The sequence below is a fragment of the Hyla sarda genome, chromosome 2 (assembly GCF_029499605.1).
Source record: "Hyla sarda isolate aHylSar1 chromosome 2, aHylSar1.hap1, whole genome shotgun sequence".
Taxonomy (NCBI): Eukaryota; Metazoa; Chordata; class Amphibia; order Anura; family Hylidae; genus Hyla; species Hyla sarda.
Genome location: NC_079190.1, coordinates 77948259 through 78020347, shown reverse-complemented (window position 1 = coordinate 78020347; position 72089 = coordinate 77948259). Strand labels below are relative to the sequence as shown.

The 72089-nt window shown below is 43.6% G+C and overlaps 2 protein-coding genes across 4 annotated transcripts in view; one reads left to right on the top strand and one right to left on the bottom strand.

Annotated features, from left to right (window-relative positions):
• The window catches only part of RDH5 (retinol dehydrogenase 5), a 75626-nt gene extending 45729 nt beyond the window's left edge, over positions 1-29897 (top strand). The window contains exons 2-6 of one of the 3 annotated variants that reach the window (XM_056562179.1): positions 11738-12055; positions 12687-12945; positions 14731-14894; positions 24492-24757; positions 29723-29897. In XM_056562179.1, the coding sequence (XP_056418154.1) occupies positions 11743-12055; positions 12687-12945; positions 14731-14894; positions 24492-24715 (960 nt within the window). In that variant the 5' untranslated portion in view covers positions 11738-11742 and the 3' untranslated portion in view covers positions 24716-24757; positions 29723-29897. Of the gene's footprint in view, positions 1-9571; positions 9641-11737; positions 12056-12686; positions 12946-14730; positions 14895-24491; positions 25350-29722 lie in introns of those variants that run through there. The other 2 variants (XM_056562178.1, XM_056562176.1) reach the window with 2 other exon arrangements.
• A 10545-nt stretch (positions 29898-40442) lies between these two features.
• On the bottom strand, positions 40443-71601 carry CD63 (CD63 molecule). Its single transcript, XM_056562175.1, has 8 exons — positions 71445-71601; positions 71130-71212; positions 44088-44273; positions 43906-43980; positions 43322-43417; positions 42833-42970; positions 41817-41900; positions 40443-41125 (listed from the first exon to the last, which is right to left on the bottom strand). Exons 2-8 carry the CDS (start codon positions 71193-71195, stop codon positions 41060-41062), a joined length of 711 nt encoding a protein of 236 aa, XP_056418150.1. The 5' UTR covers positions 71196-71212; positions 71445-71601; the 3' UTR covers positions 40443-41059.
• Between the last annotated feature and the right edge of the window lie 488 nt (positions 71602-72089).

Below are 72089 nucleotides of genomic sequence, written 5' to 3'. Positions count from 1 at the left end.
CCCTGGTGGTGGGCTGATGCTGGCACATTAGTCTTTTTGTTTTGAGCAGTTGGTTTATGGTAATATAGGGCTTGCAGGCGCTGAACTTCAGCTTTAGGGGTTTGTTGTTTGGCTTATAGTGTTATATGTATTTGTTATTGTATTTATTGTTGTAGTCTATTTGTATACTTATGTATTGTATATATTGTTAGTCTGTGTATATTTAATGTAATGTATATATTGTATATATTGTGTGATGCCACCTGGGGTTTGGGTTTAGTTTAGGTTGGGTGGTGGGTTAAAAAGGGGGGAGGGGGTTTGTATGGGACTTTTATATATACAGAAAATCCTGGACTGGTTCATGGACGTCTGGTAACATGTACTGGGGGCATGGGATGCGGGACCAGCTCAGGGCCAAAAAAAAAAAAAAAAAAAGTGGTGTTATTTTGTTTGTGTTGGTTTTTATTATTTTGTATATATTATTGTTGTTGTTGTTATTCTTTTTGGTATATTACTGGTATTGGGTTTTTGGTATTGCAACTGGGCCAGGAAATTCACATTTAGTATTAGTGTATATTAGTGTATATAGTTTATTAGTATGGTATGGGTATAATGGGTATTATAGGAATACGTCTTTTGTAAATATTGTATATATTTGTTTGTGTGCAGGAATGAGTGTGGGGTGGACCGGTGTTGTATTTTATGCTATGGTGTTGGTTTTATGATTCGTTATATTGATATGTTCTGTCGGATATGGTATGTTTATGTTTTGTAATTTTTTATTGTTATGTTTGAAATTTTAATAAAAGATCTACAGGATATAACTCAGGATCAGTACAGGATAAGTAATGTAATGTATGTACACAGTGACCTCACCAGCAGAATAGTGAGTACAGCTCCAGAGTATAATACAGGATATAACTCAGGATCAGTACAGGATAAGTAATGTATGTACACAGTGACCTCACCAGCAGAATAGTGAGTACAGCTCCAGAGTATAATACAGGATATAACTCAGGATCAGTACAGGAAAATTAATATAATGTATGTACACAGTGACCCCACCAGCAGAATAGTGAGTACAGCTCTGGAGTATAATACAGGATATAACTCAGGATCAGTACAGGATAAGTAATGTAATGTAATGTATGTACACAGTGACCTCACCAGCAGAATAGTGAGTGCAGCTCTGGAGTATAATACAGGATATAACTCAGGATCAGTACAGGATAAGTAATGTAATGTATGTACACAGTGACCTCACCAGCAGAATAGTGAGTGCAGCTCTGGAGTATAATACAGGATATAACTCAGGATCAGTACAGGATAAGTAATGTAATGTATGTACACAGTGACTTCACCAGCAGAATACTGAGTACAGCTCTGGAGTGGGAGCCAATCAGTTGTGGGTGTGGTTCTGCTTCAGCTGTGTGGTGGTGTCTGCTGTGCCTCCTGAGCTCCAGGGAATTACCACCTGTTCCACCTGGGACCTGCTTTCTCCTCCCCAGGGAGGGAGTGGGTTTCCAGGGATGAGTGAGGGAGGCGAGGCCCAGGCTTCTGCCTCCCGGAGTAGGCCGCAGGGAGGCAGGAGAGGCCAGCAAGCGGCCTGTACATCAGAAGATCTGGGGGTTAGGCGATCCACCCGGAGTCGCAGCAATGTCACTCCAACACCCCCCACAGAGGCAAGAGGCCGAAAGGTTTCTGGAAACGAGGATCCCAATTTGGGAAAGCTGGGTGCTGCCAGCAGAAAGCCAAGGTCATCTGGAGGAAGGCAGAGTACTCACGGAGGTGAAGCCGACCTCAGTGAGGAAGGCTGGGGAATGCTGAGGACCCGGGAGTCTATTTCCACCTATACTACCCGGGTCGTAAGTCACCTCCGTGAGTATGAAGACGCCAGCAAAGCTGTGAGGAGGCTTCAGGAGGAACTTCGCCATGTCCGTTCTAGGCTGGAGGTTACCCCAAAGAAGAAGAAGCCTGAAGTCCAGGCACAGATAAAAGGTCTGATGGCTGAAATAAATGCTTTGGAGGAAAGAAAGGAGGAATTGCTGGAGATGAGTGGACCATTTAAAGAAAAGCTGAAAAATCAAGAGCGTTTCAGAGATATGGATGAAAAGAAACAGAGAAGGTTGATGGGGCTGCAACCTGAGAGCCAGGTGGATGATGAGGAGGAGATAGAGGGAGAACAACAGCCAGATCCACCTGGTGGCCTGTCGCAACAGCAGCAGGCCCCGTACAGTGGGCCCCCTGCACAGCAGCCAGCAGTATCACCTGCCGACTCAGGGGAAGACAGTGACAACAGCTACCAGGGAGGGGCGCTAATGGCCCAGATACGTATGCTGGAATCCCCAGTGTGTCCTCAGAATCTGGTGTTCGGAGATGAGCTGCCAGATGAGGCACCTGGGGGTAAGAAAAAGAAGACCAAGCCAAAGCAGCAAGAAGTGGTGAGTTACATCTACACCCCCCTCCCTGTAAATCCTGAGTCGGCCGCAGGGTCAGCTCATTGTGCAAGCCCCGTTACCCAGCCCAGCCCGTGTTCTGTGGTGGACTCGGCGCAAAGGAGCGGGGAGAGTACAGGTACTAAAAGGGCGCAAAACTCCATGCCTGTTTGCAGTAGCAGGGATGGAGTAGAGAAGGCACTGGCCGCAAGGCCGGACAGTGAGGGCAGCCCAGCAGTGGGCATAGAGGCAGACTCCGGGGCTGTAGTTCGCTCCCCTGTGGGAGGGGGGGGTGATTCAGTGCCTGAGGTAGTCGCGGTGACTACAGATGTAGCAGACGCTCCCAAAAGAAAAGAACAAATCTTATTTTGTATTGGCGCCGCTGATCCCATTGATCAGCGGCGCCCTGATAAGACTGGAGAAATTGCTGATGAGGCGGAGGGCACTAATAAGAACAGGGCTGAGGCCTCCTCTAGACTGGGTAAGCATGCTGCCCGGTCCCTTAAAGGGCCAGCGGAGGTTGTCCCAGCTCTAGTGCCCCGTGATGCCGAGGCAAAACGGAATGAAAATATATCAACATCACCATCATCATTTGCCGGTTTACCTGTTGCTGGTCCAGCCAGTGTGAGTGATGGGGTAAATGGGGTTGGGGGATGTATGACTGGGGAGAGGATGGAGATTGATGTTACTGGGGAAGGTGTTTTTGGGGGAGGTGGTGACCATGTTATTGGAGTTGGTGCTAATGTTGTCATTGGGGGTGGTGGGGATGTTGTCATCGGCAGTGGTGTAGGTGCAGGGTCTGGTCCGGTTGCCCCCCCAGTGGTGACAGACCATAGGAGTTATGCCAATATCACTGCTGGGGGAAGTAGAATACTTTCCTCGTCTCCTGACTCTAGGGACGGTTTATTGCAGCGACGTCTCCTGGAGGCTCTGAAAAAGGGGGAAAGGTCGATTAATATAGAGGGTAGAGCAGTTGATCTGTCCTTCTGGATAGAGAGACACGGTCTCTCTGCCTTCCGAGAGGAAAGAGGGGGCGATACTGTGTGGTCCCTCCCAACAGCCGGGGCAGGTAGTAACCGTCTTCGGTGGCAGGGCGAAGATATGTGTCCTTCAAGGACGAAAGTGGTTGAGCTCTTGCTAAAGATGGGCTTCAAGGCAGTTGATATCTTCGCCTTGATACATCCCTACGGTACTCCTGAATTCGATATCACTTTTGTTCGGTCGGAGGGGCTTGAGCTTTTCTGGTCGAATTATGAATTGGTAAAGAATGAGCCTGGCTGGCGAGACTTTGCCATACAGGCATTGTCTCGCCAAAACGAAATCAAGAGAGTGACCGTTTTGACCCGTAACGAATCACTCTCTTGTGTTGACATCATCACCTGGTTAGGACGGTATGGCGAGGTAATGGGGGTCCCACAGAAGAACAGGGACGAGTTTGGCATCTGGTCAGGAGCCTGGACGTTTTTGGTAAAACTTAAACGTTCAGGAAATACAGTTACCCATATTCCATCCTCTGCCTTTCTCGGTAGGGATCGTATCCAGATTTTCTACCGGGTCAGCCGAAGCTCTGTCACAGATGTGGTGACCCCACACACTTCAGTGCAAACTGTACGGTGCAGAAATGTGCCTTGTTCGGGGGTGTAGGCCATCTTGCCGCATCTTGTGCAGAGATTAGGTGTCACCTGTGTGGTGACTTAGGTCACCCATTCAGTCGTTGTCCTCGTTCTTTCGCTAATGCAGTCTTGTCCCCAGCGGGTGAAGATCGCGAGCCGGAATCTGCTGGGGAGGGGACTAGCAGGGGTGGAGGACTGAGGGGTCAGTGAGGAACAGCAAGAAAAAGACACCAGCCCAACTAAGACGTCTTGATAAACGCCAAAGGGATAGGGTGATGGGGAAAGCCCGGGTTACCGGGACAACCTCTCATTCTGACCCAGAGGCCAACCTTGCTGCTGAGACCCTGAGGGATGGCGAGCTGAATGAGGAGGTCAGGAGGATCCAGAATGAGGAAGGTGCCATCTCCTCAGATAGCGTGGAGGAGGATGATGGGGGATGGCAGAAGGAGACACGAAAGCGGGGTACAAGTAGGAAAAAAAAGGGAGATTTAAGATCTTCTCCCACCCTGGTCCAGGTGCCACAGGAAGGCAAAACTGACTCCCCTCTGGTTGGCCTTTCCAATCGATTCCGACCCCTCAGGGACATCTCCTCCTCTTCTTCGGAAGGGGAGGATGAGGGGGAGGTGGCAGAGGAGCTTCCAGGGGGCGCCGAGTCCTCTTCCCCTGGGGAGGTTATGTCCTCGGGGGAAGGGACTGGCCTGGAATCCGGAAACGAGGAAAGTAAAACGACGTCTGGTGAGATGGACACTTCTATTTCTCTAAAGAGGGTGAAGAGTTCTTCTGATGTGGAGGGTGAGAAGGGGAGTGGGAAAAAGAAAGCTGTTTAACTCAATCACCCTTGATGGCGGCACCCTCTCCATTGACGCTGGCGTCCATTAATGTCGCCAGCATTAAGTCAGATACGGCTCGATTTGCTGCCTATGATTTTTTTGCCCATATTAATGCTGATATTTTATTTTTGCAGGAGACCAGGCTAACAGACATGTCATCTATCCACAAGGCTAAAAGAGAGTGGAGGAATGGGCCCTCCTACTGGTCTCTTGGGGCCTAGCCGTATAGCGGAGTGGCGGTCCTTTTTACCGCAGCGGTAGAATGCCGACGGGTTATCGAGTTAGAAATGGGGAGGTGCCTGATCTTAGATGTCCTCATGAGGGGACAAGAACTTCGCCTTATTAACATCTACGGCCCACAGTCTAAGTGGGACCGGAAGTGCCTCTTTATGAGGATCAAGCCCTATCTTTTTACAAGTCGGCAGGTGGTCTTTGGAGGGGACTTTAATGCTGTCACGAGGCCCCAAGACAGGGGAGGTGCCAGAGACAAGCTGACTTATGATAGCGTCGCCCTTAATAGCATAGCGAGTGAGGCTCGCCTGGTGGATGTCCACATCCGGCACACCCCAGGCCACGCGGGATTCACCTATCATAGGGGTAGTTGTAGGTCTAGAATAGACAGGTTTTATTTAAAGGAGGAAGCCGTCTCTTCAGCAGTGTCTGTTGTTGAGGTGGAGTTCTCCGATCACTGTTTAATTTTGTTTTCTCTGAATGTCACAGAGACCCCCCGGATGGGCAGAGGCTATTGGAAGCTGAATTCGTCTCTCTTGGAAGAAGCGGAGATAAGACAGTCCTTTGAGGATTTTCTTCAGAGCCAGGTACCATTGCTGGGCCTTTGTAGCAGTAAGTCAGAGTGGTGGGAGATCTTCAAGGAAAGGGTTGCGAGATTCTTCCGCCAGCTCTCGGGCCTCAGAAGCCTAAACAGGTACCGTTTGTACCAGGGCCTGAGGAAGAAACTTGAGAACCTTGTCTCGACTGGAGGTAGTCGTGATGATATCTCCAGAGTGAAGTCCTTGCTGATGAAGTGCCAGTACGATAGGCACGCATCTTTGGTTTTTGAGAGGGATTATGGGAAGTACCGCTCGCCTGACCCTTACAGAAACTGCAAGATGTCAGTGAATAGTAAAATAGTCTCAGGACTGATTGATAGTACGGGATTCTTGAAAAGGTCCAGATCAGGGATCCTGGAGGTCGTCAGATCCTTCTACTCGCACCTCTTGGGAAGGAAGGATCTAGATCGAGATAAGGTATCAGCTTTCTTGGCTGAAACCGTCCCTGAACCAGGAGTAGACCCCTCTCTTGACGTTTTGACAGAGATGATCCGGGAAGAGGAAGTCAGGATGGCTATTGATGGGCTTGCCCTCAAGAAGTCACCCGGTCCGGATGGCTTAACATCTGAGTTCTATAAGACCTTTAAGGACACTTTGGTTCCCCTCTTGACCGCGGTTTTTAATGAGTGTCTATCCTCGGGCACTCTGCCAAAGTCAATGAGGAGGTCAGCGCTGATCATCCTGTCAAAGGGTAAAGACCCGTCCCACATTGAGAATTGGCGTCCCATAGCGCTTCTCAATGCGGACAGAAAGATTCTGGCAAAAGTGCTGTTTAATCGGCTGGTGGAGTTTGCACCCCGGCTCCTTTCGGGGGCTCAGCATTGCTCTGTTCCGGGCCGCAGTACATTCAGTGCTGTGCTCAGTGTCCGAGAGGCTGTGGAGCAGGGTAGGGCTGGCCACTGGAAGGGGTACTTGCTTTCCTTGGATCAGGCAAAAGCGTTTGATCGGGTTAACCATGAGTACCTCTGGTCTGTCCTTCTGAGATATGGCCTGCCAGGGGGGTTTGTTGATTGGCTTAAGACCTTGTATGTAGGGGCAGAGAGTTTCCCGCTTGTGAATGGTTGGATTGGCCGCTCTTTTGAGGTTGGGTCTGGTGTCCGTCAGGGTTGTCCTTTGAGCCCTTTGCTGTACGTGTTTGCAATCGATCCTTTCCTTAGAGGGATTGATTGTGGACCGTTGGCGGGGGTGAGAATGGACCTGGAGGTGCCGGATTCGGCTCTGAGGGCGGTAGCGTACGCTGATGATGTCACCGTGTTTGTCTCCTCACAAGAGGAGGGCAGATGGGTGATGTCAGAGGTGGACCGCTACTCGGAGGCATCCGGGTCAAAGATCAATCAGGATAAGTGTGAGAGTCTCTGGCTGGGAGGGGGAGATCCTGATTTTGATCTCCCGGACGCCCTTCCAGAGCCCCAGGAATCCGCAAAAGTCCTCGGCATCGAATTTGGTCAAGGGGATTACTCCAAACAAAACTGGGACAGCAGGCTTAAGATCGCCGCTCAGAAGGTAGATCAGTGGAAGGGTTGGTCTTTGACCCTCCGGGAAAGGGTTAACCTGATGAAAACTTTCCTGCTCCCTTTGCTGATATATCTGGGCAGTGTATGCATGTTGCCAGAACCTCTCTGGACCCGGGTCTACAGTGTGTTCTTCCAAATGTTATGGGGGAATAGACTGAACCTAGTGAAGAGGGAGGTTACTTACCGTACGAGGAGACTAGGGGGGTTGTGTATGGTCAACCCTGTGGTGTTCCTAGTGAATACCTTTCTTAAGACCAATATAGCAAACCTCTGGTCAGAGAGGGCTCCTCCGTGGGTATCCTCCTGTAGGGGATGGTTTCGGCCTTTCTTCCAGGAATGGGAGACAGGAGGGCAAGTGAAGGATCTTCGCACACCACACGGGCATCTCCCGGCTTATGCTACCCCGGTTCTGAAGGTTATTCGTCGGTGGGGTCTGGGGATGTGGGAGATTAGGACTCTGTTGAGGAAATTCCTTGACAAGAGGGTCCTGTCTTCTCATTTCCAGAGGCCATTGGCACTCAAGGACTGCCCAAGTCGGGATCTGGAGGTGGGTTTAGAGCTTTTGAATTCTATCAGGATCCCCTTGAAGTTTTGGGACTTGACTTGGCGCTGCTTCCATGGGAAACTGTGTGTGAGGGACAATCTGAAGTGCAGGAGCTCTGATGACCGGGGATGTCCCCGCGAAGAGTGTGGAGGCATGCTGGAAAGCATGGAGCATTTTCTGCTTCATTGTCCCTTTAACACAGAGGTTTACAACAGGGTGGGCGCTTCCATTGGTTGGCCTCGGCTGGCCAGTCTCTCCTATGCGGAATGGGCCTATGGGGCATTCAGAAACCTTGGAGGCTGGGACCGGTGCACTTTATTCCTAGTCAGCTCAGTGGTCAGGTATTACACGTGGAACGCACAGTGTTTAGTGTCGACGCAGCGTAAAATCCTCCCTGTGGGTGAGGTGGTTAGGAACATTCTTGGTGACCTGGTGAAGGTGCGTTCTCTGGAGTACGAGAGGCTGGGTGCTGGCAGGGCCTCTCGTCTGTGGAGGGGCTCTGCCTTTAAAGTGCCTTAGCCTGTTGTCTCCCCCTGGTGGTGGGCTGATGCTGGCACATTAGTCTTTTTGTTTTGTGCTGTAGATATATGGTGATATAGGGCTTGCAGGCACTGAACTTGAGCTTTAGGGGTTTGTGTGATTGAAAAGCCTTATTGATGTTTGTTGTTTGGTTTGTATTATTTTGTATATATTTGTTTTGTTTGTACATTTATGTATATGTGTATATATGTATATATATATTGTATTTTTTTTCTAGGGGTTGTGTCGTGTTGGGGTTTAGTGTTAGGTTGGGTGGTGGGTAGATGGGGGGAGGGGGGATTCTGTGTGGGACTTTTTGTTTAAAAAAAAAAAAATAAATCCTGGACTGGTTCATGGACGTCTGTTATCATGTACTGGGGGCATGGGATGCGGGACCAGCTCAGGGCCAAAAAAAAAAAAAAAAATTATATATAAAAAACATTGTATATTCGGTTTTTCTTATTGTGGTGTTTGTTGGTGGTTTGACACATATTTATTATATTTATTATTTTGGGTGGGGAAATGCAACCGGACCAGTTTTTAGTTATTATTGTTATTATTATTACTGTAAGTATTATTATTATTGTAGAGTGTTTAGTAGTTGTTGTTATTATAGCGGTGTGTTTGGTGAGAATGAGGCTGGACCAGAAGATACTTGGTTGGACATTTTTGGACTAATATGGACTAATTTTTGTATATATTATACAGGTGTATGTTGTTTGTATTATTGTTATGGTGATGTTTATTCTTTTTGTAATGTTTTATATTTTTTAATAAAAGATCTACAGAATATAACTCAGGATCAGTACAGGATAAGTAATGTAATGTATGTACACAGTGACCGCACCAGCAGAATAGTGAGTACAGCTCTGGAGTATAATACAGGATATAACTCAGGATCAGTACAGGATAAGTAATGTAATGTATGTACACAGTGACCTCACCAGCCTCCAGATGTTGCAAAAGTACAACTACCAGCATGCCTAAACAGCCTTTGGGTGTCCAGGCATGCTAGGAGTTGTGGTTGTGCAACACTTGTAGGGACCCTGGTTAGGAAACACTGATGCACACAGTGACCCCACCAGTAGCATAGTGAGTGGAGCTTTGGAGCTCACATGTATATATTGTATATTAGTGTCTTCCAACCAGGGTGCCCCTAGCATGCTGGCAGTTGTAGTTCTGCAACAGATGAAGGCACCCTGGTTAGGAGACACTGCTGTATACAGTGACTTCACAACAACAGGTTGCAAGAATAACTCACCACATACACTCTGCTCTCCTGGCTACTCTGGGATCTTTAGTTCCACCCCCCAAGTCACATGATCGGGACATCACCGCAGGTCCTCAGAAAAATCATCCCCTCCAGCATTCAGAAGGTACAAAGCCGGTCCTGATCGGGCAGTCACTGCCATTATGTTCTGTGTGGAGATGCCTGTTTTTAAGTGACTGCTGACCAGGACCATGTCCTGGCCATGCGGGGCCCGGAGCATGAGCTCCAAAAGCTCAAATGATAATCGGGCCCTGCCTGCAGGACTTCTGCTAATGGGAACAGTGTTCCTGCTGTGGAAAAAGTGCAGGAACACGGGGGAGATTTATCAAAACCTGTCCAGAGGAAAAGTTGCCCAGTTTCCCATAGCAACCAATCAGATCGCTTCTTTAATTTTGCAGAGGCCTTGTTAAAAATTAAAGATGCGAGCTGATTGGTTGCTATGGGCAACTGGGCAACTTTTCCTCTGTACAAATTTTGATAAATCTCCCCCTTAGTTCTCACGCATTCCTGCAGGACTTGAACCCTGATTAAAGGGGTTATCCAAGGATTTAAAGTTATCCCCTAGTCACAGAGGAAGTGAAGAAAAATCTTAACCCCACTAACCTGAACATATATACAGGTGGTTAATGTGGTTGATCCGGAGTAAACTGATGTATTTCTTACCCCTAATCCGTTCAGCTATTTCCAATATATATAGAACATTCTTGCAATATGCTAATTAACTTCTCACTGCACTGGAGGCGGGTCTGAAGACTATCTGCGCCCCTGAGGTCATCCCCTGGGTCCCATTCGAGTCAACCCATTCATCATAGAGATGTGGGAGAGAGAAAGATATGAATATTAATAATCGACAAGACAACATCATAGGGATGACATCAGAGGTGCAGATAGTCTTCAGATCCGCCTCCAGTGCAGTTAAGAGTTCATTAGCATATTGCAATATTGTGCTATATCTTGGGAATGGCTGAACGGATCACCCACATTAACCGACTGTATATTTAGTTAATGGTGTTAATCCATCTGTCAGTTTCCCTTTAGCTAGCTCATCACTAGAGGTTGCCCCCATTGATTACAAGAAGAAAGGTACATTGTTTCCCAAGTGAAGGGAGCAGCGTACATGCTCAACTACTGCTTCATTTATTCTCTATACTTAACATGGGATAAACCATAGAATTTTATGACTCCAAGTACCACCTCTATGCAGATGACACTCAGATTTAACTCTGCGGATGTCACTTCCTTTCCATCCTGGTTCCCAGAGTATCTTCTGCTGTCTCAAACTCAACATGGAGAAAACAGAATTCACTATCTTACCCCCCATCTCGCCATACCCCACACCCACCCACCCGATCTATCAATTACAGTCTATGGCTTGACACTCTCTCTCCAGTCCCACAAGTCTGTTGCCTTGGCGTCACTTTTAATTGTTCTCTATCATTCAGCCCACACATCCAGACCCTCACCACCTCCTGCTGCGTCCACCGCAAAAACTCTTCTCCAATCTGCTGATTTCTCAACTCTGACTGTACAAAACTAATGGTACATCCCCTCATCATCTCCTGCTTGGACTACTGCAACATCCACCTTTGTGGCCTTCCATCAAACAATATTGTTCCCTTCCAATCCATCCTCAACTCTGGGCTTGACTCATCTACCTCTCTCTTAGCTTCTCCTCTGCCTCTTCCCTTTGCCAATCCCTTCACTGACTACCCATCGCCGAAAAAATACAGTACTATAAACGGCTAACCATGACATTCAAGACTATCCACAACCTGTCCCCTCCATGCATCTCTGGCCTGATCTTCTGATACTGCCCCCCCCCCCCATGCTCTTCCCTTGTCCGAACCACCACCTTTTTCACAATGAAAACGCATACATGCTCAGCCAAAGCCAATGTGCATGTTCAATGGGGGGGGGGAGGGGGGAAGGAGGACGAGGGATCATGATAGACAGTTGCCTTCCAAATGAGCACTTGGTTGACAGCAATGTGTATGGCCAGATTTAGTTGTATGGTTTTTATCTAAGGGTGCAGTAACACTTTACCCATTCCCCTCTATTCATACAGTACTGATATGGATAACAGTCTCACAATCGTATGTTGCTTTGGGACCATAAGGTGGATGGGTTTGAAAAAAACATTTTTTTATTATTATTATAGTGATACCCACTGCAGATATCTTTTTTGCCTTCTTTCCTCACACAGGCTCCATGTGGTGCTACGTGATCCTGTTTGCCATTGTATGGTCTATTGGATGGTTTCTGAGGGACAGACAGACTATCTCACGTCTGTCCAACAAACATGTTTTCATCACAGGATGCGATACAGGCTTCGGCAATCTACTAGCCAAAAGATTGAACAGAAAAGGTTTCCAAGTCCTGGCGGGATGTCTCACAGAAAAAGGAGCAAATGACCTGCAAAAAGCCTGTCCTACGGGACTGAAAACCACTTTAGTGAATGTCACCTGTCCAGACAGCATCAAGAAGGCGGTGGAATGGGTGAAGGCAGAGGTTGGGGACAGAGGTAAGAGATCAGGAGAAAGGTATATAATGCGCTAACAGTACGTGCACACACATCTCACGGGCCACGATCTCTCTCCTTTTGTCTCATTGTTTGCTCATCTGTTTTACTTGTGATATTGCTGCAGAATATGTTTGCACTATATTAATGAAGATTGTTATTCTTGATTTCAATAAAACATCATATATAGACATTAAATGGCCTTGATTCACACACAAAGTCAAATATTTATAGTTATTAAAATTATTAATAATTTACCTATTTATAATTTATCGGTGTTCTACAATAGCTACAGCTATTTTTCTGGACGAGCTCTATTGAGGAGAATTATGTATACCCACATGAGGAAGGCGTAGGTGTAGTTTTCTTTTTATCATTTATTTATTTTAAACTATTTCTACCATATGAAAAAGGGGACTCATAAACCTTATTTCTACTTGCAAAAACAGTTTTCTGTAATATAACAATATTAAGCCTTTTGCATTTACCCCCCAGATACCTCCTACTGTGTGTTCTGATGCCTGGGTCTTTGTATTTAAAAATAAATTATTTTTTTACCTTTATTTTTTTACCTTTATTTTTTAACATTGCTCAAATGGTTCTTTTGACATCAACTTTTTTTCAACTCCTGTAGGTCTCTATGGCCTAGTTAACAATGCTGGCGTTGCCAACCCAATTGGTCCAACTGAGTGGATGACGCTAGGGGATTACAGGAAGGTTATGGAAGTAAATGCGTTTGGCACTATTGGAGTGACCCTAGGTTTTCTGCCACTGGTGAAACAGGCACAAGGAAGGATTGTTAACATGGCCAGTGTGCTTGGGAGAATATCAGCCAATGGAGGAGGTTATTGCGTGTCTAAGTATGCTGTGGAGGCCTTCTCTGATAGTCTCAGGTAAGGGGCATGATTCTTAAAGACAGAAGAAATCCACATTGCAATCTGTAGCCTTTTAGAATTACAACTAGCAGGTAGAGAGGCGAAAGTATGAGGAATGTCATTACTTTCCTAAATTCATAAACCTTCTTAAGGTCAGTATTTCTCTTTTTTACACTACAATGCCACTTGCCTAGAATTCCAATGACATTAGATGGCAGAGGAAGATGAAATGCAGGTTGTTGCAGAGTAAACAATCAGAGATATTATAGTGCTATGCATTGTGATGCTCTACTTTATTATAATTCTATTTTTTGAAGATGTTCTGTATAGAATTGCAAATGCTGACAACTATTTTACATTAAAGGGGTTTTCCTCATGATATGCCATTAACTGCTGATCGTTGGGTTGCTGACATCCAACCCCCCTGCCAATCAGCTATTCAGTGCCCACACTACACAGTGAATTGGTCCGGAAGCAGTTGTCTTTGTTCCCCACATAGTGTCCGGGGCTGGTTACTTCACTTGAGCGGAAGCTAAGGTCCAGTTACAAGGCATCACCACTACACAGTGAATAGAGACAACTACTTCCAGCCCATTCACTGTGTACTGTCGGCTCCAAGCAGCTGATCGGCAGTGCCAGGTTTGGGCACCCTGCTGATCATCGATTGATGGTCCTGAGGATAGGACATTAATCATATTAGCCCACAAAACCTCTTTAATATTTGTAAGCCACAATCAGGAGTAGAACATAAACTATAATGAAAAGATACTCAACTTGGACCCACTTCTGATACAAACTGATACAAAATAATGATCAAAATATGCCCACGTGAAAGTAGCCTAAACCCTATGGACCAACCAATGATTTTTTTGTCAGTCATTATCTGTGCTGCCAGGTAACATACTTTTGTGTAACAAAGTAAAAAGTGTACTATGATTTAAATCTTATGAGCTAGCCAAAAATATCTCTCTGTTCTCCTAAAGCTTGCAAATATTTCTGTTGCCAATAAAGGCATCACTCACTCACAAACTGTTGCGAACGCTGGAGCCAGTGCCGGGAGCTAGTGATGTCAACGTCCCGCCCCCTCCCATAGACTTGCATTGAGGGGGTGGGACGTGACATCCCTTGTTCCAAACGCTGAGCAGCAGAGTACCCCTTTAAGCATGGAACTTACTGCACATCATACAGTTGCCTTGACTACCTGACCGCCCAATGTGAACCTACGTCTCTCCATGCCCCATCTGGAGAACAGACAGGAGATTAGCGTTACATGTCCACTTTAAATATCACATTGCCTCTTTTTTTTTTTTTTTAAACATCCCAAGTAACTTAATGAGCATTGTTATCGGAACATGACCAATCAGTAATCAGTAGAAGGAGCTAGGAGAAGGGGGCACTTCTCTGCCGCTTCTGTATCACATGACTGAGGTCTCATTTTGTAAGTCTTTCTCACATAGACACAGAGCAGGGGGAGAATGGTAAAAGCTTTTGCACTGTCCCATGAAATCCTAAGAACACTTGGAGAACCCATTTAATACTAAAAAGCCATAAATAATATTATAATTAATTATTGTTATTATTGTATATGTGAAAGCAAAGAAAACACACAAACTACTGGAACATTTCTGTGCTGCAAAGTATCAGTCATGAGCAAAAATTCTAAAAATGATACAATTACAAAGACATTTATTGTTCATCTGTAGCATCTTTCTGAAATGACATTCTCTGTGTATAAGAAAAGGTTGGTACCATGTGTGGTTCTACGCCCACATCTATAAATGTGATTTTGTTTTCTTCCTACAGGAGAGACGTGCAGCACTTTGGTGTCAAGGTTTGTATTATAGAGCCTGGCTTCTTTAAGACGGCTGTAACCGATCTGGATTCTATTGAACATTCATTAAAGCAGCTTTGGGACCAGATGCCTCCTGAGACAAGGAAGAGTTATGGGGATGCATATTACCAAAAATGTGAGTACGCGGTTGTAAATTATGCAGAATAATATTCAGCCTCTCACTATGCATTTATCTAGACTGTCACTTCTTTACTTCTTTCCTGCAGCCATTGCATGCGTTGTAATTTAGCAGAAGAGATTGTAGAGATTACTCACTTACACCATGTATAATGAGGAACTGCTCTAGACCAGTCCTGCACAACCTCCCTGGGCCACAGTTTTAACATGTACTTTAAGGCACTGCAAAAAATTATTTCAACCCGAACTTGATCAGTTTAATATAGGGCTATTACAGAATGGGACTACAGGTCACATATATGCTATACATTGATCTATTACTCTGTACAGTTTTATTTCACATATACATCAATTAGACATAACAATAAAACCATTTGTGGTGTCCCAGTACCGTATTGCATACCGTACCTTGTATGGTGGTCCCCAAAAGTCCGAGTAACTACGTTCAGGTAGTGTCACCCAGGTGGGACAGCCCCTAGTCGCCTCTCTTCTACTCTAATGCTATAGTGTTTCAATATGTATATATTGAATAATAATGAATATTTAATATAATGTATAGTATACTTACCTTGTTAGCGTTGCAGGACCTTCGGTCATGTGATTGTGTTAATTCCTCTATGGTATGTTTGAGGACCTTTGGAGGTCTTTGGGTCACATGCTACCCATAATTCTGTGTGAAGGTGATTGACAGAAGTATTGGACCAATTAGCTCTAGTCCAGCCCCTGCCCATATAAGGGAGCTGTAGCCAATTATCGCTCTCTTGGGTTGCTACTCTCATGGATGCCGGACAAGCAGGACAGATCTGCACAACTTTTAAAGACAAGCTAGGCCAGAAAACCTACCGGCCTCAGCTTAAACTAAACCGTGAGTTCTAAACTAATCCACGCTAAAACTAGCGTGACTACCTGACCGCAACTAAATCCCCTAAATCCAGTGGAACAGCGCATATCAGTCTACGGACTCTAAAACGCTTAAGGTCCCAACCTTTGCCAATCTCTGAGGGACTTTGCATGTATAGAGACTGTTCCAGTTATGAAGCTTGCATAAAATCCTCAGTAAAGTTCCAACTGTTTTCAGCAAAACTCTCCGGTTGTGGATATTCAATTATTCTACACCTCCCTATCGCTTTTGGGAAGGGTGGTGGTAGGACAAGCATTACAGAGGAGCCCCCACCCTGGCGTCACGAATAGAAAGGGTTAAACAGACATCCTTTAGTCGCTGCACAGCTCCACCCCATATACCCTACTTCCCCAGGCTATCACATAGCTTTTTGGTGTCCTACAAACAGGATACGGGTGTGTGCCTACAGCTGTTGCCACCAATTAAAGTGTACTCCCCCTATGTAAAAGACTGTATTGATGTGTTACGAAGCACCATGTGTACGGAATCCTGTGTATGGTGCCGCGTGCAGAGAGCACACGCGAAAAGTAAGGGGGAGGCGAAAATTTATTTGCTGCAGAAATGTGTAAAGTGAGAAGTGAATGTATGCTATGATTCTCTGGTTCGGTCAGCGATGCAAGAGTTAACCTGCTGCCGGAAAAGCGCACAAAGAAAGCCCGTGCTGTGCCACGACCCGCCCCTGGGCGTGGCTGCCAAGTAAATGTGTCGCAGCCAAAAGGGAACTTAAATTCACTGCTGTTGTTTCCGGGGGAACCGGAAGTCGGGGCTGCACCGATGACGTCCTTCCGGCCGGCAGCCATTTTGGAGAAGCCCATTATAAAAGGAGCCCTGCACAGCGACCTCTTCAGTCTGCACAAGGAAGAGATGGAGAGTACAGACATGGCGGAGAGCAGCATTCCACTTGGTGTGAGCACAAAGATGGTGCCGGAGCATAGGAAAGTTGCGGCGGTCGCAGCCCAACTATTCCACGAGTTTGCCGACCGTCTGCAGCGGTTGTCATTGGATGAAGAGGGGGCCTGCAATCTTCCCCCACTGCCTGATGATGACGACGACTGGCCTGATACACCTCCAGGAGAAATCGTTGGGACACCTGGAACATCTTCACCACTGGACATGGGGTTCGTGGGCTGAGATCCCGACGGAGGAGTCTTCTGTAAGTACCCCACCAGAAGCTGCCTACTCTTCCTCCACCAGCCCTGAGCCAGAAAGACCCCTGTCTGCTTTGCCGAGTGCACAAACACGCTCGCCAAACTTGCCTAAATGGATCTTTGGGGATGAACCTGAATTGATCCAGTACATGCATGATGTTCTCCAACTCCTGCCTGGGAAGCCCCTTCCACCGGTCCCTATGGCACAGAGGGAAAGGGACCGTCAGGAGGCCGAAATAGCAAACTTGATGGAAAAGCTAAAAGGCCCGACACAGAGAACTTTATGCCCCCAAGCATGTTCATCTGCCTCATGAGGAGAAAATCCGCTATCAAGAAAACACCAAAGAAATGGAGGCACTCTTCATCCGCATGTGGGATCATCACCGAGAAGGGGAGAAGCCCTTGGAACATCGCAGAGCAACAGTGGCCAAGTTCGACAAGGTCAGAGGTTACGGTACCCTCATTGATTGCCACAATGGCTATATCATCCTCGTAAACCGGCGAGCTGTACAAAGACCATATATCAACAAAAAGTTCCATTCCCTGGAGGTGGGTGAGATAGTGGAATACACACCCGTCCAGGGCCTGCGAGGAGAGTGGGCAGCCGCAGTCACCAGTCCAGCAGCTCAGACCCAGCTTCCTTTCAAGTATTTTCCATCTACCGATTGGGAGGCGGACCCCTTCCAGCTGAGGCCGAAATGGCCTGCTCCTGATGCCTCCACCTACAAGTCCGAGGAGGAATTTCTACAGCAGCAGCCACTTCTGTCTGATTCCTGCAAAGTGCCCAGGCCTACTCCTACCCAGGAGGTTTGGCCTCAACTGTGGGCACCAACCACTGTACCTAGGCCTACTCCTGGCGCTGAGGTTTGGCCTGCCCACCAGGTACCAACGACAGTGCTGCGGACCACTCCCAATGAGGAGGTGGGGCCGAAACAACCAGCACAAACCATTTGTCCTAGCGTGACTACTGGACCGAAACTAAATCCCCTAAATCCAGTGGAACAGCGCATATCAGTCTAAGGACTCTAAAACACTTAAGGTCCCAGCCTTTGTCAATCTCTCAGAGACTTTGCATGTATAGAGACTGTTCCGATTATGAAGCTTGCATAAAATTTTCAGTAAAGTTCCAACTGTTTTCAGCAAAACTCTCCAGTTGTGGACATTCAATTATTCTATACCTCCCTATCGCTTTTGGGAAGGGTGGCGGTAGGACAAGCATTACAGAGGAGCCCTCACCCTGGCATCATGAATAGAAAGGGTTAACCAGACACCCTTTAGTCACCGCACAGCTCAACCCCATATACCCTACTTCCCCAGGCTATCACACATTAATAAAACCATAATAAATAATAAACCCACTAAACCTAATATTATATAGGTCTCATTGAGGCATGGGCTCCGCAAGGCCTTTAAAAATTTCTTGTTGTATCTAGTCCCAAGAAGTTATTAAAAGATGCGTTAAAGGGGTTATCCAGGGTTAGGAAAACATAACTGAATTCTTCAAAACACTGTCCTTGTCCTCAGGTTGTATTTGGTATTTCAACTCTATACTGCAAAACCACACAAAAACTGGGGACAAGAGAGGTGCTGTTTCTAGAAGAAATCAGCTATGTTTCTCTAATCTTGGTCGATTCCTTTAGGTCTTGTAAGTGGCGAGGTGGTACATGTTTTTGTATCCAAATTGTATTGTTTCCCCAGGTAAGTGATGCAGTCAGGCACCCTGCTGTCCACAAAAATGTGATTTATCAGACCAGGCTACCTACCCCATGGCCCAGTTCTGATGCTCACATGTCCATTGAACACACTTTAGGTGGAGGACAGGGATCTACGTGGGCATTCTGACCAGCCTCTATCCTCTGTGTTCTGACTACTTTCTATCATAGCCAGTGTTAGATTTTTCTGATTTTTTTTCTACAGTAGCTCTTCTGTGAGTTGGCCAAGACATGCTAGGTTGCACTCCCTCCCCCACACGATGATACATTTTGAACACCCATTACCCTGTCACCACTACACCACTTAGTAGGTACTAACCACGCCAGGAACACCCCACAGGACCCGCCATTTTGGAGATGCTGTTAGCTAATCATTTAGCCATTCCAATTTATGCCTTTGTCATTTTCACTCACATTCTTATACTTTGTAATTTCACCTTTTGCTGACACATTAATTTCAAATAACTACCTGAGCTCAAAGCAAACTAAAAGGATAGAAAAAGAGAAAACCACGGAGCTCAGCCGACAATGTCAAATCTTTACAGCGCTTCAGATCAAAACACAGCACAGTCTCATATGTATACTTGCAACATTTTATAGGAATTTAAATCCTTTATGCTGTATGAATGATGATTATCACTGTCTAGCAGTCTAGTATAAGTTATTATCCATATCTAACGGCAGCACTCAGGAATCCCGGTGGATTCTAGAACCCTTCTATGTAACAAGACATTTCAATTTGTATTTAGGGCAGGTATGCTAGTGCAGACTGACATTGTTGTTGGTAAGTCATTTTTTTCACAGGATACTTGCGGAGGTTCTTTTGCAAAAGCACCTTTCAAGGATCATCAATCCTTTTGTGTCGTCCACAGAGTTTATCCATCTACAACTAAAGAGAACGTGCCAAAGTGCAGACTGGCTGCGTAACAGAATTATAACTTTATATCATAGAATCCTCACTAAAGGTGGTAAAATCAAGTTCATACAGTCATTGTATTGTAGCAATAGAATTAACCCTATCGCCTGAATGGGGCTTTGTTAATTAAAGACCACGTCCCCCTCGCTATGGTAGAATCACATGGAAACCCCCACTATATACCAGGATCATCACTGAAAATAACACATATAATAAACAAGGAGTGGGATTCGCGGAAAATAATTTTGACTATAACAATCAAATATATCTATAAGTAAGGGAAAAGTGCTTATGAAGTTTATACTACGTGAAACTACCCCTCCCAGTATGATCTAAGCAGTGGTAAGAGTATGCTGGGAGTTGTTGTTTCACCTATCCTCACTGCAGAATTTAGAAGTGACTACAGCTCTGATGGGACACAGTAAGGTATAATAGACAATGATATAAGCTCCTCACAGGTGATGTCTTCTCTGTAGCCTTAATGGTCTAGACCGCCATAACTTCATTAAGCTACATCTTCTCTCAGCCAACATCATTGGCTCCTCACTTTGTCAGCAGATCCTCATCCTTTATACGAAGGCAATAATTTCTATAACCCTGCCAGATACTGTGCCCCCTGAAGTTATCCCAGTTAGACACTTTACCCTTTGAATATAATCCTGTCAAACACTGTGCCCTCTGGTTGTAATAGAGTAGAGCAGAGTTCAGTGCAGTAAATAATATTGTGTACATGGGGATAGTAGAGTAAAGCAGAGTAGTTTTGTCACCCCAATATTGTGCCTCATCTCTCACACTCATTACTAGTGTTGCTCGCGAATATTCGTAATGCAAATTTTATTCGCGAATATTCGCGAATATAGCACTATATATTCGTAATTATTCAATATATGCAATATATTCGTAATTAAATATTCATTTTTTTTTTTTTCACAGTACACATCACAGTGATCATCCCTCTCTGCTTCCAGCTTGTGTGGTGTAAAGAAGGCTCTAATACTACTGTGTGAGACTGGCGTGCGAATGTTCGCATATGCGAAAATTTGAATATGCTAATTTTCGCATATGCGAATTTACACTTATGCTAATTTTCGCATACGCAAATTTTCGGATGTGCGAAAATAAAACGTGAATATTACGAATATAGCGAATATATGATGAATATTCGTCCATATATTCACTAAATATCGCGAATTCGAATATGGCCTATGCCGCTCAACACTACTCATTACTCGCAGCCCTGAATTCTCATTCGTCACATTCCTTGACTGATGTATGTCAGTCAAGGAGTGGGTGGAAAGTGAGGGCCCTTGTGCAGCTTCGCTCTGCCTCCTTGACACTTGGCTGAAACATAAAAAGATTATTATGGCAACCACCATCAGCTCCAGGAAAGGTTTGCTTTTATATTCTAACCAACAATGGCCCTCATTTACTATTCTAACCCCGACTTGTTTTGTTGGGTTCTTTTGGCGCATCTTTGTCTGCGACATGTCGCAGACATCGTGCGCCAGTCTGCAACACGATGCAACATTTTTTCCCGACGGATCCGATGTGGATTCTCCCAAACCCGAAAAAGGGGCGTAACCCGACATTTTTGAGCCTTCCCACGTATTTATAAAGGTTTCCAACCCGAATTTGTTGAATTGTTGTGGATTTTTTCCCGACAACTCAGAGGAGTTGGAAACCAAAACCAACAAAACCCACATGCGACAAACAGGATGCGACATAATAATAATAAATACCAGGGGAAAAAAGCAGTCGGGTAAGAAAGCAAGATAGACTTTCAACCCGATTTTCTAAGTAAATGAGGGCCAGTGTCTGTAATTCTTAGCAGCTGAATAGAGCTGACAGGTTCCCTTTAACCCCTTAACTACGCAGGACGCAGTATATTTACGTACTGCGCCGGCTCCCGCGATATAAAGCAGGATTGCGCCGCGATCCCGCATCATATCGCGTCGGTCCCGGCGCTCATCAACGGCCGGGACCCGCGGCTAATACCACACAGACGATCGCGGCGATGTGCGGTATTAACCCTTTAGAAGCGGCGGTCAAAGCTGACCGCCGCTTCTAAAGTGAAAGTGAAAGTGACCCGGCTGCTCAGTCGGGCTGTTCGGGACCGCCGCGGTGAAATCGCGGTGTCCCGAACAGCTTGCAGGACACCGGGAGGGCCCTTACCTGCCTCCTCGGTGTCCGATCGGCGAATGACTGCTCCGTGCCTGAGATCCAGGCAGGAGCAGTCAAGCGTCGATAACACTGATCACAGGCGTGTTAATACACGCCTGTGATCTGTGTAAAAGATCAATGTGTGCAGTGTTATAGGTCCCTATGGGACCTATAACACTGCAAAAAAAAAGTTAAAAAAAAGTGTTAATAAAGGTCATTTAACCGCTTCCCTAATAAAAGTTTGAATCACCCCCCTTTTTCCATAAAAAAAATAAAACAGTGTAAAAAATAAATAAATAAACAGTAAATAGTATCACCGCGTGCGTAAATGTCCGAACTATAAAAATATATAATTAATTAAACCACACGGTCAATGGCGTACACGCAAAAAAATTCCAAAGTCCAAAAGAGCGCATTTTTGGTCACTATTTATACCATTAAAAATGTATAAAAAGTGATCAAAAAGTCCGATCAAAACAAAAATCATACCAATAAAAACTTCAGATCACGGTGCAAAAAATGAGTCCTCATACCGCCCTGTATGTGGAAAAATAAAAAAGTTATAGGGGTCAGAAGATGACATTTTTAAACATATACATTTTCCTGCATGTAGTTATGATTTCTTCTAGAAGTGCGACAAAATCAAACCTATATAAGTAGGGTATCATGTTAACCGTATGGACCAACAGAATAATGATAAGGTGTAATATTTTACCGAAATATGCACTGCGTAGAAACGGAAGCCCCCAAAAGTTACAAAATGGCGTTTTTTCTTCGATTTTGTCGCACAATGAATTTTTTTACGTTTCGCCGTGCATTTTTGGGTAAAATGACTAATGTTACTGCAAAGTAGAATTGGCGACGCAAAAAATAAGCCATAATATGGATTTTTAGGTGGAAAATTGAAAGGGTTATGATTTTTAAAAGGTAAGGAGGAAAAAACGAAAGTGCAAAAACGGAAAAACCCTGAGTCCTTAAGGGGTTAAGCTGTGTTCACATTTCAGGTTGTTTGGATTTGTTTATCAATAATTTAGCATTTTTTTGCTATGGTTTTTGAAAATGTAACAACGACATTTTGGTTTTACCCCCACTTTGGAAAAATTTGGCAAAAAAACAAGACAATGAAACAAACACAAGGTGTAAATATGGCCTTAAAGGGGTAGTCCAGAAAACTAAACTTCTCTCCTATTCACTATGTAATGTGGGGGGTCCAACCAATGGAACCCCCTGCGATCTCCTGTACAGGGTTCAGCAACTTACACATTCTTGGAGTGGAGCGCCCCCCACTTTCCAAGATTGGAGGAAATGATGGTTCGCTTAGCCAATCACTGGACATGGGGTCCTATCTCAGCTGGTGATTGGCTGAGCAGGTCATCACTCCTGCTCGTCTCGGAAAGTAGGGGCCGCTCCACTCTGAGGATGAGTAAATTGCTGTGGATAGGGTTTAGCTCCCAGGACTACCCCTTTAATGTTCATTAAAGTACATTAGGTTTTATTCACAATCTGCATACAAAGTATGCAGCAAAAAAGGCACGTGCCAGTAAAATAGCAGACAGTGTAAAATCCCAGAGATCCAGAGTCATGCATGGTCATAGCAAAGTGAATATTAATGATCCTTCGCTAGCACAGAAAATGAGCCTGTACCTTAAAATTTTAGTTATCATGCATATCACAGAGCTGTGTGCATTAGTACTGGTCCCATCATAAGACACCACATTGTAAATGTTTTCTTTCCTATAACACAGAGCTTTCCAAACTTTTCATTTTGGTGACACACCCCTCGCGGTACCGCCAATTGAACGTGTCACGTTATGCGTCCTATATCCCACAATGTGGTACCAGTTTCCAGTGTAAGCATTACAAATGTCACTGCTACCCCTGTGCTATTTAATCACCTCCCCTTTATCTCACCTGTGCCATTTCCTCCCCCCCTCATGACCACCCCAAGTGCTACATCATTACTCCCCCCTTGATCATTCCGTCATTTTATCCCCCTTCATGACCACCCCAAGTGCCACATCATTACTCCCTCTCAATCTACCTAAGTGGGGTCCCCCCGCCCCAGGTGGCGTCTCGGCGGGTCTGACGAGCGACATCCTTATGCACAGTTTCCTCGGTGCAATGTCTGGGGTATCACTTGTCAGCCCGGCAGCCACCACAGCTCAATGATTTAAAGTGGCCGTGACGCCGGCTGCCTTTTCAAGACCAGCAGCAGGACCGTGCCCACTTAATAACAGTGACCAGTGGTGCATGCTGCTGTGGGGCTGGACGGCCAAGCAACAAACCTGGGGACTGGTGTTGACACATTAAAGTGTTGCGGCACCCTGTTTGAAAAGCACTGCTATAACAGGTAGAACGTGGTACAATTTCATTCTATTGGATTTCATCAGATTAAAAATGAGTGCGCTTATGTTTGAAATCGGAGACATATAGAGGTCTAGTATGGCCCTGTTTATTTTTAGGAGCGCTAGTATGGCCATGTCCATAAGGTACAGATTGAGTGGTTAAATTGCAGCATTTTCAGCTTGTGATGTTTTGGATTATTGGAAAATCCCATTTATTGTATTTACAAATGAGGCTTAACACAATGTTGTGCCTTCCTTCCATGTCATCAGAGTTAACCCAATTGACTTCAATCACATGAACATAAATTTGGCAGATGATTTTATTGGTTTTAAACTTCCAGTTAAAGGACTCTTTGATAATATCTATAAACATTGACACATTACTACAGATATTTTGTTCTTGGTTTTCCTAGATATGAAAATTCAAAGGCTGATCATGAATTTCATCTGTGATACCGATATCTCCAAAGTACCAAAGTGCATTGAGCATGCCTTAGAAGCTGCATACCCCCGCACAAGATACAGTCCAGGATGGGATGCCAAGCTGTTGTGGCTACCAGTGTCTTACATGCCAGCCTTCATCGTAGATGCTGTCCTTGGCTTTGTTCTACCTAAACCAGAACAGAGAGTCTCCTAAGATACATTCTTGGTAAATGCTGCAACTCTGGCTCTTCGAAAGGTGAAGTGTTCATATCCAGACAGGGACAAAGATTGTTTTGTATGGAATGTGACCATTAAGTGGCTCTACGCTTCTTATTTATGACAGAGCAGTATATTTTCTGTATGTTCATATCCTCACATCTGTTCTTCATGCATTGCACAATGTGAGACTGTGAAATCATGCTGTTAGATGAATAGTAGTAAGCGGCTGACTCCCTGGCTAAATCAGTGGACGCTTTTGATAGGATCAGTTCTGGATGACAAGTGAGAAATAAGCTGCTGTTATTGATCCATATGACACGTCGTCTATGTAGTGGTAGGCAAAACTCACATCCTCCTTCCAGACCAATAATTCCCAACCAGGGTGCCTCCAGCTGTTGCAAAACTACAACTCCCAGCATGCTGGGAGTTGTAGTTTTGCAACAGCTGGAGGCACACTGCTTGGGAAACACTGTTCTAGAAACTAATGGGAGGATTACAGAAACTAATGTGATAATGCATTTCTGAGCCTCGGCTTCTCTAGACCTATAAACTAGATCTACTTTAGAAGTAATTTGATATTTGGCTTCAAGGGAACCCCACTCACGGCGCTGATCGACCAGACAGGTAGATAGACTAAAACAGGTTTATTGACCAGAATGAAACGGGGTTCGCTGCGCATGCGCAGCGAAACGCGTTGCATTCTGGGCAGTAAACCTGTTTTAGTCTATCTACCTGTCTGGTCGATCAACGCCATGAGCCGGATTCAATTGAAGCCAAATATCAAATTGCCGTATATGCTCCGGAAGGCAGCAGACGACCTACCTTATATACCTTTTCCATTGTTGTATATGTGCTTACACAACCACCCAGGGTGAGCAACCAATTTATATACTAAACCCACACCTTGGGTCCTAACAATACTGTTCTATGGAGCACTTATTTCCATTTCCCTACTTTAGAAGTAGCCACATATGATGACAAATGTTCTTTTTTTTTAAGGTTTTCTGAACTTGCTAAAAATATACACAATGAACAGCTATAACATTAAAGGGGTTCTCCGGTGCTTAGACATCTTATCCCCTATCCAAAGGATAGGGGGATAAGATGCCTGATCGCGGGAGTCCCACTGCTGGGGACCCCCGTGATCTTGCAAGCGGCACCCCGTTTGTAATCAGTCCCCAGAGAGTGTTCACTCCGGGTCTGATTACGGACGACCACAAGGCCGGCGGCGTGTGACGTCACGCTCCGCCCCTCAATGCAAGCCCACAGGAGGGGACTCCCGCGATCAGGCATCTTATCCCCTATCCTTTGGATAGGGGATAAGATGTCTAAGCACGGAGAACCCCTTTAAAACCACTTTCCTAGCATTGTGTAGGTCTCTTTCCTGTAATATCTGCTACCAGGACCTTAGCAGCAGATCCTTTAAAGAGATTGTCCGGTGGCTTAAAATGTTTATTGTTGTCAAAAAAAAATAAAGCAACTTATGGACATACCGTATATACTCGAGTATAGGCCGAGTTTTTCAGCACGATTTTTCGTGCTGAAAACACCCCCCTCGGCTTATACTCGAGTGAACTCCCCCACCCGCAGTGGTCTTCAACCTGCGGACTTCCAGAGGTTTCAAAACTACAACTCCCAGCAAGCCCGGGCAGCCATCGGCTGTCCGGGCTTGCTGGGAGTTGTAGTTTTGAAACCTCCGGAGGTCCGCAGGTTGAAGACCACTGCGGCCTTCAACATCATCCAGCCCCCTCTCACCCCCTTTAGTTCTGAGTACTCACCTCCGCTCGGCTCTGGTCCGGTCCTGCAGGACTGTCCGGTGAGGAGGTGGTCCGGTGGGATAGTGTTCCGGGCTGCTATCTTCACCGGGGAGGCCTCTTCTAAGCGCTTCGGGCCCGGCCTCAGAATAGTCACGTTGCCGTGACAACGACGCAGAGGTGCGTTCATTGCCAACGTAATTCTGCGTCATTGTCAAGGCAACGCCTCTATTCCGGGCCGGAAGCGCGGAGAAGAGGCGCCCCCGGTGAAGATAGCAGCCCGGACCACCTCCTCACCGGACAGCCCTGCAGGACCGGACCAGCGCCGAGCGGAGGTGAGTACTCAGAACTAAAGGGGGTGAGAGGGGGCTGGATGATGTTGAAGGCCGCAGTGGTCTTCAACCTGCGGACCTCCGGAGGTTTCAAAACTACAACTCCCAACAAGCCCGGACAGCCGATGGCTGCCCGGGCTTGCTGGGAGTTGTAGTTTTGAAACCTCTGGAGGTCCGCAGGTTGAAGACCACTGAGGGCGAATGATGAGAAGAGGATGATGAAGGGGGGGTGTGGGGATGATGAAGGGGGGGGTGTGGGATGATAAGGGGATGATGAAGGGGGGATGTGTGGGATGATGACAAGGGGATGATGAAGGGGGGATGTGCGGGATGATAAGGGGATGATGAAGGGGGGATGTGTGGGATGATGACAAGGGGATGATGAAGGGGGGATGTGTGGGATGATAAGGGGATGATGAAGGGGGGATGTGTGGGATGATAAGAGGATGATGAAGGGGGGATGTGTGGGATGATAAGAGGATGATGAAGGGGGGATGTGTGGGATGATGACAAGGGGATGATGATGAGGATGTTAATGACGGGTCTGGATGATGACAGGGGGGGATGAGGTATTTCCCACCCTAGGCTTATACTCGAGTCAATAACTTTTCCTGGGATTTTGGGTTGAAATTAGGGGTCTCGGCTTATACTCGGGTCGGCTTATACTCGAGTATATACGGTACTTTAATTTCCAAACTGCATGGATCGACCATTGCAGCCATGCAAGTTCTGAAGTTTTATTTTGTAAGCTGTGATGTGTTGTGTAAAAAAGTTTGTTGGCGAAGTTCTTGTCAGACTAGTAACCAACAGACCAGAGCTACCAAACTGACAACTATACATTGTCTGTCAAAAGGCAATGTAAAAAGGCAATGTCTGTCAAAAGGCAATGTAAAAGAAGAAATTGGGGCTCTGGGTCATGAATATTGAATCAAATGTTATTAATAAAATAAAATTATAATATTGTATTATGCGGTGTCCTGTGACTCACCTTGTGGGTCAACAGGGACACCGAACAACTTATAATAGATAAAAAATGATAATAAAAATGTCATAAAATATAATAAAAATGTAACCACACACTTAGATAATGAGTCTAATGAGTTATTTTGTAAGCTGTGACGTGTTGTGTGTAAGCACATGACGGGACCCGTGATGTGATGGAGGGGACTGGCTGTAGGTCTCAATTCATTGGCTAAGCCATCTAGGAGCCCAGTTCTATGTTTCAGATGTCTCTTTGTCATGTGGAGAAAAATTGCTCAATAAGGCTACAGAAGAGACAAAGTGATGCAACATATGACTGTGCTATTTTTGATCAGGCTTTTGAGATGTGATGTGTCAACACAGAGACCGGAAGGAATTCACTGCTACACAAGGCTAAATCAACGTCACTGCTTACAAAAAAAAAAAATTCAGGAAAAGGGGAGCGTGATTGTAATGGATGATCCATGTTGCTCGATTCCCATAGAGCATCCCGATGCCATCTCTTTCCAGGGTAAGTTAGGCACACATATAAAGGAAAACATGAATTATCAGACCAGGCCATTTCCTTGTCCAGGTCTAAAGCTCAAGTGCTAATTGTAGGAAATGTTGGTGTCAGTCAGGAATAAACATGAGCACTATGACCAATCCATGCAGAAAGCTGTGTGTCTCAACGTTTTCTGTGGAATAGAACCAGATGGCACAGCCTTCGCTCCTCACATGTCATGACCAAGACAAAACAGTCTTCCTTCCTTAGACCATTTTTGATCGATACTAACCACTACATACCAGGAACAGGTGACAAGATCCGTCATTTTGAAAATGCTCTGTCTCAGTCCTCTAGCTAGCACAATGTAACAATTGTAAGGCTAGGTTCACATCACGTTTTTGCAATACAGTTCCCGTATCAGTTTTTGATATAAAACGGATTCCTCAAAACATGTGTGCAAATTTTAACCCGTATAAGGTTTTAAAAAAATGATATCCAGTTACATCTGTTTTTAAGGGGGAAAAAAATTTATACGTTTTTAACTTTTCACTCCATTATGAATAAAGTTTTACTTGTTTGATTGAACTTCCAAGAAAAAAAAAACTGTGCAAAGTCAAAAACCATATAGTGAAAGCCATATGGTTCTGTACAGTTCCTATTGACTCCCATGTTTCAAAAAAAAAAATGTTTATGTTTCAGTACGGTTTTTCTCCTGGACCAAAAATCGTGGTAGGCTACAGTTTTGGGTACGGGGGAAAAAATAAAAATAAAAAAACCTGACAAAACCGTACAGGATGCAAAACGGACACAACTGGATGCATCTTTTGGCATACGGTTTTCAATATAGTTCCGTACGGTTTTCAAATTGAAAACGTATACAGGAACTCTATTGCAGAAACGGGGTTTGAACCTAGCCTAAAAGTCACACGTACCCTTACGCTTGCCCATTTCTCCTGCTTCTATGAATTTCAAGAACTGACCACTTACTGCCCAATATACCCCCCCCCCCCTTTATGCCATAGTCATAAGATAATCAATGTTTATCTGTCATCTGTGGTTTAATGGTATCACTGATCAGTGTAGTTTAACGGCAGAAAAGAGCAAGCTAAGCTTCACAGTAAAGTACAACATGTAAAAAAAAATATGGCTGCTTTTTTGCAATAGAAAAACATTTGTTCATAGGGTGTGTGGTATTTTGGCTCTGGTGAACTGGAATGAATGGGACTGAGCTGCAATACCACATACAACCTGTGGATAGGTATGGTGCGGTTTTCTTAAAAAAAAAAAAAAAAAATTCTGGAAAACCACTTTGAACATTGTTGTCAGACACTTTATACGCAAACAATCTCACACAAGGTCACGACATACCGAAATATAAATCACTATGACATTATTGATTTTTCTTAGATTCTTTTTACATTAATTTATGTCTGATTCTAACAATGTAGTACAGACAGCGGCAGCACAGTAAGATACAAGACATCCACAACCAGTGACCCAGGACTGAGCATTATCAACTCCTGGGAACCAGAAGTGGACCCGAGGAAGGCATTAGGGTATGCCGAAATGCGTTGTTCCAAATTCCATCAATAAAAACTATTTTGTCCTTTGCTGCTCGAGTCTTCTCTTCATGGCTTCAGTTGTGCAGTGCCTCCACTAAACCGGTTTCTTTTACTCCTTTCGCCTATCTCCATCGGTCACTACTACTGGTGTCAGATACCGGTAAGAGGGCAGCAGCCAACTACGTATTCACCTTTACCTACACCACTTGCTGCTAACTTCGGTGCAGCTTCCAAAAAAAAAAAAAAAGGTTGGTATATCACCTGGGTGTGGTGAAGGGTACACACCAGTGGATACACCTCATCAGGAAGCGCCCCCTGTATATTTTTTTTATCTCTTTATCCAAGCTTTTGATTCTAACAATAAAATTGTGTGAAGTTATATGTATTATTGTTATAGTGTTCATCATGATTGCTACTAAACAGGCTGTGAAAGAGACTACTGCAAGTGCAGCCTCGCCTGCAGTATGATAGTTCAGTTGTGGGCATAGGATCATAGAAAGGATGCTGCAGTACATAAATGAGCAACTAAATGATAAAAAGGTCATAAACAGGGGCTGGCTATAGAGGTAGCAGTCGCACCGGGGCCCTGGAGACTAAGGGGGCCCCAAAGCACATCTGCCCCATAAGAGACCAGTATCATACTTGGCATATGGGTCCCTGTTGCAGATTTTGCATCGGGGCCCAGAAGCTAAAAGCTAAGCCTCTGGTCATAAAGCATCTCAGTTATGAGGGTAGATTAAAAGGGGTACTCCACTGGCCAGCATTCGGAACATTTAGTTCCGAGCGCTGTGTGAGTGTTGCGGTGTTCGACCACACCCCTCGTGACATCTCGCCCCCCCCCTCAATGCAAGTCTATGGAAGGCGGTGTGGCGGCCGTCATGCCCCCTCCCATAGACTTGCATTGAGGGGGCGTGACATCACTAGGGGGGCATGACATCACTAGGGGGGCATGACATCACTAGGGGGGCATGGCCGACCCCCGCAGTGCGCACACAGCATTCGGAACTAAATTTTACGAATGCTGGCCAGTGGAGTACCCCTTTAAAATGATTAAATGTATTTATTCTTAAGAAAAGGGGGGGGGGGCGGCGCAGGATAAAAAGTATTTAAAAGCTATGCAACTTTTCATTGGTTTCCTAAATGCAAAATTAAGCAACTAAATAGACTTCATTATAGTTTTTCTACCATTTAGAACAGTGATCTTAAACTGTGGCCCTCCAGATGTTGCAAAACTTTAATTCCCAGCATGCCCGGACAGCCGTTGGCTGTGCGGGCATGCTGGGAGTTGAAGTTTTGCAACATCTGGAGGGCCACAGTTTGAGACCACTGATTTAGAACCTTATCAGAGATTAGGTAAATCTATGAGAGTTTGATGAACTCTCTGGTCTCAGTGTTATTTAACAGCAGGGAAGAGGTTACACCAGCTCAGATAGTAGACAGGAAGGAAAAGAAACCCTGGAGGACAGCTCACACAGGATGGAAAAAGAAAGGAGAGCAGTCTGCAGGGGTGAATCGTATAGGCAGAGAGAAAACAACTCATAATAGCACATTGTAGAGGTTGTAGAAGTAAAAGTAAGCTCTGTTTTTAATAAAGACCTTTTTTTTCCCAGCATGGTAAGTACTAAGTACGACAAGGGGGTACTTTTCTATAGAAAGGAGAAAAAAATAAATAAATAAATCAGTCTCCAGCAGTAACAGGCCTTCTTTACCACAAAAGCTATGAATCTGAAGAATAGACACCTCAGGAGCGGATCACAGGAATAAAAGAATAATATACTCAACAACATTAAATTTGCAAGCATAAGTTGTGGCATTACAGAAATGCCTTGATTGACATATATATCGCTGATATGCAAATGATGGAAAAGGAAACAAAATATTCAAAGCATCACAATTTTATTCAGTATCGAGTAGGAGTACCACACAAAGAAATACACATACATATACACACACACACACTATAGGATCCCATCAATTAGGTTATTAACCCCTTAAGGACAGCCTTTTTTGCAATTCTGACCACTCACTTTAAGCATTAATAACTCTGGGATGCTTTTACCGATTGTTTTGATTCCGAGATTGTTTTTCGGTACATATTCTACTTTAAACACAGTAGTAAATTTTCGTTGTTACTTGCATCCTTTCTTGGTGAAAAATCCAAGAAAATGAAGAATTTTTGCATTTTTCTAACTTTGAAACTCTTCTTGTAAAGAAAATGAATATTCCAAATAAATTATATATTGATTCAAATACAACATGTCTACTTTATGTTGGCATCATAAAGTTGACCTGTTTTTACTTTTGGAAGACACCAGAGGGTTTCAAAGTTCAGCAGCAATTTTAAAATTTTTCACAAAATTTTCAAAATCAGAATTTTTCAAGGACCAGTTCAGTTTCGAAGTGGATTTGAGGGGTCTTCATATTAGAAATACCCCACAAATTACCCCATTATAAAAACTGCACCCCTCCAAATATTCAAAATGACATTCAGAAAGTGTGTTAACCCTTTAGGTGTTTCCCAGGAATAGCAGCAAGGTAAATTAGAAAATTCTAAATCTTCATTTTTTACACTCGTATGTTCTTGTAGACCCAGTTTTTCACATTTTACAAAGGGTAAAAGGAGAAAAAGCCCCCCAAAATTTGTAACGCAATTTCTCCCGAGTACGAAGATACCCCATATGTGGCCCTAAACTCTTTCCTTGAAATACAACAGGGCTCTGAAGTGAGAGAGCGTCATGCGCATTTGAGGACTAAATAGGGTATTTGAATCCGCCACAAAAATACCCTACGGCAGTGTTTCCCAAAAAGGGTGTCTCCAGCTGTTGCAAAACTCCCAGCATGCCTTGACAGTTAGTGGCTGTCAGCAATACTGTGAGTTGTTTTTCAACAGCTGGAGGCTCTGTTTTGGAAACACTGCCGTACAATACATTTTTTATTGGGGGGGGGGGGGGGGGGGGGAAACAGTGTAAGGGGGTGTACATGTAGTGTTTTACCCTTCATTATGAGTTAGTGTAGTGTTTTTAGGATACATTCACACAGGCGCAGGTTTACAATGAGTTTCTCACTGGGAGTTTGAGCTGCGGCAAAAAATTTGCCGCATCTCAAACTTGCAGCAGAACTCGCTGTAAACCCACCCGTGTGAATGTACCCTAGGAGCCATTTCCCAATAAGATGACCGGCCAAATGTTTGTGCTTCTTTGAGCAGCTGATGTGGCCTAAACCTACTACTATGGCTTGCAGAGTCTTAAGACTTCTCTCCTTTCGAGCACATCTGGGATGTAAGTGGTAGGCAACTGCAAAAGGAGCTGCCAGCAGCAGATCTTGATGATTTGCGTGCCCAAGTGCATTCAGTGTGGCAGCACATTCCTCAGACAACCATTAAGAGCCTAATTGATAGCATGCCAATGTGTGTATTTCTGCACAAGGCTCATACTAAATAACACAATGGAGATTTATCAAAACCTGTCCAGAGGAAAAGTTGACTAGTCGCCCATAGCAACCAATCAGATCGCTGGTTTTGTTTTTCACAGGCCTTTTCAAAAATGAAAGAAGCCATCTGATTGGTTGCTATTGGCAACTCCGAAGCTTTTCCTCTAGACAGGTTTTGATAAATCTCCCAAGATATTTTGAATATTCTCATTTTTTTATTATTTGCATATCATGAACATATCTGTAATTACCATAATTTCACAAATTTTCCTTCTTGCTTTTGCAATTTCGATAAAGCAAAAATATGTAAATGTTTTTCTCTTCTTACTGGCCCCCGGGAGGGGAATTTCTATGTCCAACAATCTTTTCTATCAAAAGCAAAAAGCAAGTCTGCCCAGCGAACTCCTCAGCACGGCTAAGTCTCCAATTCAAATGCAGAAAATGTTACAATAAGTAGTCAAAGAAAAGAAAAAAGTAGTAGCCAACGATGAAGTTTCCTCAAATTTATTGGAACCCCACATAAAAAGACACTAGCCGGTGACCAACGGCATGGTAAAAGCAAACCACAGAACATAACAGATGACATGTTTAGAGCCGCCGTGTAACTCTTCATCGGCAGCGTATTTTATGTTGCGGATGTGAAGATGCCAGTCAAGCACTAGCCAAGCTAGAGCAAGCACTGTGCTGCAGCTTGGTAGACCCGTGTGTCCTCCTGAAAATCTGTTACAAGCAGGCACGCACACAAGGGAAGATTTATCAGAACCTGTGCAGAGGAAAACCTTGTCCAGTTGCTCATAGCAACCAATCAGATCGTTTTTTTATTTTTCAGAGGCCTTCATAAAAATTAAAGCAGCAAGCTGATTGGTTACTATTGGCAACTGGCAAATTTTCTTCTGCACAGGTTTTGCTGAATATCCAATACAGAAATTTAGGTGCACTACTGTGGTAGATGTATACAGTGACATTGGCTAATCCCTCAACACTGATGTTAAAATTGAGACATTCGCCAGTGTATCCTTATATAAAGGACACACCAGAGCCCGCACACCAACGCCAAGGTTTCTCAGATGGCACGGGACCTAACGCTAACCTACCTGTGCGTAATAAGCAAAAACCAGGGGCCAGTGGGCAATTACAGCAGCACTAGGTCGACATGCAGCCTGCTCCCAGTTCCCTCCAGCGTGACTGAGCACACATACAATGGAAGGGGGGAGAGAGGCTACAAGCCCCACCCAAGTTGGCTGATATAGGTGCATGGCCTCACAGGTGCAACCATAATGCTGCCTGGAAAGTGTTCAAGGCGCATTAACATATGGAGTTTACACACCTCCACGTATAAATTTACAAACAACAACAAAAAACGTGGTCTCAAATGGCTGGAGGTGCTCACCCCCAAATGCAGTTGTGCATATATACTGGGGGAGCAGATCCTGCCCTTGTAGTCCGTTGCTAGGGGCGATCCCCAGCATAAAAATGCATACAATGGAGGATGCCTGCAGCGGACTACAAGTGCCACAATAGAATCCTACACCAGATAAACTGTGTGGATGTGTAATAATTAGAATAATACAATACAGAAATTTAGGTGCACTACTGTGGTAGATGTATACAATGACATTGGCTAATCCCTCAACACTGATGTTCATCAGTGTTGAGGGATTAGCCAATGTCACTGTATACATCTACCACAGTAGTGCACCTAAATTTCTGTATTGTATTATTCTAATTATTACACATCCACACCGTTTATCTGGTGTAGGATTCTATTGTGGCACTTGTAGTCCGCTGCAGGCATCCTCCATTGTATGCATTTTATGCTGGGGATCGCCCCTAGCAACGGACTACAAGGGCAGGATCTGCTCCCCCAGTATATATGCACAACTGCATTTGGGGTTGAGCACCTCCAGCCGTTTGAGACCACGTTTTTTGTTGTTGTTTGTAAATTTATACGTGGAGGTGTGTAAACTCCATATGTTAATGCGCCTTGAACATTTTCCAGGCAGCATTAGGGTTGCACCTGTGAGGCCATGCACCTATATCAGCCTACTTGGGTGGGGCTTGTAGCCTCTCTCCCTCCTCCCATTGTATGTGTGCTCAGTCACGCTGGAGGGAACTGGGAGCAGACTGCATGTCGACCTAGTGCTGCTGTAATTGCCCACTGGCCCCTAGTTTTTGCTTATTACGCACAGGTAGGTTAGCGTTAGGTCCCGTGCCATCTGAGATACCTTGTATAGATAATTGTATTTTCCCCCACAGAGGCCATTGTGGATGCGAGAAACAGTATATATATCTTACAATAAAAGAAAATTAAGAGTATTAAGAATTAAAAAATTAATGAAATTCATCACTGATGCATGAACGGTATTGAATGGGTTAAGTCCTTTTATGCAATCCTGCTTTTAAGCAGGATTGCACAAAAGGACTTAACCCATTCAATACAGTTTATGCATCAGTGATGAATTTCATTAATTTTTTAATTCTTAATACTCTTAATTTTCTTTTATTGTAAGATATATATACTGTTTCTCGCATCCACAAGGGCCCTCTGTGGGGGAAAATATATATATATATATATATATATATATATATATATATATATATATATATATATATATATATATATATATATATATAAATAATTGTATCAGAATTTTTAATAAAATACATTAGTTAATTATAATTGAAGCACAATCTTTTATTACTGCATTAATTATAGCATTTATTCTCCTGGAGATCTGGACAAAAAAAAACAAAAAAAAAAACAAAACTTTTTTCTAATTTACAAATCTGTTTAACTTTCTGGTACCGGTTGATTTAAAAACAAAAAGTTTTCCACCAGAGTACCCCTTGAAACTAAGGGCAGCAAAACTATGAAATAAATAATCCCACAAGTATGATAAATCTGGTTTAGTATTTCAATGACACAAGTACACCTAACAAATACACTTTTATGGCACATGGCTAAAATGAAGTGAAATAAGGTATATAAAAATCGACAGATCGCCTGCACTTTAGTGTCCAGGGAGCCTTGCTAGAATATACAAGATCAGTAAATACATATTTTTTTTTTTATCACCCTTTCACACAATTTTTTACTCAATACAATTGTCCATTATTTCCCCCCCACACGACCCCTACTATAATTTTCCTGCAGACAAGATGGTCGATCACCATAGTCCAGTCCCTGAGGGGTGTCTAACAACTGGAGAACAATTCAATCCCACATTTTAGAGCAACCACTCCCTTTAAAAGGGTAGAGAATGGCAAACACTGGGTGTGTGTATGAGCAGCCTCAGAGGCTATACTAAATAATGCAAGCTGGAGAAATTACAATAAAACTTTATAGGATTTCACCATCGTAACAATGTACACAGATACGACTGTGTACAAGGACCTGTGTTAGAGCAGCGTTTCCCAACCGGTGTGCCTCTAACTGTTGCAAAACTACAACTCCCAGCATGCCCGGACAGCCGAAGGCTGTCCGGGCATGCTGGGAGTTGTAGTTTTGCAACAGCTGGAGGCACACATGTTGGGAAACTCTTAGAGGGTGAGCATTTCAGCATAAACTATAAAGGAAAACTGCAGCTGATTAGTTCAATGTGAATATATTTTGATACAGTATTTCCTGATGCTATTGTAATGCAGTTTAGCATATATATCATAGGGTATTATAGTTCCATACCATATGAAGGCATTTTCCATTGCATGTGTCAATGAATACTTACAGTACTGCTGTTGAATAACCAAAACTCATTTCAATGAATCGTATTTCCATTGTAGCTTATGGTATGCACAGATACACACACAGGCTGTGTCTTTCAAACTCAATGTTTCCTGTTCTCACATTTCAAAGGCCACTGTAAGGCATCAATGTTGTGTTCACACATTGGCCCCAAGGCTATGTTCACACATAACATAAATTGCAAAATAAGTCAGGGGCAGGGGTTCCTTACCTTCCTGCTTAGGGCTCCTACCTTAGAAAAGGAGGGGGGGGGGGGGGGAAGATAACCTACCTACTGGGGGCTTCTACAGTGGGCACTCCAGGTAAAATTTTGTATTAATGTGCCTAAAGAAGCCAAGGAAAGATGGAAAAAAAAATCTCCAAAAGCCAACAAATTACATATTAGACATTCTTATAATATGTCAACAAAAAGTCAGATTTTATTTCCATCATTTACACTTTCAAAATAACAGAAAAAAAATAAAATAAAAAATAAATGGCATCTGCAAAAGTTTGGGCACCCTGCAGATTTTATAGCATGCACTGCCCCCTTTGCAAAGCTGAGACCTGCCAGTGTCATGGATTGTTCTCAATCATCTGGGAAGACCAGGTGATGTCAATCTCAAAGGTTTTAAATGCCCAGACTCATCTGACCTTGCCCCAACAATCAGCACCATGGGTTCTTCTAAGCAGTTGTCTAGAAATCTGAAACTGAAAATAGATGATGCTCACAAAGCTGGAAAAGGCTATAAGAAGATAGCAAAACGTTTTCAGATGTCAATATCCTCTGTTCGGAATGTAATTAAGAAATGGCAGTCATCAGGAACAGTGGAAGTTAAAGCAAAATCTGGAAGACTAAGAAAAATATCAGACAGAACAGCTCGCAGGATTGTGAGAAGAACAATTCTAATCCCACATTTGACTGCACAATCCCTCCAGAAAGATCTGGCAGACACTGGAGTTGTGGTACACTATTCCACTATAAAGAGATACTTGTACAAATATGGTCTTCATGGAAGAGTCATCAGAAGAAAACCTCTTCTACGTCCTCACCACAAAAATCAGCATTTGAACTTTGCAAATGAACATATAGACAAGCCTGATGCATTTTGGAAACAAGTTCTGTGGACCGATGAGGTTAAAATTGAACAACTTTTTGGTCAGAATGAGCAAAGGTACGTTTGGAGAAGGGGAACAGAATTCAATGAAAAGAACCTCTGTCCAACTGTTAAGCATGGGGGTGGAGCAATCAGGCTTTGTGACTTGCAAGCCAAAACAGAGGAAGGTGGAGATGCTAGTTCACCCAAGGGAAATGTGCTCCCTGATCCCATGAAATGGGGAGGGCAATGAGCATTTACAGGAAGCTCTGCGTAGTAACCCTTCCCTTGAAGGGGTGAGACTATGTGCTGAACAGCCTGGTGCTGACACAGATGGGCATCGGGTATATTGGGAAATCATCATCTTGTCCCTTTCCAAAGGCATGCTAGGGCCCCAGGAGAGAGATAGGCAGTTAGTAGCTTCTAGCCAGTACAGGAAAGAGCTGCTGATGTTAGCCCATGAGACCCCCTGGCAGGACATTTGGGAGTGGCCAAGACAAAGTTCAGGTTGGCACACAATTTCTACTGGCCAGGTATGGGTACTGCTGTGGCAAATTACTGTAGATCCTGTCGTCTCTGTCAGAAGGTGGCCAAGTCTGGGGATGTTACTCGTGTTCCCCTAGTGCCCCTACTAGTCATCTGTACAAGTGGCAGGGGATATTTTGGGGCCCTCTAGCTATACCCAGCAGCACAGGGAAACTATTCTTACAGTGGCGAATTATGCAACCAGGTATCCTGAGGCAGTTACCTTATCCTCCGTCCGGGCAGATAAGGTGGCAGATTCACTGATCAGTATATTCTGCAGGGTGTGGTTCCCCAGAGAAATGCTCACTGATCTGGGCACATAGTTCATGTCCAATCTAACGCAAAGTCTCTGTAAGAAGGTAAATGTACAGCACTTGTTAGCTTTTGTTGTGGAGTACGTCCTGAGATTCAGGGACAGGATGCAGGCATTCACTGGGCTGGTACATGACAACCTCCCAGCAGCACAGTCCAGGCAGAAGTACTGGTATGATTGCAATGCAAGGGTCTATGAAGTGGGACAGAAGGTAATGGTTCTGAACCCCATCAGACAGAATTAGTTGCCAGATGCCTGGGAGGGTCCCTTCCCCATTCTGCAGCGCCTAGAACCCACCACATATGTAGTTGCCCTTCATGAGAAAGGTCAGAGGCAGAGATTGTACCACATTAATATGGCATACTATGACCCAGAGGAGGTGATACTCAGTGTATGCAGTGCACCAGAGGAAGGGCTGGGTAGTGATCCCCTACTAGACCTGGTGGAGGAAGCCAAGAGCCAGGGATCCCTTCAGGATGTGGAGATCAATTCACAGCTCTCAGCTGCAAAGGAAAGGCAACTAAATGAGGAAATAGGCCTCTTCAGTGCCATCAGGGCCTGTGGTGTCAAGTAAAGAAATAGATGGTTAAATGTAGACAGATCTATCAGCCTGGAGAGGTCTGTGTTATACCTCCTTTGAAGTCAGGCTCTCTGGCCATCATAAAACAAACTAAGATAAGGGAGTTCTCCCTCCCCACCCCACCTAACAAAAAGCCACTATAAACACAGATGCTGGTCAAACCTTTGTTAAAGCCTGTGGCAAAAGCTGACAAGACATCCTAAGATACAGCTGGACTCTCACTCACAAGGACTGCTATACCATTATGCTGTAAGGAAATTTTTTGTTTTCTGAACTTGTCTTGCTGAACTAATTTTTTTTCTACCTGTATGTCATGTGTTTATTTTATACGTAGCACAGTGATACCTTTTTTTCCCAGATTAAATGTTTAATTAATCAGCTCTGGTCTTTGATCTCCAAATATAGGAGCTCACCTTTCGGAAGCAAGCTCTGGTGAAACGTTTATCAAAGGCTTAAATTTGGTGACTTGCCGGGACTAGTAGTGGATGCCCAGAGGTCTGGTGGCTTTAACCCTTGCACCATCACACTCTTTAGCTTCTTGGCTGATCTATAGGGTGTGATTGTGACAGGGTCCATGAGCTAAAAAAGGAGCAATCCGATTGGTTATGTCATCCTGCAGGAAGTCAGTCGACCCAGTTCTGACCTAAAAGGGGTACTCTGGTGGAAAACTTTTTCCCCCCCAAAATCAATTGAAAGGTTTGTGAATTACTTCTATTAAAAAAATCTTAATCCTTCCAGTACTTATCAGCTGCTGTATGCTACATAGTTGTTCTTTTCAGTCTGACCACAGTGCTCTCTGCTGAAACCTCTGTCTAGGTCAAGAATCTTTAGGCATGGGTGTGCAGGAAATTACACACATTTGGCAACATGTGCTGTATGAATGGCTGTTCTAACCTTCTAACCTATAGACAAGTGTGAATAAACCAAACTCAGACTAGGGGGCCGTTCTTATCACTTTATTCTTGCCATTAAAAACTTATTGTAGAAAACAGAAAGTTAGACAAAGCATTTTTAAAGTACAACATAGCACGTGCTATTTAGCCCCTTGGCATAGCACGTGCTATTTTGCCCCTTGGCATCACTTATGGCACAGCTTACATACACTTTTTACATGTTTTCTTTGCACTGATAAATATATGTCAACTCCTTTTTGGGCAAAGGCAAAAATATTGCATTAAGGCACAGAAGGAATGTTACAGTCTTTCCTTTTTTATATGTTTTTCTCATAAATTATCTTTAAACAAGGCTGGTAAAGCATTAAGAGAAGAGAAATCTGTTCCTTTACAAATGCTTGCAGGCAAATCTGTAGCTAAAGTGTGCAGTATAAATGGAAGAGAAGAGTAAAGTGACAGCTACAGGTTTTCCTCAAACACATAAAAACAAACTAGTGATACAAAGTAAATTTAACTCACAGGAAATAACGCACTTTACCTTATCAAGCTACAGCATGGCATATGCATACAAGTGGTAAGTCACGCAAATGCAGCAGATGCCAATGTATCTTAATATGGCAAAGGAGGAAGTGATATCACGGCATAGTCTTGTACAGTCCAGCAGATCACATTACTTCATATCCGCTACGGATTCCCTTCATTAGACAGCAGGCAAATATAATTCCCAAGACCTGGAAGAAGGAATAAAAAAAATAAATAAAATAAAAAATAATTGTTTATTACTCAGGGCAGTGTTTCCCAACCAGAGTGTCTCCTGCTGTTGCAAAACTAAACCTGCAGCATGCCCAGACAGCTGGGGCATGCTGGAAGTTGTAGTTTTGCAACAGCTGGAGGCTGATGTCCCCATACTGTACAACATTTATTCATGTAAATTTTTGCTAAGTTATAACTTTGCTAGGGTTACCCAGTTTACATTTAACAGTTTGTAGGAGAAAGTTTTGCCTCCCCATTCCATCCATCGTGCACATGGTGCCCCCATGGCCTTAAAATGGTCCCGCCGCTGGGGACTCCCGGGATCTCCACTGCAGTACCCCTGTCATTCAGTGCATGGAGCGAACTCCGCTCCGTGCCCGATGACTGATTATGCCAGCCGCCACGTCCCCTCTATGGGGGTGGGGGTTGGGGAGAGGCATGACTGCCATGTACCAGCCGTTATGCCCCCTCCCATAGAAATGAATAGAGGCCGTGATGTCTCAAACGCAGAAGCTGCAAGCTTCCGCGTTCCAGACGCTGCCGACTCTGAGATCGCAGGGGGCCCCAAGAGCCGGACCCCCTTGGTCTAACATCTTATCCCCTATCCTTTGGATAGGGTATAAGAGGTTTTCTGCAGAGTAGCCCTTTAATACAACAATAGGTACTCACCTCAAAGAACGCAATGCCCAAAGCAACTCCAGCTATAATGCCAATGCTTTTCCTCATCAAAGCTTCTATTGTAGGCACACAACCCTGTGTAAAGAAGAGTTAAGCATAAGTGCCAGGCCATACATAGTTCAATTATTACAGAAAACCACTTACACATCTTAAGTGTTCCCGGGACTAGGAAAGGTTTTTCCAAAGAGTCTGGTCTATATACTCAAACGTAAAGCCTGGAAGCCAAATCATTTCAAGCCTCACATGCTTGACTTCGACACATATCAATTACGCATGATGGGAAATGCTAACATGCAACAGGCTGCAAACTCAGTTACATAATTGAAATGGCCTTTTAGACGGGCGTTAGTAAGGGTTAACTGCAAATGCTTAACTCAAGAGTCTGAATACCATCAAGTCCATGTTCAACTTTGGGTGCATTCAATTAAAAATGTGTTTATTTTTGTGGGGAGGGTGGGGTTTGGTCTGAGGTTAAGCAACCTGATTTCTGGTGGGGTGGAGGGGGCCCAAAAAAGAATGGTTGCCCAGAGTCTAACCATAATAAAAAGACTGCCTATACAACTCTTGGGAGTTGGACAGGACGATTTTATGGCTTTGCAAACCAACATCGCCTAAGACAGCTATTTGTTTTATCATCATCATTAAAAGGTGGGCAAAGGTTAAAAGGTGGGCAAATCATATGGCCACAGAAAGGTATATGTATAATAAGACATTACAAATCTTGTATTGGATCACCAGAATCTATTCAGTATAGGATCGGTAACCTTAAAATGATAGTCTCCAACCATATTTAAATGTATAATACATTCATTTCCTTCTTGTAAGATTTGTAGACATAGTAAGCTTAAGATTCAAGATTGCAAAATACATTAAAGAGATGTTGTGCGATCTTAAGTTATAGAAAGCGGTTTGGAGAATTCATTTAAGAGTAGAGCATTCTGGGAGCCCAAGATTTTGTTTGCATTCCATATTTACGGAAGATTACGCTGAGAACTCTTCAAACTTACCACACTATAAATTTTGGAAGGGTCTGTGTCACAGCCTGTAGCATTTACAATACAGCAAGAAGTAGGCACATGAGGTGGGGTTTTAAAAGGCTCAAACTTATACCAGTCAGTATAATTATTGGCACCACAGCATTGAGACTAGAAGAGAAGAGGACAAGAGTTATTAGGCATTTGAAGAAGAAAAAACACAGTAATGAGCAGGACACAGTAATGCTCTCGTTCTGGGAGACTCAAGCCCTTTATTTGAATGACCGCCATGTAATGCCACTCCTTTCCTGCAGGGCCTGAAAATGTCTATCAGGCAGCAGCACATCAAACAGCTGGTTTTGCCTTTGGCGTTAGGAACAAAACCTGCAGCAATTTTACCACTGCTGTGGGGACCTTGATCTAATAAGACAACCCCTATAACTTTAAAATAATTTTCTTTAGTTTCATATAAGTATGAGGAATGGAAAAAAAAATAAAAAAATCAATCAAAAACACACTTACATTTCTCTGCAGGTCATCAATTGCTTTTTGTACATCTGTTGAGTTTTGGTAGTTGCGCATACCATCCATGAAAGAGTCTGTGAATATATTCTGTAACTAAAAAGTGAACAACAACAAATAAATAAAAATAGTAACAAAACATTTCACAAAGTCAAAACCATACCTACTAGCTACACATTGGCCCAGATTTACTATCATAGTCAAACAGGAAGTATTTTTTTTCTTAAAGATGTCCAGTGCTAAGCAATTTAAATGTCTGATTGTGGGGGTCTGACTGCTGGATACATTATGCCAGATCTTAAAGAAGACCGCACTTTCCAGTGAGTTGTGCCCCAAAGCACAGTCAAAGAAAGGGGATAGTGACCTGCACAAAATTTCTGCTAAATGGAGTAATTTCTGCAACGCACACGCACACACACACACACACACACACACACACACACACTATTCAGAGGGGACAGCTGCAAAAATGCATGCAACAAGTCTGCCATTTGCAAATATACACTAAGGATACTATTTAATCTAGTGGAGTATATACTATAAACAGTATAAGGACAGCAGGACATTTAACAAAGACTGCTTACCTGATTCCTATAAACATATCCAGCGATTGCAGCTGCTATTTCTACCAGGAATATCAGAACCAGCAAAACTGCAAACTGGTCACAGGTAAATTGACACAAAAGAAACAAAAATAAAAAGATTATATACTAATACCAAAATAGAATCATCAACAAAACAGAAAAACAAACAAAAATGGCCTTACCGTGGTGACCATGCAGTAGTTCTCTCTTGCAGCTCCGCAGCAGCCAAAGAAGGAGATGAAGAAAATGATAACCCCGACTGCGATAATGACAACTGGGGCACCGGATGAGACATTTTTAAATAGTTGTGGGTTGTTCATTTCTACTAACACAAAGATTCCCAGGCCTATGAGTGCACAACCACAAATCTGCAGAGAAAAAAAAAATATATATATATATTCCAAGTCAGATGAGTGGATGTAAGCAGTCTACAACTCATGACAACATTTATATAGTCATTACAATGCATAAAACCCATTATGTGGATCTTTCAACCTTTGTACAGGCAAAGAACTATTCCTTTCAAGGCCTTAAAAAGGCGTACTCCAGAGGTCAAAAATGTTTTTTTTCAAAATCAACTGGTGCCAGAAAGTTACTGTTACTACTAGTGCTACTGTTTCTGCAACTGCTAAATAGAAAAAAAAAATTTTTTATAAATTAAAAAAAAATTATATATAAAAAATAAATAAAAAATCAGATGCTGTATACTCCAGAGGAAGTTGTGTAGTTCTTTTCAGTCTGACCACAGTGCTCTCCTCTGCTGCCACAAACTGTTCTGAGCAGGAGAGCTTTGCTATGGGGGGGGGATTTGTTTCTGCTCTAGACAATTCCTGACTTGGACAGAGGTGTCAGCAGAGAGCACTGTGGTCAGAATGGAAAGAACTACAAACTTCCTCTGTAGGATACAGCAGCTGATAAGTACTGGAAGCATTAAGATTTTGTAATTTGCTTCGATTTAAAAATCTTAATGCTTCCAGTACTTATCAGCTGCTGTATCCTACAGAGGAAGTTTTGTAGTTCTTTCCATTCTGACCACAGTGCTCTCTGCTGACACCTCTGTCCAACTCAGGCCAATTTTAGCATTTTCCTTTCCCCACTCGCCTTCTAAAAATCATAACTTCTTTTTTCATACACAGACCCATATGAGGGCTTGTTTTTTGCGTCAATTTTACTTTGTAATGACATCCCTCATTTTACTATAAAATGTATGGCGCAACCAAAAAAATATTTGGGGGGAAATTGAAAAGAAAACCACAATTTATAAAATTTTGGGAGGTTTTGTTTTCTTGCTGTACACTTTGGTAAAAATAAAAAAAATAAAAATGACATGTTCTCTTTATTCTGTGGGTCAATAGGATTAAAATGATACTCATGTTTATGCTTTTCTTCTATTCTTTCTTACCGCAAAAAAAATAAAAATTATGTATATGTGTATTATATATATATATATATATATATAAAAATAAAGTTAAACTATTTTAACATTTGTATGTTTAAAATTGCCCAATTTTGACCACCTATAACTCTTTATTAGTACCACTTTTGCGATAGAGATAGATCTATCTCTAGCATTTCATGTTTTATCTGTATCTTTATGCTAGCAATAATTAAATTATTAATATATACACACACACATACATATATACTTTTTATTTTTTATATCCCCATAGGGGACCATTTATAGCATTCAGGTTATTGCTAATACTGTTCGCTGATAAGTGTTCTCGGCAATCTTGTGCTCTGGTCTGCTCGATCTCAGACCAGAGCAGAAGACACCAGGAGACAGCCGGAGGCAGGTGAGGGGGACCTCCGGCGACCACGTTGGATGATTGGATCGCCGCGGCAGTGCTGCAGGCCATCCGATTATCCATTTTAAGTGCCACACTGCTAAAGATGCCGTGATCTGTATTGATCACACCATCTGAGGGGTTAATGGCAGACATCTGCACGATCGCTGCCAGGGTCCCTGGCTTGCACCATGATGTACATTTACATCCATTGTCTTTAAGGGGTTAAGTAGGAGATATACACCCAGACTGGAGTATTGTTTAAGAGACAACCTGCAAGATCTTTACAAAAAAAAATTAAAAATATTCACACTGTTTAGTTACTTGGTGTCATGAATTCTTGCAAAACTAACCAATTTGCAGAAGTGACTTAGATTGCATTACATTTCAGTAATATAAATAATTTTTTTAAATCTTTTTTTTTTTATTATTCAAACACACTTCCCTGGAATAAATAGAAAATCTATATATCTCTCTAAAGCCACCACCAATGGATATGTTCCCTGCAAACCATCATGCCTGATATGCATGACTCCTGTGGCCTCTGTTGTCTTCTCTAGCTGCTTGAAAATCTTTATCATCCTTCCCTCCTCTTGCCTTCACCTCCCAGCAATAATTGCAGCTCTGCAAGCCCTCATCCTTCTGCTCTGAACAGCAGAGAGGTTCATTGCCTGATTGGCTAAGGCTGCACACACCTCCCAATTTTCAGCACTGAAGAGAGCATGATCATCAGTACACAGCAGAAACCAGATTGTGTCTGAGAAGGGTGGGAGTTGCTTTCAGAGGGGAGGGGAAACTGCTCTATAAAGCTAAGCAATGATTCTTAAACAAAAAGGTTAATGAAAGGGGGGAAAAGGATGGACTGTGGGTTTAGTTCCCCCGGAGCACCACTTTAAAAGGGTTACCATAGACTTTTAAAAAAGGGGTACTCCACTGCCCCAGTGTCCGGAACATTTTTTTTTGTGGGGGGGGGGGGGGGGGGGGTAGTGACGCCATGCCACATCCCCTCAAAGCAAGTCTATGGGAGGGGTGTAGCTGCTGCCACACCCCCTCCCATAGACTTGCATTGAGGGGACGTGGCATGGCGTCACTAGGGGGGCATGGCCATGACGTCACAACCCCTCTAGCCTGCACCCAGCATTCAGAACAAAATGTTTTGGATTCTGGGGCAGTGCAGTATCCCTTTAGGGTATGTTCACACTACGGAATTCCCGCGGAATCATGCCGCTGAAACCGTTCCGCTCAAAGAAAGAACATGTTCATTCTTTGCTCCAATTCCACGAGCACTGCCTAGCCGTCAATGGTGATGGCTCAGTGCCCCGCGGCCATAGCGAGCGGAGATTCCGCAGTGTGAATGCGCCCTAAAGCAGACGCTATTGAACATGCCAATTTAATTGGGAATAAACAGTGACCTTAGAGTGTATGGGCAGTTCTGCCTCAAAATTGCAGCTGAGGAAGATAATAAAAGGATTGCATATATGTGATATTTTGACTGGCCAATCCCTTCTTCCAGAGGAGTCTGGCAGCAGCTTATTCCCCTCTCCACTTTAAAATAAACACACATGCTGAATTAGGCTGACTGGTGTACATTTACAGGGGAGCGAGAAGCAACAACAAAGTGTTTGGCCTACATTTAAATGTGTACGGCCACCTTAATAAAAAGAGTCCATGACACATACCTAACAAGTGTAACACCCAGAGATCTGCAAACAGGAATATTTACCCAGTGCCTTATCTATAATAAGGTTAATGTTACAGGACAAGCACACGCCTTTACTCTAACAACAACCCACCAAGGGTACACATATGACTTACATAGCCAGGGGCCAATTCTTGTATTTCGATGAGTCACATGGTAAGGTCCTCGCTGCTCAAAAAGGGAGACCGATACATCACAGCAGTCAGGAGCACAACTTCCTCATTCACAAGAGGTAATAAAACCGATATAAAAGGGCAAGAATATTGGTTTACAATAGTCCTGTCCAATCCTTATATGTTCATTACGTCAGATAATATACCGCAAGTGACAAACAAACCCTTTAGGTTATAGGGGTGCACCATTTAAGGCTAGAATCATTTACACATGAAGAAAAGAAAAAAAAAAAAAAAAAAAAAAAATAGTGGGGGGGGGGGGGGGGGGGGTCTATGGAACACAACCCTTGCACCCCCAGTGGGATCACGACTCTCGAGGAATTATCGTCTTTATTGGGTGGAGTGAACACGGAGGGCCTGTGTAGTCAGAATTTTTGACTGTCCAACATGTGATAAAGTTTTCCTAAATGGCCGAGACACTTTGGAGAACCTCAAAAGAGTAACCGGGCCCTCCCAATACTCCATAAGACGCAGGATCTGATAATAGACACCATTATATGTTTTGGAGACAGCTGACTGTACTTTGTTCCTCACACAAGCCGCAGGCAACAATACAAAAGACTAATTTTACAGGCAGTCACCGCTGGGGGTGGGGTGGAGGGAGTTGTACTCTTATCTGATACTTCCATGCTAATAATGTATATCCTAATAAGTTATTGCTGAAATGAAGGCATCAGTTCTCCAAAATAACCCTGTAACTATGAGCTCATCCTCTGGCAGTCCGGCCTTGTGAGATCATGTACAGTCACATGCCTACAAATACACCTTCCCTCCCCCCCTTTTACAACTTAAAGTCAGATTAAATATGTTACACTATTGCAGTGTTTCCCAACCAGGGTGCCTCTAGCTGTTGCAAAACTACAACTCCCAGCATGCCCGGACAGCCGAAGGCTGTCCGGGCATGCTGGGAGTTGTAGTTTTGCAACAGCTGGAGGCACCCTGGTTGGGAAACACTGCCCTATTGTATGCTCTTTATAAAGCTGTAAGTACTTGTAACAGGGCTCTTCATAACCTATAGGAGTTCTCCTGGTGGTAAGACAATAGCCATCTTATGATTACAGCCAGCGCTATGGCTCGCCTTCACTAGACATTTCACTCTATTCCAAAAGCTGTGATCTTGAAGTCATTGGAATCCCCCGCCATAGGTCATGTGAACCTGCAGGTAGACACACTCATTGCCAACGTTTTTAACATGGCAGCTGTACAGTGACATCAATTGGAGAAGTCAGGGCGCTGTGTCACACCCAGGGCTCAAGTCCTGCAGGAACACATGGGAACCAAGTTCCTGCACTTTTTCCACAGCAGGAACACCATTCCCATTAGCAGGAGTCCTGCAGGACCAGGCCTTGAGTGGAAATCTTGGGTTCCCTCACTTCCCCCCCCCCCAGGACTTGAACCCTGGTCGCACCGTTTGGCTTATGCCCTGTCTCAACTAATAAAGTGGTGTTGTACTGCTCCTGAAAAAGTGACAGCGAACACAATCCGGCAGTCACAAGAAACCCACCAAGATTCCTGGGCTGATGACAAAACTGTGCAGAAGGGGTGGTAGAAGAAGACAAACCACCATACACCCTCCCCCCCTAATAATCTCTCCCATTAACCAGTGAAAGTGCCCATGTACAGTGAAGTCATCACAGATCTGCCAGGGACATACAAGCATTGGCAGCATGTCAACAACTAGAGGGATGGTAATGGGGGTGTTTTCAGATCGAGATAATATATTTATTAAAAAAAAAAAAAAAAAAAAGTTCCCCCTCTATAGTATTCAGCAGCTAATAAGTACTGGAAGGATTAAGATTTTTTTTTATAGATGTAATTCATAAATCTGTTTAACTTTCTGGCACCAGTTTAAAATAAATAAATAAATACACACATAAGCAAGTGATGGCATAATACATATACAGCAACACTAACAATGGGCAGGGCCAGGTGTTCTGTTTGGTGACGGTGGAAAGACAACCAGATGTGGGATAGTCCCGAAAGTTCTAGAAGAATCACAGAGGCCAATACATATATCTAAACAACAACTGTTCAGCAATGAGTCAGAATTAGGCTCAAGTATTCTTTGTAGAAGTGGCTTAGCCCACTTCGCAACAAGTGTATGCTCATCTTACAAAAACACACCGCATTGAAGATTTTCCATTGCAGAAAATCGCCACCTCGCTGTAAACCTGCCTGTGTGAACATACCCTTCACATGTACAGGATCCTGCGCAGATTTCGTGTGCAGGATTTGTAACTGCCAATTAAAAGCTGTGCTCAGTCATTTAATTTACATTGAAATCTGCAGCAGAAAATCATGTGCATCAAATCTGCATACGTGTGAACATACCCTTAGGGTGAATTTACCCACACAGGATCTGCTGCATATTTGAGGCAGCAAATTATGTAAACTAACATGATACAACACAGCATAAAATCTGCAGCAGATCTGTAGGTGTCAGATTACATCCCAAGGGTCTAGTCACATGTGCAGTATCCTGTGCATATTTGATGCACAGGGTTTGAAGCTGCAGATTTGATGCTGTGTTTAAAGAGGCTTTTCCAAGCTCCTCCTCCTTCTATCCATGTTCCTGCTTGATTGACAGTCAGCTGGAAGCTGGGCTCCAATCAGGTATAGGGGTTACAGGGGGAGTGAGGTGGTGTTCTAGATCTCAGCACTTTAGGGGCTTGGGAACACCTCTTTGCCAAATAAAAAATGCCTCTTTTCTCTCTCCTGTGCGCGGACAGATTTGAAGACATTGCAAATCTTAACAGTGTCAGCAGTCAGGAACCTGAAATGCAGATGACAGATTCCCTTTAAAAGTCAGTGTTTAGATTTGGCCCATAATATAATGATGCAGAAAGGTGATCAAAGTTTAAGTGTGTATAAAAATAATTTAAGAACATATACTTTGCCAGTCTCACCCATAATAAAAGTATATATATGCAAAAAAAAAAAAAAATAAATAAAATATATATATATATCCTAGTAAATATTGTCCAACCCAGTCCAGAGCGAGAATAAAATGACTTATAAAGTACACCTTCACACTAATTCTCTGGTTATGAAGCAATTGTGCAACTAGTCTCCAGCTGTTGAAACCTACATAAAGTGCCAACAAGGTTTTAGTATTATTGACAATTTTGACAGGCACCATGATGGCAACCCAGCAGACTGTCAGCTCGGAACTTGCAACTCCAAAAACAGGCCTTCTAAATAATACAGAAATAAGCAGCTTCAGCCTTTCAATGGCAGACATTTATCATCATCTTTAGATTTTTTTTTTTTTTTTTTGAGTAAAAAAATAAAAAATAAAAAAGCGTAAAAAAGGCGCAAGCAGGGTTTAATTGTGCCTTTGTTTACAAGTTTCTTCTGATTTTTAGTTACAATCTGCAAGTTATGTACCGTAAGTGTTTTATGAACTGCACCTTTTTGTGAAAAGGCACAAAGCCACTGGAAAAAAAATAAAAATGGCTCTAAAACTACACCAGCGCAAACTTCACTTAGCTTTTTGGTGTATGTGAAGAGAGAAATTTCAGATAATGTTTACCTGCACAAAATGTATCAAATGCTCGGTGATCATTTAATAAATTTGGTAGACATTACCAACACACACACACGTAGAAAAATGCTTCTTACACCAACAATGATAAATGCCAGCCAGCCAATGTACTTAGAAAGCTCTATAGAGACTAGAGATGAGCGAACTTACAGTAAATTCGATTCGTCATGAACTTCTCGGCTCGGCAGTTGATGACTTATCCTGCATTAACTAGTTCAGCTTTCAGGTGCTCCGGTGGCTGGAAAAGGTGGACACAGTCCTAGGAAAGAGTCTCCTAGGACTGTATCCACCTTTTCCAGTCCACCGGGGAACCTGAAAGCTGAACTAATTTATGCAGGATAAGTCATCAACTGCCGAGCCGAGAAGTTTGTGACGAATCAAATTTACTGTAAGTTCGCTCATCTCTAATAGAGACCTTTCGTTCTAGAGTTTTGTGGCAAGGAGGTCACAGGGGTTGCCCATGTCTTCTCACACTTAACCATCACAAGATTATTTAGGATTTCCCCAACTCTAGGCCAAATCTCTAAAATAGGCCTTAAAAAGGGGTACTCCACTGGAAAACAATTTTTTCTTAAGTCAACTGGTGCCAGAAAGTTAAACAGATTTGTAAATTACTTCTTTGTAAAAATCTTAATCCTTCCAGTATTTATCAGCTGCCGTATTATCCACAGGAAGTTGTTTTCTTTTGGAATTTCCTTTCTGCCTGACACAGTGCTCTCTACTGACACCTCAGTCCATTTTATGAACTGTCCAGAGTAGGAGAAAATCCCGATAGAAAACCTATCCTGCTCTGGACAGTTCCTGACATGGACAGAGGTGTCAGCAGAGAGCACTGTGGTCAGGCAGAAAAGGAAATTCTAAAAGAAAAGAAAATTCTCCAGTGGAGTACCCCTTTAAAGGGGTATTCTTGCCTCAGACATCTTATCCCCATCCAAAAGGATAGGGGATAGATGACCAAGGCTGGACTACTCCTTTAAGACTATTCTAATGCAGACTCACCAGCCAGAACATAGTAATTCCTGGGGTCTCACCAGTTATGGAAGGCTATCCCAAAAATCATCAACTGATCCTTCATCTCCTGAATTAAATTCAACATTGTAATCTCTGGTTTAGTAACAATTGTCTTTCGCGCACACACACACACACTTTTTTAATATAAAATTTGATCCAGTGTGGAAGTAAACTTCAATATTTCCTCTTAGGACCAGAAATGTTTTAATTGCCCCAGTTTTGCCATGTTCACATGACCTGTACCAACAACTGTCGGGCACCTCTGAAAACAGGAGCCACTGCTACTGTACTAGGAGTAGCTGCGACAAATTAAATAAGAAAAAAAATCTATATCTATTTTAAGTCCTCTAGAACCAGATCCGCTCTTTGAAGAGGCATTATGTTGTAAATTAGATCCGAACCGCTCTCTAGATAGAGTCGGGAGAAGCAACTAGCAAAGAACTTCACTCCCGGCATTGGCACTCAACTCTCTCATTGCTCGAGGCATGCTTCATTAGAAGTCCATGGAGCTCAACTACTGGAATGAGACAGCTTGAGCACCAAGCAGGATGTGAAGCACGATGCAGTGCGCTTCTCCCGGCTATATCTAGAGATTGGTCAAGGTCACAGTGCCAAGACATCAACCGAACAAAGGTTTTTTGTCTGTCATTTAAAAGAAATAAAATACTTAAAAAAAAAAAATTTTTTTTTTTTTTAAAAACCACATTCTTCCCAACAGTGGTGGGGGTACAGAAAGACCTGATAAGAACTACATCTGATCTAGCCATTTACATTTAGAATGGATGTCAGGGCAATAATACATTTTGCTGATTACAAAGACTTAAAACTACACTAGAAATAAAAGATTTCTGTACAACCAACCCTCGCAACTTAATCAGTTAATTGATTATCAGTTAATCACTTTCCCATCTGATGTTACATTGGTCATTGAGACACAACTGCATCATGGGAGGTTGGGTGCATCTGAGGCAAAGCAAGAATTATGCATGGGTCCCATGGATATGCACAAAATGTTGCCTTTTTGACCCTTTGTGCAAAAATATCCTATTATTTTTATTATTACCTCTGAATCCAACCTGCACTTTAGAATAAAGTATATCAAACACACAGCCACAGTGCCATTTTATCTAGAAGCCAAGTGGTTAACCCAGCACAAAAGGTCTGGTGCAGACTCTGCGCCTGTTCTCCCCAGCTGCTTTATATCTCATTGGTAAATATTGATCCAGGCTGTCACCAGGCACTGAATACTCAAGTCCTAGAAACTAGTCACATGAGATAAGATACTCGACACCATTCATTAAAGGGAAACCCTCACACTGAGCAGGCTGTACTATCTGTAGCAATACAGAGCAGGAGAGCAGAGGGATATAAAGTTGTGTGGGAGAAGAATCGATATAAAGACAACATCACATGGCAGCTTGTTTTTACATCAGTATTTGTAAGCCAAAACCAAGAGCTGTTTTAGGAGGAGGGAAAAATCTTTCCCCTATAGCTTCCATGTAGATTTCACTCCCTTGGCTACGGATACAAAGTGTCATGGAGGTCAAACATGAAGTATATTAAAGGTCTGATGACTGAGGTTGAGTGTCCAGTGGGCGGCCCTACTCCGCGTGACATATTTGCGTATGAACACTCACAAGTCATATGCTGTTTTACTTTGAATCTAATCATTAAGATTATGAATGAGGAGTTATTCAGAATTCTAGTAATCTTCCTGAGAACTGGAGTCCCGGCTCAGGCCACAAGTTTACATTTTCTAATCAGCACTGAAAATAGAAAGTTACAGTCACTATGTATAGGTTTTGGGCTCTGCTTATATGAACATGTTTGCTGAATGTGCTAGGAAAGTCCTCAGTAAGGGAAGAGTCCATGAAGTTCAACCTATATCCCTATTGTGTCTTTACTGTAGGTAATTATAAAACCGGGGATGGGGGAGGCAATGGGGCAGTGGTGGTGGTTGGACTAAGGACCAGCAGGGGGAGAGAAGCGGGCGGCGGTCTCTGGCCCCACAAAAGCCGCTGCAGTTCATTGACTTAAAGCACCCGCTTTAAATCAATGATCTGCAGCCGCTTCTTCGGGGCCGGGGGATTGGAGAAATTGCTGATAACTTATCGATATCGGTCAATACCCAATATTTATACATAGTTATTAGGTCACCCATAAGCAATCTAATTTTAACACTCATCAAGTACAATAATATAATATAATAAATATATTTTATTTTTATTTTTTTAAACCACTATGACCAATGGCAAATATATGTCACTATGTTCTATAACTCTACAAAACACACTAGCCAAACCATGGCAGAGAGGCAAAAAAATAAATAAATAAATACAACACTTCGGGGGGAGATTTATGAAATCCTGTGGTGAAGAAAAGTTGCCCATAGCAACCAGCTTGCTTCTTTCATTTTTAAAGCCTGTGAAAAATAAAAGCAGCAAGCTGATTGGTTGCTATTGGCAACTTTGCCTCTCCACAGGTTTTGATAAATCTCCCCCTTCGGGTTTGGATTTCTGCTGAATATTTTCTTAAACTGCTGCGTAAACATGACCTTAAAAAGGTCAGAAAGAGATTGTGGAAATCCACTGGACACTCATAATACAGAGACCATAATCTGTATGTACAGACAAAGTTACCTGCAGTTCTGTGGCAGCAGCATGGTTACAGGAATTACTTTACATCTGGAAGCTGTAAAATGGTTGTGTACAGCATTTTCCCATTTTAGATACCAACTAGAGATGAGAGAACTTACAGTAAATTCGATTCGTCACGAACTTCTCGGCTCGGCAGTTGATGACTTTTTCTGCATAAATTAGTTCAGCTTTCAGGTGCTCCGGTGGGCTGGAAAAAGGTGGATACAGTCCCAGCAGACTCTTTCCTCCGATCCCCCGCCTAATCCACAGCTCTCTTGCTCTATGGCTTTCTCAGTGCTGTGGTCAGCAATGGGTGGGCAGGTGTCTAATCTCAAATTTGTTTTGTCCCCCACAGTGAATGTGTCTACAGATAAGGAAGCTGCACTTGTTTATGCAAGTAAATAATCTAGATCAGTGGTCTTCAACCTGCGGACCTCCAGATGTTGCAAAACTACAACTCCCAGCATGCCAGGACATCCGTTGGCTGTCCGGGCATCCTGGAAGTTGTAGTTTTGCAACATCTGGAGGTCCGCAGGTTGGAGACCACTGATCTAGATAGATGACAGTATACTGACAGTGTTTCCAGCACTTAGTGTTATAAAATACAGCCCCACAGTCAGCACTATAACATTCTGCTGCCACATAGTTCTATAGAAAGATCTCTTAGCAATATATACAGTGTGTGTGTGTATTATATATAAAAATGTACAAAGATTGTGAGCACAGCATTGCCCACCAACCTTAGGTTAAGTTAAAACAGCGGAATTTCCGCAATTCTGAATTCCATTTAGCAAAGTTTTCTGAAGGGAATTGCGGAATTCCACAATTCATGGAATGCCACCGGAATTTCTGTTGTGTTCCAAGACACAGAAGTCTACCTAAACTCAAGCCTCATTGACTTCCATGGGATTCCACAAAATACAAGACTAATCTTATATTTTTTGGGGGAATGCAGAATTTCTGCAGCAGAATGCCGTCATTGTGTCCCACAGTGGTAACTATTAAAATATAAATTAACCAAAAGGAGGAAGGGGGGAATTATATTATAACCCCTTAAGAATGCAGAATTTTTCCTCATTACATTCTAAAAATCATAACTTTAAATTTTGCACCCAAGATTAAATATTATGGCTTATTTATTGCACCAATCCTTTTGCAGTGACAACCATTTTACCAAAAAAATTCACAGCGAGAAACGGAAAAAAAAAATTTCATTGAAGAAAAAAAAAAAAAAAAAAGCCATTTTGTAACTTTTGGGGGCTTAAGTTTCTACGCAGTGCATTTTTTGGTAAAAATGACACCTTATCTTTATTCTGTAGGTTAAAATGATACCCTGCTTTTATATACGGTATGTTTTATTTTGTTGTACTTCTGAAGAAAAAATAAATAAAAATCATAACTACATGCAGGAAAATTTATATGTTTAAAATTGTCATCGTTTGACCCCTGTAACTTTATTTTTCCACATATGGGCCAGTATGAGGGCTCATTTTTTTTTTTTTTTTTTTTTTTTTTGCGCCGTGATCTGAAGTTTTTAATCGGTACCATTTTTGTATTGATTGGACTTTGATCGCACTTTATTTATTTATTTTTGTGGTATAAAGTGACCAAAAATACGCTATTTTGGACTCGAATTTTTTGGCACCTACACCATTGACCGTGTGGTTTAATTAACAATATATTTTTATAGTTCGGACATTTCTGCACATAGCAATACCACATGTTTATTTACAGTTCTCTTTAAAAATGGGAAAAAAGGGGGGGGGGGGGCGATTCTTTTATTAGGGAAGGGTTTAAATGATCTTTATTAACTTACACCCCCCGCCCCCCCCCCCCCCCCCCCCCCCACACACACACACACACACACACACACACACACACACACACTTTTGCAGTGTTATAGCCCCCTCTAGTGGCTATAGCACTGCACATATCGATCTTCTACACAGATCAGCCCCATGCATTAAAGGGTTACTCCGCTCCCCAGTGTCCGGAACATTCAGTTCCTGAACGCTGCGTGCAGTCTTCCGTGTTCACGCTCGCCATCATGTGATGTCACATCTTGCCCCCTCAATACAAGTCCCATAGCCTTTCATTGAGGTGGCAGGCATGAACACAGAAGCCCGCACACAGCGTTCAGGAACTCCATGTGAACATTGAGTTCCTGAATGCTGGGAGCAGAGTAACCCCTTAACATGGAGATGATCAGTGTTATCGGCGGTCGATTGCTCAAGCCTGGATCTCACGCTTGGAGCATTCAATCGCCGATCGGATGCAACGGAGGCAGATAATGCACCCTAGCTGATTGGGACCATCGTGGTGAAACTGTGATGTCCTGATCAGCCAGACTGAGCTGCCAGGAAGATTTCACTTTAGAAGCGGCGATCAACTTTGAACACTGCATCTTAAGTGTTAATAGCTTGCAGCACAACGATAAGTGCCGCACGCTATTAGCCCAGGGTCCGGGCTTTCATTAGCCCTTACACCCCATGCATACACCCCCGACTCCCCTCCCCATCACTCGTGCCCAACACCCACACAACACTCCACACATCATCAACCCGAGCCAGGTGGATGACATGGCATGCTGACCATAGATGCCATATATATCTTGTAATACATAATGTCCAATCCAGTATGCTGGATGTTTGGTGTACTTAATTCCCTCTTCATTACAGAGCGGGGAGAAGATGGAGAGGCGGAGGGAGGGGAGGAATATTGATGAGCTGGCCTCGCCTGCAGCACTCATGTCAGAGTGCCAGTTAGCACCTAATTAGCATATACAGAAAAATCGGAGATTCCGGCTGAACGGCGGGGCGGATCCAGATATGGTAGGCATCAAACTGATCAGCGTCCCCCACACTACCTGCCAGTACTGCTGGTTAGTGCGGGGGGAAGCAAGCTGACAGTTTTCCTTTAAGATGACTTGGGGGAAGAGCCAACAGTGTTCAACTCTTGTCAAACTGGTTTTGCTTAAAGAAATGTCATAACTTTATTACAGTCCAGTCACTCAGGATATACTGTAAATAAATCCATATACATTTTCTGACTGCCATCACTTTCCATACAAGAGGTCTAAAAGTCCCCATATATAATAGGGAAAAAGTCGGTGCAGCCAGAGGACTGTCTAATGTGTAGGGGGCATGCAAACTCCAGATCTTTTTGTTCTGGGGGATAAACTGCTGCTAGAGCTGTCTGTCATAGGATTACCTCTGATCTTTCCATTCAAAATACATAAAAACAGTCACATGTATGAACAGATCGAAAGAAACAGCGGTAAGGCGCACAAACTTTTGTCCAACAGCTATTGAAGGGGTTTGCCCAGCATCACTGTATGTAAGCCTTTTACTTCTTTTATCCACATCTACAAGCTTATTAAGTAGATCAGTCCCATAGGTAAAAACCTTAAGTAGATCAGTCCCATAAAAGGTAAAAACCTTTATGTATAACCCACCCTATAAGACAAAAACAGCCTTAAAAAAGGGGTACTCCGGCCCTAAGACATCTTATCCCCTATCCAAAGGATAGGGGATAAGATGTCTGATCACGAGGGTCCCGCTGCAGAGGACCCCCACAATCTCTCACGCAGCACCCAGACCGAGCCTCCAGCACTGGCGTGCAGCTCACTCAGGTGGGTGCTGCATGAGAGATCCTTTGGATAGGGGATAAGATGTCTTAGGGCCGAAGTACCCCTTTAAAGTGAACGCATTCATTTTGTCTTCTGGCAGAGTAATCTCTTAATCTATAGTTATAGTGGTCTGATCTCTATAATTCTAATACCTAGTGCCTAACCTTCAGTACAGGCCTAGTCCTATCCGACCCCCTTTACTAGTAGAAAAGGGTGAAAAAAGCCGGATGACCGACGCATTTGTTAAGGCACCAGGATAATAAATAATTGATATGCAGACAGCCTTCAACTCCAGCAACTCACTGGCTATTACTACATAAGTATTTCTGGTCAGGTCACCTCTAGCTTGCATTATAGAAGATGTTCAAATTGTGAGCAGGATGTGGTACAGATGCAGGTCTAAGAGAAATAGTGCAGGATGTGCAGACACTCATGTCACAAGGTAGTGTACAATATCCAGACGACTGCAGAGATGACTGATTGGTGATGATGACCACGTCATTCGCTGGAGACTTCCCTTTCCCTGTAGGCCCTTCTGTAGAAACGCGGGATGAGGAAACTGATGGTTCTGGATTTTTCTGTATAATTTGACATTTTGCTGTATGGAATTGTATAACTAATGGATTTAACTAAAGCAACAAGTGCTGTTTAACGTTTTACTGTCTGTACTTTTTTTCAGTTATATTTTACTTACAAAGTTATGTAGATAACTACATCTGTGACAACACACAGAGAAAAAGTGCGTCTTATATTTTGAAAAATACGGTAACTGCTTCAAAGGAAGCTCAATAGAGTAGTTTGGGTCAAATCTTTAGCTTTCATCACAACAGGGCCTGGGTTCATTTGCTTCCTCTGCACCCCCTATAGCTATGCCCCTTTTGTATTTGACAAGAGGCCATAAGCTATACATAGATAGGAATTCATAAACACCAGGATCTATAGCCAAGGAGCTGCTCAACCCTTTGATGATGGGCACTACAAGTATTTCATCGATTAGCCAAGTTCAGTGGCAAAAACAAAAAAGTATGTTTCAGATACAACAAGCTATTAAACATGATTGGGATTTTAATGCTATATTTCCTCTAGGTGACTATGTCTACGTCTATCAAACGTCACCACTTCCTGTTTCAGAGAGCACAAAAGACTAACTTAATCTTTTATACAGGGAGGCTCCACTGAAAGATAGATAACTCATAATGACAGGATAAAAAAAAAAAAAAAAAAAAAAAAAAAAAAAAAATTTATTTAAAGGGTGCCTATAAACCTTTAAGAGTTTGGGGTAAGCCACTGCCAGACTTCTCCACAGGGAGAACACTACCAATCCTTCTGTCCCCTGGCATCCCCAGTTAGGTGAAAGTTGCTACAGCCCTATAAGCACATTTTGGTAATGCAGCTGAAAGGGGTACTCCCGTGGAAAACTTTCCAGAGCAGGAGAAATTCCCCATAGCAAATGCTGCTCTGGACAGTTCTTAAAATGGACAGAAATGTCAGCAGAGATCACTGTGCTCGTGACATAAGAGAAATCCAAAAAGAAAAACCATTTCCTCTGTAGTATACAGACCCTAAAAAGTACTGGAAGGATTAAAGATTTTTTAGTAGAATTTACAAATCTGTTTAACTTTCTGGCACCAGTTGATTTTAAAAAAATAAATAAAAGTTTTCCACTGGAGTACCCCTTGAAATCCCAGGGGATTCAGTAAAATTTCTCCTAGTGTGTATGGAGGACTTTAAGCACAATGCCCATCAACTAAACTGGTAGATTCAATGTAGATTAGGAATAAAGAAACAAATGAATGAAAATATTGTGTGTGTGTGTGTATATTATTAATATATATATATATATATATATATATATATATATATATATATATATATATATATATATATATATTGTGGCAGTGTGGCAAGGAAAGGGTGTATTTCCTTGGCTCACCCTGCAGAAGCTCTCACCTGCTTCTTAAGTAATGAGGCAGGAAGGAAGGGAAGTGTATATGAGATGGAGACTCAGTCTAATCTGGGCTCTTCCTAGGAGACAGCATGTGGGCTGTAGGGAAGAGACAGAGGCTGCTGAGGAGTACACAGCCCGAGCTATGAGGGGCTCAAAGAGAGTGACATTGTGAGTAGAAGGTTGCAGGGGACATATGTTTAACCGGCTGAGGGAAGCTCAGCGGTTGTTAGTCAGGACAAGCTGATCTGTTTAGTCAGTGACCAGACGGTCTAGGATTTTGGTTGTTCCTGCTTTTTGTTTATTTCTTTCCCTGCAACCTGTCTAATAAAACTGGCAAGGTGCCAGATTTGCATTATAAGCATTTGTTTGCTGGTTTATTGAGAAGAAACGCATCTTGTGGCGTGTTCCAGGACGATCCCAGAGCTAATCCCCAAGACGGATCGTCACATTTTGGTGGAGGATGCGGGCACGCTGTTGCTAAGGGCAACCCGTTACCAAGGGCAACCAACAAGCGAGTTGGAGAGGAGCTGTTGCTAGGAGCAAGCCCCTGCAAGATTGCAAGTCGGAGGAGCCCAGCAGAGGAGTTTAAGCACAGTTTGGTGTCTGTGGAGGAACGTTGCTAGGGGCAACGGATCGAGAAATTTTTTTCAAGAAAATGGGACAACCTCGAAAGGCCGTTGCTGGGAGCAACCGACGTGGGTCACAAGCTGTGGTCGCCAAGACGAAGCCGAGGTCCCGTGAGTTGTCGGTGGGCGGAATCCCACTGTGGGTGGACTTGGATTGTTGCCAGACTGTATCTCGGATTATGCCAGAAATAATTCCATTTGTGAAGTCCCACCCGGAGCCCGGTAAGACTGTTCAAATTACCTTTGATACATGTTTTGGGACAGTAAGCCATATGATGGAGGTATGTGCGGAACTTACAGTGGAAATTGTACTGGGCAGAGACTTTCCATATTTCTGGCAGCTGTGGGATGCTGAGAGTGCACCTGAGAGTTCGCAACCAAAGGTTCCGGAAGTAGTGAGGACTGGGGTGTCTCTACTGGACTGTGTGAATGGTGCTGTATATTGTGAACCCATGCAGGCTGATAATGTTTTTCTTGAAACACTTATGTTAATGTGTTCTGATGTAAAGAGTTCTGTTCCCACCTCTCGCAGGACAAAAGAAAACCTGTGTGAGCTGGAGATAGAAGGTAAAAAGATGATGGTTTTGTTAGATCCAAAATGTGTAATAAGTCTGGTAAAGACCAGCTGCAGAAAGCCAGACCCCGCTGTAGTGTCTATACAGGCCGGTATTTGGGGTTATAAAACAGTTAATGTGTGTATTTCTACTCCCTATGGTACCATAAGTCACAAGGTTGCAATAGAGCCTACCTTAGAGTATGAAGTAGTACTGGGGAAGGATTTTCCGTTTTTTCAGCAGTTGTGGGAAGATAGTCAGGTGACTAGAGCAGGAACATCTGATAGGCTCACAACACTTGGTTTTCACCACATAGCAGGGGACAGTAACTCAGCTGAGGACAGGGAGTGTCAGCAGACCCTAGGTATATGTCAGGTGGGAGTGTGCCAGACCACTAGGGGAGCTGAAGAAGAGTCCGCGAGTCAAGTTAAAGAGGTGACTGGAAAAGAAGCTACAGAGATGGCTGCGGAAAAACCAAAACTCCGGAAGAGAGTACCAGTGGAGCTGAGGGCTGCACTTACGGTCACAGACAGAGTCCTAAGTGAAGGAGACTGTGACAAGACAAAAGAAAAGTCTGCCAAGAAGCCGAGAGACAGTTCAGAGGAACTGATCAGGAATCTCCCTGACTCGCTGGTGCCAAGAGCCATTGAAGTTGTTGCTAGGGGCAACAAACTTACCGCCAAGGGATTGCCGGTCCGACGGGAGTGTTTAGCGAGAGTCTCCAGAGTTGCCAACGTGGTGGGAGAGGAAGAGTGCCAGGTGTCAGTGGCACCTGTTGTGGATGATATTAATGAGGCACAAGTGGCCGCAACCCCGGAAAAGGGGGAGACTTCATCTAGAGATGGAGAAGAGCTGGGTCGAGTGCCTGACAGAGGACCAGAGGATGTCTCAAGGTCTAACAGCGAGAGTGAGGAGACCGCTGTCAGTAAAAGGTCTCGGAAAAGACGAGCTGGCCTTGGGAAAAAATTGGAGCAGATCCAGAATCTGGAAGAAACCCTGCAGATGGTTTCTGTGAAGTTGTTGCAGAAAGAAAAAGAGGTACATCGCTTGACAGAGGAGAGGGACAAATCACTTGCTGACTTTAAAAAAGAGCAAGAAGTGAGGCTTCAGCTGGAAAAAGTCATGGAGCATCACAGAATTGAGTTTGTGGCTCTGCAGGATGAACTGTCCCGCTCCCAGGGTCTTGTGACCAGCAAGGAGAGTGAAGTGCAGAGTCTGGCCAAGCGGATGTCATTCCAGGAAGAAGAAGTGAGTCTTCTACATGGTGCATATCAGGCTCTGCAGAGTGATCACAAGGCTAGCCTGGTAGCCATGGAAAAAATAGAAAAAGAGAAGAATGAAATGAAGATGGAAGCTGAAGCTCTTGCCAGCAATCTGGAGAGTGTCTCTAAAGCTAAGAGACAACTTGAGGAGGAAGTCAAGGTGAAGAATGCCCTTGCACATGCTCTTCAATCTGCTCGTCATGACAATGTCTTGCTCCGTGAGCAGTATGAGGAGGCCCTGGAACAAGTTGAGACTCTGCAACATGAAAACAAGAACTTGCAACAGGAGATCTCAGATCTATCTCAACAGATTGGTGAGAGTGGAAAATCTATCAATGAGTTAGTGAAGTCCAAGAAACAGTTGCTGGACAGTGAGAAGATGATCTCCGCACAACTCAAGAGTGAGCAGCTGAGATATATAAAGCTGGAAGATGACATGAAGATCTTAAAAAAGAGCCTGGAAGCACAGAACGAAACGCGCAGAAGGTCCCACGTAGCTGCCTTGGTTTTGCTGGGAGCGCAACTCTACGAGCAGGTGGCTGTGCTGGCGGACAATGAACAATTGAGGAAACAATTGCTGTCTTCGGAAGACACTATCAGGGACTTGACAGAGTTACTTGACAGTGAGAGGATGAAGTCCGCTAAGCTCCAGTGTAAGCTGCGAAAATGTGAGAAAAAGGAAGAGGACCAGGAAGTCCTAAAAGTGAGCAGAGACCAAGATATGGCGGAATTGGCTCAAGAAAGGCTTCTGGGGCCGAAGTTACAGGATACAGTTATGCTTTCTCTGAATGCCAAAAAGTCCTCTAAAGCTAAGATTGAGGTGAAGTCCCCTGAAGCTAGTACTGAGCTGAAACCTGGTGGGAAATCCTCTGAAGTGGAGACTAAGGAGAAGAGAGGTGGGAAATCCTCTGAACCTGAGCAGACCAAAAATTCTGAAGGTAATGCTGAGGCAGAGAAATCCTCTGAAGCAGAAGCTAAACCAGAGTCAACCTCAAAAGCTGTGAGTAAAGAGAATGGCACAACTGACGCTACAGGTGAAGAGAAGAGTAAGCCTGAAGAAGCTGCAGTAGAAGCTGATTCTACACAAGAATCTGAAGGAGCCAAAGACTCTGAAGCCAAACCTGAGGAAGCTGGTGCCCCTGAAGAGAAAGCTGGAAGGGATGAGGTGAAACCATGTGAGAAATCCACTGAAGTCAAGACTGATGTGAAACCAGGTGGGAAGTCCTCTAAAGTTGAAACTGAAATGGACCCGTGTCAGAGGTCCACTGATGGTACAGAGAACAAGACAGTGGTTGGTGAAGCCACTGAGGCCGAAAGATTCTCTGAAGCAGAGGCAGAGGTCCGGCAAGCCAGAAGAAGACAAAGGTTCGAAGCATCGGTCCTCTCACTCCTTAATTTCAAGAACCCTGCCCACACCAGGGTGAAGAACCTGGTACTGGAGAGGTGTGACCGAGAGACTTGCAGTTGGTGGCTGGTAAAAGTCCGGAAGAAAAAAGTCAAGGACTTCAGAGACCCTGGGACAAAAGTTGTCCAAGAGAAAGGAAAGGCAGATGGTTTCTGCCTTTCAAATACATGTGCTCCTTCCCGGTGGTCTGAGCAAAGGGGGGGGATATGTGGCAGTGTGGCAAGGAAAGGGTGTATTTCCTTGGCTCACCCTGCAGAAGCTCTCACCTGCTTCTTAAGTAATGAGGCAGGAAGGAAGGGAAGTGTATATGAGATGGAGACTCAGTCTAATCTGGGCTCTTCCTAGGAGACAGCATGTGGGCTGTAGGGAAGAGACAGAGGCTGCTGAGGAGTACACAGCCCGAGCTATGAGGGGCTCAAAGAGAGTGACATTGTGAGTAGAAGGTTGCAGGGGACATATGTTTAACCGGCTGAGGGAAGCTCAGCGGTTGTTAGTCAGGACAAGCTGATCTGTTTAGTCAGTGACCAGACGGTCTAGGATTTTGGTTGTTCCTGCTTTTTGTTTATTTCTTTCCCTGCAACCTGTCTAATAAAACTGGCAAGGTGCCAGATTTGCATTATAAGCATTTGTTTGCTGGTTTATTGAGAAGAAACGCATCTTGTGGCGTGTTCCAGGACGATCCCAGAGCTAATCCCCAAGACGGATCGTCACAATATTATATATATATATATATATATATATATATATATATATATATATATATATATATATATATATATATACACACATACACATACATATACACGACTGCTTTTGCCACTATGTCTAATATTAGGACAACAATACAGCAATAAGCACGGCATAAAACAGATCTGACCATTGGAAGATTAAAACCAAATGCTTTTCACACAGAAACAAACAGAATTATAAAACCAACTACACAGCAATTCAGTTCAGTAAATGGCCAGATTCCACAGACCACATGATCATCACGATTATGGCTTCCCCCCCCCCCCCCCCCCCTCGTTAAAATTGCAGACAAAAATTCCATTTACTAAGATGTATGGTATAGGGAATGGGTTTCCGTTCAAAAAGTCACAATTCAGAATTTGTGAAGCGGAATTTGTGAACGAAAAATCTGCTTTAAAATTTTCGCCTGAAGAATGGCGTTGCTCATTCTTTAGGCGGAGATACTCGCAGAACACATTGCAGTCTATTGGAGACTGCAGTGCCCACACGGTCCTAGCTCTGACTGATTCTGGCCGCACTCCATCACCGGGCGGAAATTTTCTGCCCAGAGATTCCGCAGTTTGAACCTAGCCTTAAAAGGAGTAATTTGGTGAAAACCTTTTTTCTTTTAAATCAACTGGTGGCGGAAAGTTAAACATATTTGTAAATTACTTCTATTAAAAAAATCTTAATCCTTCCAGTACTTATTAGCTGCTGAATGCTACAGAGGAAATTCCTTTCTTTTTGGAACACTGATGACCTCATGAGCACAGTGCTCTCTGCTGACATCTCTGTCCATTTTAGCAACCATGCAGAGCAGATGTATACTAAGGGCAGCATGGTGGCTCAGTGGTTTGCACTGCTGCCTTTCAGTGCTGGGGACTTGGGTTCAAATCTCACTAAGGACAAAAATAAATAAAGTATTATTATAATAACGTCAGCAGAGAGAACTGTGCTCGTGATGTCATCAGAGAGCATTCCAAAAAGAAAAGAATTTCCTCTGTAGTATTCAGCAGCTAATAAGTAACAGGAAGGATTAAGATTTTTTAACAGAAGTAATTTACAAATATGTTTAACTTTCTGCCACCAGTTGATTTAAAAGAAAAAGGTTTTCACCGGAGTACCCCTTTAACAGGCGCAGCAGACCCCGTTCTATTCTATGGCCAAATGGAGTCACCTAGTCACTCCTTTCAGGACGTTCATGCTATTTCAAAAGCGCAACAGACCCCCCCCCCCCCCCCCCATCATGAGTGCACTTAAAATGTCCCGAACTGAGTCATTAGGGTTGACTTCGGCAGCAGAAGTGAATGGGGTGCGCTGCTCCCTTTAACAGTATACGTCAGCATCCTTTTTTCGGTGGGATGCGGATGGATACGATTAACGGGGGCCAAAATGTAGTGTGTTCCTACCCTCACTTGTGCAGTGCTGGTCCCTTCATTGGGTAAAGGCTGTGCCTTGCATTGCAGCTACATAACAGATTGCAGTGTGTGTAAGAGGTGAAGAGGCAGGAGAGCCTGTACAAACACAGCTGCCCCTTCCATCAGCTGATGGGGCACTAGGAGCCTGACCCTCACCTCTCATACCAGCGGTCTATAAATATGCCAGCAATAGAAGAAAAAAAAAAAATACTTATTGAATGTAAATCAGTCATCACTTTAATGCTGCCAAAAATACACGTTATTGAAGCAATCCGGGGCAACTTCTCTCCACCCAACCAGCCTTAAGCGAAGAGTCAAAGGCAAAGCCAACCGGACTGCCTCCAATAACCTATGGTTCAGGCAGCATGAAAGTGGCGACAGGTTCCCTAGAACAATCAAATTGCTTGTGGCTGCAGTAAGTCCAGATTTATCAAAGCTGTTTAAAAGCTAAACAGTGTAATCCAGCACTAGAGTAAGTTCACATCTTTAGGTTTTTAGTTGCAGTTATTAAATACAGAGCCAAGAACAGATAATAAATTAGGATATTTTAAAAAGGAAAGACCGACTTCTATTGAAATCCATTCCGGGCTTTGTTTTTAGTGACTGCAGTTAATTTTACCGTATTTGGATGCATTTTAGGCTTTATCAGTAAATGCAAAATCTCTTTGTAGTGTTATTAATGGATTTCAGAGCAGTATAGCCTTTAGTGTAACACGTTTTAGATAAAGATGTGCTGAGATGCACAATTTAAGCTAAAAATCAAGGAAATCACTTTCAGTTTAGACACCGCAATCAATTTTGATTGTGGCGTCTAAAGTGTTAATGCCGGCCATCTGCCCGATCGGCGGTGTCCGGCATTAGCCGTGGGTCCTGGTTGCCCGTAGCAACTGGGACCCACTGGCTTTAACCCGTTCCCTGCCGGCAGTTTGTGGGACAATTTTTGTATTCTGGAGTTCTCCTTTATGTATAGATACATACCTTCCTTCACTCCCCCAATGCCTCCGGTAATCGGCGCCGGTCTCTGCCACGATACTGCACTCAGCCAATCACCGGCCGCAGTGAAGTGCCGACTCGGCCAGCAGTAGGCTGAGCGGCAATGTGACGTTTTCGGCCCCGGCAGCTGATGCAGTTAAGAATTGTGTGTTTTGAAGCATTCTCACACTGCCACTCAGCCTATCGCCTGCCGGGACTTCATTGCAGCCGGTGAATGGCTGAGTGCAGTATGACTCGCCGACCGGCAACTCACTGCTGGGGACCCCCGGGATCTTGGCAGCAGCACCCACCTGTACGACTTTCACCTCACACCGGCAACGCTGGAGGCTTCGGATCTTGACCACAATGGTAGACGAGTGTGATGTCACACCCTGCCCCCTCAATGCAAGTCTATGGGAGGGGGCGTGACAGACATCCATCAACACTAGTTTTCCTGATCAGTGGGGTTCAGCACTGAGACCTCCGACCGATCAAAAAACTTTTGACATTAGTCTGCAACAGGGACATTTTAAAAGCAATAAAAGTAGGGAAAGGGGGGGGGGGGAAATTACAAAAAAAACACGGAAGAAGCTTTACAGTAAAGGTCCCAAGGACAATATAGACTTAATACTAGGAGTACAGGTATTTTCACTGCTAAGAGAACCATCACAAGAATCTAGACTTGACAGACTGACATTCCCAATTTACACGAACAGACTTCCCGTACCCAAAATTAGTTCCTGGTGAGCCACCACTGCTGAGTCACAAACCCGCACCTATCTGTAGGATTAATTTTAGGCCTCAGAGCACTGATCCTGTGTACAGCAAGGAGGAGAGGGTGAAGAGTTTGTTTACATAAACAGTTCACATACTAAAAGAAATACATCCATGGAAGAAACTATAAATGGAAAAAAAAAAAAAAGGAAAGTGTAAACAAATTAAGTCCTACATATAAGGAAACAGTACTGCAACCTTTCCAGTTCACTTCTACAGAAGCAAAACAATATTTGTCCACAATTAATCTGCAGCACTAAACTGGTGTGTAGACATGGACCTACAGATGTCTAGATGTTGTCAGTAGGTAACCCTTGAAGACATCTATCTATATAAACCATAAGTGCAAACAATCCACAGGACATCTCATGAAACACAGATCTGCTTCTAGTACGCAAGCATGTCATATACATTGTATATTGATCAGTAGACTTCGGTAATTTTCACAGAAACTGCCGACAATGTGAACAGCCTGAACACATCCCTACGGAAACAAATCTTAGGGCCCTTTAACATGGCGATTATTGGCCAGACAGATTTCCCTATATGTAATAAGCACAGTGATCAGCGGACGAAAGAGCAAACCTCATTTGTTGGCTGTTTGCATAGTGTAAGCAGGTTAGAAAATACTCATTTGTGGCCCATACATCTCCCCGCGTAATGGTGAACTTAAAGGGCTTCATGAAAGATGTAGCATTCATACGGGCCTGCTAGCACAAAATTAGAGTGTAAGGCCACATTCACACTGCCATCGGGCTTTGTTAGGTGGAGCTCTGTCAGGAGTAGAAGTTTGCATTCGACCCATCTCAGGGTCCAGCGGCAGAAAAACACAAAACAAACCCTTAACGGGTAAAATACAAACGGCAGCGTGAACCACAGTCCCAGTTGTGTTCACATGGGGTGTTTAATGGTACCGCCGCTATTTTCTGAAATTAGGGTAAAAAAAACAAAAATTAAAAAAAAACGCACAATGTAAACATGATTGAGCAAATTGAGGCAAGTGTGCAATTTTTACTGTGATTCCACAAGACCAATTGCACCCCAAATTAAATGTTCCATGTGAATATCGGCTCTTCAAAACAAACACTGATCAATTAAATTGGTACCTTTATCATCGCAGCAGTTGGCCCTACTATGGCTAGGGCCACATTTTGCTACTGCATATTTTCCCACTCATTACGGCATGTATGGCCCACCTGAATTTTGTTTCTCTATAGAAAAAGGAGCCTATTTATCTCTGCCTAGTAGATCAGTAAGTTTATGGTCAAGTCAAATAAGGCTGGGTTCACGTCACTTTTTCTCCCATACGGGAGCGCATACGGCAGGGGAGAGCTAAAACCTCACGCTTCCGTATACATTTCTATGCGCTCCCGTATGTAATTCATTTCAATGAGCCGGCCGGAGTGAAACGTCCGGTTGGCTCATTTTAGCGCCGTATGCGCTTTTACCACCTGGACCTAAAACCCATGGTTGACCACAGTTTTAGGTCCGGGGAAAAAGCGCATACAGCGCAAAAACGAGCCGACCGAACGTGTCACTCCGGCCGGCTCATTGAAATGAATTACATACTGGAGCGCGAGGTTTTAGCTCCCTCCTGCCGTATGCGCTCCCGTATGGGAGAAAAAGTGACGTGAACCCAGCCTAAGCCTGATTGCGCAATTTATTTACATTTTTTAGCTGGGTTGAAACAAGTCACATGATCCAGAGCCATCCTGGATGGGAGCACCCCATGCAACAAACTAGACCTTTTGCATCCGGCATCACATATGTTGCCTCGTTGGCTGAAATAGGGCATGGCAAGGGGAACTGTGGGACATCCGGCTTAATTGGTTTAAACAGATCAAAAACCAATGCATGCAAATTTTTTTTTTTTTTTTTTTTTTGTAGTGTAGGTAACAAAAAAAAAAAAAAAAATTAAAGTTTTTGCAGTACAGATAAGGGTGGTAAAAAAAAAAAAGGACAACATTTCCCAATTGCACTTGATCACAATGTCAAACTCCAGTGCATTCTTGTACGCCGTCCATTTATGTAGCACTATGCACTCAGTTGGGCCCCTGTTATTAACAAGAACCTACAATTTAATTTTCCTATATCCAGCTTTTTTTCCCCCCCTCTCTCACACACACTATACAATGGATACAATACAGTATCCCCAGACAAGTTGATATAAAACTTTGCCATAAGTTTTCCAATCCATCAGCCATTGAACAGGATAGCACCAATGATCAGAGGGGAAAAAGAAAAGAAAAAATAAATAAACAAAAACACACAGCACAGAAGCCTTTCTAGGAGGTGACCGCCATGACGTCACAGGACCCGTAAGCAGACAGCTGGTGCCGATCTGCCTCCACCTGGCTGTGTGAGTAGGGCGCAGAAGTTTTCTATTTATTTGGCTCCCGTAGAGTCTAAGTAATCCAATCTTCCGTGTGACGTCTTCCAGGACTGTAAAGCAGCGTTTTCTAAACTGTGCATCCCCAGCTGTTGCGAAACTACAACTCCTAGCATGCCCGGACAGCCAAAGGCTGTCCGGGCATGCTAGGAGTTGTAGTTTCGCAACAGCTGGGGACGCACAGTTTAGAGAACACTGCTTTACAGTCCTGGAAGACATCACACGGAAGATTGGATTACTTTGACTCCCGGGAATGCTGGGAGTTGTAGTTTCGCAACAGCTGGGGACACACAGTTTAGAGAACACTGCTTTACAGTCCTGGAAGACATCACACGGAAGATTGGATTACTTTGACTCCCGGGAATGCTGGGAGTTGTAGTTTCGCAACAGCTGGGGACACACAGTTTAGAGAACACTGCTTTACAGTCCTGGAAGACATCACACGGAAGATTGGATTACTTTGACTCCCGGGAATGCTGGGAGTTGTAGTTTCGCAATAGACAGACCCACTGTTTGGAAAAACATGGCTATAAATGTTTCTTTCCCCACCGCCCAGTCATCCCAAAGGAAGCCAGGACCTCATCATCATGTGATGGTTACAGGAGCCCTACTATTATACCGCAATCACTACGTGTCCAATGGAAACCATGAAGAAGAAAAAACACTTACCCAGAACAAGAAGTTAAAGAGGAAGACCAGATACTTGACACACTTCATGCCTCCTTCCACCGCCATCCTGCTGCCGTGTCTGTCTGCACAATAAGAGGGTGACAAGGTGTTAGAACAGGGCACACCATGTATTTATAGGGCTGAGAATGCTGGCTACACCCTACAGAACAAAGCAGACCTGCAGCACTCCCATAGTCTGGGCTGTGCGCTCCAGCAGGGGAAGAGTTAAAAGAACATTTTATAGAGCAATAATGATAACTCCCCCACTGGCTATATCCGTACCCCCAATGTATTCCTCATGGAGTGCGCACTCACCTCCGTGCACTCAGTAGCCTGTAGTCCCTGCTGCCTGTTGCTCTTTAGCCTGTGCACGCACTTATGGGAGAAGAGCGGGCGGCACCTCCCCAGCCAAACTTCCTGCCCCCGCACTCGTCGGTCATGTGACCGGGCCCCGCCGCTCGTGCACCGTGTGTGGCCTCATTCCGGGAAACCCCCAAGTCCCCCAAATAGGTCGTCACCCCTGTGCGGAAAGTGCGTGTGTAACTATAAAGTTACTGCGAGTCATGGCTTCCTGTAGGTTACACCCCATTAGTTTTCAGGCTTCTCCTCACTAGTGTGTGTATTGTTCTATAGGAACATAGCTGAGAGCCATTCCTGGAGATTGTGAGGTGATTCGGCACAAATGCAATTTCCGTCTGAATTTACACGAAGTTTGGGGATTTGGCAAATCTGAAAGTTTTTAAGATTAGGTATGGATAAATCTCTGAAAATGGCGGCAGGTACTACTATCACCCTATATACAGCTACACATCACCTTTTATACTGTATAGTGTTCTACCATATCTAATAATACTACAACCGCTACATAGTTACACATCACCTTATATACTGTATACTGCACTACCATATCTACAAATACTACTACCGCTACATAGCTACACATCACCTTATATACTGTAC

What these genes read in the sequence shown, in the direction of transcription:
- CD63 (XM_056562175.1), bottom strand. Translation starts at nt 71,195, where the DNA reads ATGGCGGTGGAAGGAGGCATGAAGTGTGTCAAGTATCTGGTCTTCCTC. An exon ending in GATATGTTTATAGGAATCAG is followed by an intron (nt 43,418 to 43,905) that starts GTAAGCAGTCTT and finishes TTCACTTTTTAG; the next exon opens with TTACAGAATATATTCACAGA. An exon ending in TGGGCATTGCGTTCTTTGAG is followed by an intron (nt 41,126 to 41,816) that starts GTGAGTACCTAT and finishes TCCTTCTTCCAG; the next exon opens with GTCTTGGGAATTATATTTGC.